This window comes from Lissotriton helveticus, chromosome 3_1, assembly GCF_964261635.1.
Source record: "Lissotriton helveticus chromosome 3_1, aLisHel1.1, whole genome shotgun sequence".
Classification (NCBI taxonomy): Eukaryota; Metazoa; Chordata; class Amphibia; order Caudata; family Salamandridae; genus Lissotriton; species Lissotriton helveticus.
The window spans coordinates 2,046,222,071-2,046,294,159 of record NC_136061.1 but is presented as its reverse complement, the minus strand read 5'-3'; positions in this window follow the sequence as shown (position 1 = coordinate 2,046,294,159).

Below are 72,089 nucleotides of genomic sequence, written 5' to 3'. Positions count from 1 at the left end.
AACGAGCCCGGCATCTTCATTGACGTGCCAAAATTCAGGGAAGGATTCAGTTTTGTGGCTAATAACTGCTCCAGGCACTGGATGGTGCTAGGGGTGGAGACAGCCATAGACTACGTGAAAAAACTAATGCAAGAAATTGCGGATCTAAAGAAAGAGGTACTTGAAGACGACGCGCTCACAAACGCTAAAGAGGCGTTGGAAAAAGCCGAAAAAACTCTGGCTGAGTTTAACACTGTGACATTAAACCGAAAACTGGATAAACTTGCAAAGGATATCCGTAATTACGACAAGAAAATCACCTATCCATACCTAGCTGACGAATATTACCAGCAAGACGACCAGGGTTTCTTTACAAACAGAAACAGACAAGGACCCAGAAGGTTTACAACTTTCTCTAACTCGTCAGCAGGGAGTGGCTCGGAATCCGAACAAGAGGGAGCTTCCACGAGCAGGCAACCACCGCAGGCCCCAGAGCATTTTTTAGACCAAGGCTACCGCCAATCCAACCGAGGCGGCACTGCCCATCAAGGTTGGACGCCGAGAAGACCATGGAACAGGTCAAGAGGAGCGGCGAGAGGGAACACGAGAGTACGGTTCTACCAACCGGAAGTACATGGCGAAATTTCCACCAGGAAACAAACTTACAGGTGGTAACCGAAATCAGAAGGGAAACTACCGCCATTACGGTGATGGGTCATATGCCTACGGGGGAAAGACTTCTCCACCAAGAATTGAACCTTCTTATGCTGACCCAAACCAGAGACGAATATACTACTAACACCCTGATGGCAGAAACATCAGCTAGGGAAATAGATGTTGCAAACACCTCAGAGGAAATCATAACAACAGCTGCAAGAGAGCCTATACCAACGAATGTTCTACAACACGCTGTAGTGCAAGACCCTGCCCAATCCAATGTCCCTACAGATCCCATCATTAACTTGTCTAACCACTTTATCTCAGAGGCTGAAAGAAGTGTCCTTAGTAAAGGACTATCATTTGTTCCCACAAGCAGACCAGATGCTTTTACAACCAAATTGGAACTACAAAAATTCTTTCGAAAAATTAGGCTTAAATATCACTTTGCCAAGCATGACTACACTCCAAAAACAGCAGCCACTCCGTTCAAACCACAATCTACCTTCACTCCTGGTGCCTACTGTATGAGCCAACGAATACTGGCCTTTGAACAAATAGTCATGCAAGAAGTGATGATGAGCTTAGAGGAAAGGCATTACATCAAATATAATATCACGAAGGAGGAGAACTTGGCATTGAAAGACCTTAGCAGTAACACATCGATTGTCATCAAGGCTGCGGACAAGGGAGGAGCAGTGGTACTACAAAACACCAAGGATTATGTGGCCGAAATCAAACGTCAACTCGACGTAAAAGAAAGCTACCAACCAACCAAGAGAGACCCGACATTAAGTATCAGAACTTTGATTGAGACTTTGGTGGACAATGGTGTCAGCAATGGCTTCCTGAGTCAGCCTGAAAGAGACTTCCTAATGAAAAAGGAACCCCGCATCCCTACCATCTATACTTTGCCAAAGGTACACAAAAGGATGAATGATCCACCAGGTAGACCGATCATCTCCGGCTGTGGATCCATCTTGGAACCGGTGAATCAATTTATAGATCATTTTCTCCAACCTTTGGTAGCGGAAACCAAATCCTATGTAAGAGACTCAATGCACATCATCCAATTGCTGGAAGGTCAACCCTTTGATGAAGCCACCCAACTCATGGTGACATTGGATGTTGCCTCATTATATACATCCATACCCCAGAATGAAGCAATAAATACCATACGTGATGCCTTGGATAAACGGCCGGCACCGCAATGGATACCTACAGATTTCCTTACTAATCTCTTGGAAATTGCAATGAAACGCAATTATTTTGTCTTTCAGCAACAATTCTATATCCAATGCAAGGGAGTGGCGATGGGCGCGACCTATGCTCCCAGCCTAGCGAATCTGTTTATGGACAAATATGAGGAGCAACATCTATATGCAGCAAGCAATCCATACGTCAACTCAATATCAATATGGAAAAGATATATTGACGACGTGATAATGATATGGACGGGAACTGAAGCTGATCTAAAAGACTTTTTTACCTGGTTGAACACCAGATGCAATGATATCCAGTTCACGATGAACTATAATGAAAAGAGCATTGCCTTTCTGGACCTCATGTTTAAGGTTGAGGATGGATTGATCATCTGTGACCTATACAGAAAACCTACAGAGAGAAATACCTTGTTGAAGTATGACTCTAACCACCCACGGAATTTACGTGACAACCTTCCCTTTGGGCAATACTTGCGCATGAGACGCAATTGCACGAAAAGAACAGACTTCTTCAAAGAGTGTGAGACGCTTACCAATCGCCTACGCGAGAGAGGCTATCCCTTGGGACTGCTCAAACGTGCCAAAAAAAGAGCTTGGTACTATCCGAGAGAAGAATTGCTAGTCCCGAAAGAGAAGGAAGCCGGCTCCCCGAATCTAGTGTGTGTCACTACATTCCACTCCAGAAGCAACATCGTGAAAAAAACAATAAAGAAATATTGGAACCTGGTAGCCTCAGAGATCAATACAAATGAAGACCCGCTATTTGCCTTTAAAAGAGGCCGGAACATAAAGGACAATGTTGTTAAAGCGTTTTTGGAACCCCCAAAACCAGCCACCTTGAGGGATCAACTAGGCTTGCCTGCAGTGAAAGGACACTTCAAATGCAGCACATGCAAAGCATGTCCGCTATGCATTGATGGACCATCTTTTTCACACCAAAACAAAACATTTATACTGCCCGCCTTGACAAATTGTAATACCTCGAACGTTATTTACATCATTCTTTGTCCATGCAACAAACCTTATGTGGGCCAAACAACACAGAAGGTAAAGACTCGCATATTGCAGCACATGAGCAGAATCCGCTGTAAAGTCCAGGGGGCCCCCATGGTCGAACACTTTGTTAGCCAGAATCATGATCCGGACAGCATACGCTGGCGTATACTTGAAAAAATTAATGTGAACCCACGTGGGGGTTCTACCACCTTAGCCCTTAACAGAAAAGAGTGTAAATGGATCCATGTTTTGAACTCTGTAAGTCAGGGGTTAAATGAACATGAGGAGATCGCAAAACAAATGGGACTATTATGAGTATGAGCCTATTTACCAACACTGAACTGCTTGCTCCTTGATGTTATGCTATATCTAATCTGCATGTGGTTCCTTGTCATGAGTATTTCGTCTGTTTCCATTCAAATGCACTGTTGTACATACTATGTTTCCCTGCGATGTACCATTCATGTGGTCTTAATCACTTAGTGCAGATTTGATTCATGACTAAGGTTAATCCTTTTAATATTTCACAATGTCCGCGCTTGCAGTGTTCACTGAAACCACACGGTGCAGCAGTACAACTGATCAATCCCCAAACGCGATAGGCACACAGCGCTTGCGTTGCCTAGTGACCCAGGGGCTTGCCACCCTTATCCAACCCAAACCCACAGCGTTTGCGTTGCCGAGTGACCCAGGGGCTTGCCACCCCTATCCAATCCAAACCTTACACCAAGTCGGTTTCATGACGCGCCATGTTGACGTCACGGCGTCGCTAGGCAACAGACGTGCATAACGTCCTCGCGCCCAGCACTTCGCTTGACCGAGTGATTGCGAGACTTGTAAGCCGGTTACTCGCTCTATGTGAAAGCGGTTCCCCATATGAGGTAAGCTTCCTGAAACACATGTAAAAGTGTGTTCACTTGGGTACACGAGCTTGTGGTGCACCCTATTTTGTCATCACGAACCCGGTCCGGGATTCTCTAATTCTAGGTGCATGTCACTACCCGGAGCGTGAGCAAATCTTTCTCCGTATATATCAGGTCTTGTAGCTTGCCGATCCCTAGCGCAACTACATAAACCACATTTTCTGGGTGCATTCACTGTACGCTAGGCTTGCATGTTATCACGTAGTGCCCGACCTGATTATAAATGGTCTTGAATACCCAGAGGGTGACTAAATCAATCCCCGTTTCCACCGGGTGCTCACATACCATGCCTCCCCCACAGTCTGCCCTGAGTAATTACGAGTACCGCCCCCACCACCCTTGGGGTTCAGGTCCTCTGTATGTGCTTATTTCATGCATGCTAGCACTGCATGTTCTCTCGAAGTGAATGACTCGGCCATTACTGCAAATGGACTGAACACAGTTGGTTTCTTCCCCAGATTGACCGATTGGCCTATGCACAGCGTGTGACTGCTGCCTCCTGTGTATCCGGAATTCAATACAGATAACAACCACCCCCCCCCCTACCCCTGGTGTAAGTAAAATGAACTCGCCAGAATGCATAACTAGACTTAACCGTTATTGCCCTCTCTGACACAACACTTACCTCTCCTTCCAGATCTCCCCCCCTCTTGTCTTGATAAAGATCCGCGTGACCACCAATCGGGGCACACTAGGATCGAAACGTCGACGCATAATATTGGTCAAGAACCCTCCGGGAACAGTCACAGTCACCATCTGTCTCCTTGGAATATTAATTCAGAACTCTGACCGCCAAAATATTTCCCCTTGCCCTTTTTCCCATGTATAATTTTGTATATATTTGTAAATAAGTGTCACTGAAATTGTTGCACTATTCACTTTGTTCACCAATAGTCACTCCTTCACTTATAATTGGAATTGAAGTGGAATGAAGTAATTCCGGTATTTTAATGTGACTTTATCTTTTCATAAAAATACTTTGAATTTTATTTGTTGTCAGAGAGGTTTTCTCTTATAAAATTTGTTTGTTCTTATAATTTGTTTTTTCTTAAAACTTGTTACTTTCTGTTATGAGCTAACCTAGCCATCACGTAAAAGCAATTGATTGACCCGACGGAACCACTTTTGTCTTTAACCATACATGCCCAGGTTCTGAGGGACACAGGGTTACCCCTTTTTGGTATAAATATGCAACTGACTTGAGGCACGCAGGCAACGCCTGGGCGACTGGATCTAATGTGCTCGAAAAATAAGCACAGGGCTTGTTTTGTCCTGCTTGATCTTGTGTGAGAACAGATAATGCTGTACCTTCACGTTCTGTGACGAAAAGTGTAAAAGGCTTACTGTAGTTCGGTGTCGCTAGAACTGGAGCTTGGCATAGGGCTTTCTTTAACTCATTGAAACTAAGTGTATGTTCAGATGTCCAAGGGAGGACAGTCGATACGGCTGCCTCCTGTGTCGTTAACTGTATCAGTGGCTTGGCTAGAAATGCATACTGGGGAATCCATTGTCTGCAGTAAGAAGTGAGGCCGATAAAGGCACGTACCTCTTTCTGGGTCTTGGGCTGAGGAAGACTCGCTATTAACTGGATACGGTCTGGTGTCAACTGCCTACCCCTCTTGGACAGTAAGTGTCCTAAGTAGACCACTTGCTGGACACAGAATTGAAGCTTCGAAGGGGACACCTTGTGCCCCATCTCGGCTAGGAAATACAGAACCGTTAGTGACGCTCGCTCGCAGTCACGTTCGGAACGGGCTGTGATCAGTAGATCATCGACATACTGGAGCAGGGCAGTGTCAGTTGGCATGTGAACATTATCAAGTTGTCTCTTAAGTGCTTGACTGTAAATACTAGGACTTTCTGTGAAACCTTGAGGAGCGCGTGTGAACATATAGCTCCTTCCATTTAAACAGAATCCGAAAAGAAACTGGCTGTCTGGATGAATTGGAACACTAAAAAATGCATTCTTAAGGTCGATTACTGTAAAGAACGTGGCTTCGGAATCAACGGCTGTCAATAGGGAAGAGATGTCTGGGACAACTGGGTACTGAGGAATAATACATTTATTAAGTTCTCGTAGGTCGATCACTAATCGATATACTGGGGGTGCATTTGGATCAGTACGTTTCATGACTGGAATGATCGGAGAATTACATACATTGGAGTCAGTTTCTACAACTACTCCTTGAGCCATGAGCTCGTCAATAATTTTGGATAAGGCTGCTACAGCCTCAGGTGGCAATCTGTACTGTCTGATTCGTGGTAACACTACACCTGGTTTCAGGGTCACACGATGGGGTGTGATTTGCATGTACCCTACATTTGGACCTTGCGCCCATAAATGCTGCGGAACATTAGACAATCTGGGATCAAAATCACGTAAAACATAGTGACCCTTAAAGTCACGTAGGAACAGACGTATTCCCTCTGGGGAACAACATATAACTGCACCTAACTCTTTCAGTGTCTTAATGCCTAATAGATTTTCTGGACATGACCTAGTAAGTAACAGATCAGTAGTGCGGGACAATGGACCTACTTCTAGAGTAACTGGCTTTGAAATCTCATTTACGATAGGTTTTCCTGAAAATCCAAGGGAAACATTTCTTGAGCCTGAGAGCGGAGCCCCTGGAACTTCGGCGTGACTAATTGTGGTCCTACTTGCCCCTGTATCAATCAAAAACTTTCTGTCTTTCCCTAATACTTGACTGTGAACATAGGGACCTTCTTGATCTACAGGTATCTCGATGAGAGGCAAGCCTACCTCCCTCTCTAGGCTGTTTCATGAATACTGCTGGTACTCTGGATACTCAGACTGTGCATACTGGTACATCTGCGATGTAACGTGCTGTGTTGCAGCGATAGGCTGCGGAGCTGTAACTGTCTGTGGTGCATTCTGTGACTGAGGAATCTGGGAAACTTGTTCTTGTCTAGGCGGACGTGGTCTTTCTTTAGTCTTACCAGTAGCTATGTTGTGTTTCAGAACTGCACACTCGTTTATAAAATGACCTGGCTGTTTACAATAATTGCAATTCCCTTTAACGGGAGCTGCAGGATGACTGGCTTGATTCGGACCCCTCTTCTGACTGTCTTGAGGAACAGATTGTGCAACTAGTACTTTCATTTTCGTGTCTTTCATACGTTTTCTTTCATGTTCTTGCTCTTCTCTGATTCTATTCTGGTGGTATTGAAGCATCTGCAACATCTGGGACGGGGTATTAGCTTGCCAGGTACTTTCGACTTTCAAAACTCGATTTTTAACTTGTGGGCTTGAATTCTCGACTAATTTAGTAACAAAAAGGTGAGGGTATGACTCACTACTTGTCTTGAGGCCACTGTTGATACTGAAACATTTTTCAAACCTAGAATAAAAATCACTAATATCCTCATCTTGCTTCTGTTTACAGGCTGAGATTGCATCCCAGTCTTCTTTTCTCGTTGTCAATAATCTGGGTAAAACTTGAATCAATAATTCTGGTAATTCTTTACATTTCTCTCCTAGACCAGTACCTGGTACACGTGACTTATCTTCAGCTTCTAGAACTGCCCAATCGATCTTTTTCTCTCCCACCTCCCATTCTTTTTCCTTTAGCTTTTCATACACCCCTGCGGGCAACAGGACCTTTAACATTTTAATGATATCTGGGTAAGTGTATTCTCCCATACGGAGCATGTCTTTTAATTCTCTATGGAACCCTGCTGGATCTTTGTCATGACAGGGAATTAATTTCTTCATTTCGAGGAGTTCCATCTTTGTAATCGGGGTGTAAACAAACACTCGTTGCATTTCACCGTCCTCTGACTTAACTGGATGCACTTCTCGTAACGGGTTCTGTCTTTCCATGTAAAATGGTTTACTTTCTGGGGGTGAGACATGAACAAAATGCGGGTTCAGAAACGTTCTATATTTGTGGCGCTGTTCGAGAATGACACTAATTAAATCGGTACCTAGGCCTCTCCATCTATACTGGAGTAACTCGTTCAGGATATCGTGTAACGGACCTGGATCAGAGTGCTGACCCTCATACAGAGTAATGAGGTGCTGGATCATATACATACCCACCAGTCGCTGCTCGGCTGGGGGCAATTTCAGAAACATTTGTGCCACTATTTCGTCTGGAAAAGTGGTAGAATCAGTAATCCATCGGACTGCTGATCGGGCTAGTTCTTGTTCATGCATAGTACTTAACTCACTGTAACCGATTCGTGATTGTAGAATGTGATCGGTAGCTTGGAACACTTGTTCTAGGGAACCTTGTTCTGGTGCTGAATGATGGAAAATTGACTTGTGTTCTAGGCGTAAATGGCGATCTGGAAATCTAGATTTTCCTACATACGCTATTCTGGCGGGATTCTCGTCCTCTACCTCTTCAGTATCAGAGTTGCTTTCTTTCTCGCTTACTTGTGCTGCTTTACGTTGTTCGTGTATCTTTATTATTTCTCTACGGATTTTCTTGTACATACTCTCCATGGCACTAATGGTATTGTGCTTACCCTCGGCTATATTATCACTCCACTTTGTCAGGGTTTTCATTTCGGCCGGATCTTTAGACGGGTAATCTTGTTCTCTTATTAGACAGTTAATTAAAAACTTTAATATCATACGCTGGATCTCAGCTTTCCTTTGAGACATGGCATCACTAATACTTTCTGGATCATCCCCTGTACGGATGAAACGATATATTCTGTCTAGATCTTCTTTCATATTGGGTAGGGTGACTAGATACTCGGTCACCCTCCTTACGCGTACTGAATATAAAACCATATTATTCTCGCCTGGGACTGGGTCATAGGCACATTCGCCAAGGGCTTGCCTGATTTCTGCAACAGACTTATTACTCTTGGGAGTACGCTGTGATGCTTGAGCATGTAATTCGAGTGCTGATAAACGCTTGCGTGGCGGCGGGGTTTGAGGAGGACCTCCTCCTGCGGCCCCTAGGCTAGAATCGTCGACTGATATTCTTCGTGGTGGAGCGGGAAATTGAAATGCTGGCTGGACCGGGGGTACCGTAGCAGGTACTGCATGGGGTGCCCCGGTGTCTGGAGGAGCAGGATGTGCCTGATTTACAGGGACTGGCGGAGCGCGAACAGGATTTGCATATTCTGGGACTGTGTCGTCCAAATAGGACGAAATAAAAATATCAGCTGCGGTCTGTTTGTGACGTGGCTTGGTCGGAACTAGTGGTGGCGGGGAATTACTGGATGCCTCCGGGGTCGCTTTTGGCAAGCCCTCGGCAAGAAGAGGATACATACCCTTAATAAGGGCATGCCTCTGTCTGTCTGACTGTTCGGCTTTGACTTGTTCACCTATCTCGATTAGTTCTTTTTCTTGTGCTCGTTCTAAGGATTCCCTACTTAATTCTGACTTCCTGATTTCCTTTTCAGTTCTTTTATGAGATTCTTTACGCCATAACTCGATGGCATCTTTCTGTGACTGTCTGGCTTCCTTTTTCCATAATGTTTCTTCTACTCGCATGATGCACTCGGCATCCCATGTACCCGATACGGGCCATCTATACTTTTCTTCTAACTGTTTGGTATACTCTACCCATAAATCTAGATACAATATGGCACTTATGCCATGTTTCTGATACATAAAGTGACCTGGACTGTCCCTGGGCGGGACGGGAACTGCTGCTTCCAGCAGACCCTTTCTAGTTTTTAACTGACGTAACTTGGAAAATATGGGCATGACTGAACTGTAATCTAGACACAATACAATACACAATGGACACGATACTTATTCCCCATTCATACCACGACATTAAAATACATGAAAAACATTTAAAATAACAGTTCGAACAGAATACTACCTGGAAATATTGAGAACAGAACACATAAATTTTCTCGAGAACAGAAACTGACTAGAACAGAAACTAGATGCACTGCTGAAACAGTACGAAACTTACCGGTCTCATAAAGAGACACGTCAGGACCCGCATCCACCGAAGTGGACACTTCGTTTGTGGGACTGTGTACCACCAACCCACAGACCAGAGTCAATTTAAATTGACCCTGTCTAGATACCACCCCAGTAACGGTACTCACCGGGCAGCAAGAACGGAAGGCCTCAGACTGGACTGGACTGCTACGACGACGGACAACGAACTTCGGACTTCGGACTTCAGTTACGGGTGGACCTCCGGATACCTCGGACCTTGGACTCTTGGCTTGGGCTCTGGTCGGGACTCGCCGCGTTCCTCCACCGTCTCGTCTGGATGCTGGACCGCCTCCTCCGTCTCCTCCGTGGGCCTGAGGGATACTTGAGCAGAAATATCTGCCACTGCGCAGAAGAGTTCCGTCACGACTGCAGAGGGTCAGGGGGTCGGCGTGGCTTCACCGACGCGTGGGGAAAGGGCAAGTCCCTGTTCGGGCGCCATTATGTGGTAAATAAATAAATAATACCCTATTTTTGACTAGACATATATCATAACAGATAGCTCAATAAATAAGAGTCAAGATTCGAGGTAGTAGGAGTTTTGCAGGTTTAATACAGCATAAGGACAGGAACAGGACAACCTGCATAGGAATAGGATGACAGGGCCCAGCAGCTGCTGGGGCTGGATCTGGGATGAGCGCGCTGGCTTTTTAATAACAATACATGAGCATATATACATAACGTGAACACATAGCATTACATTGCAGTAGGCGTAGTAGTGGGTGGAGCAGAAGGCGTGACGCGTAGCAGTCGCGAAAGATAAGGGGGAAAAAGAGGTGTAACAGGGCGTATACATAGACATGTGATGCAAACGTAACAGAATATGTCATAAATGGGGCGGAAACCATGGAGGGGGCTACCTAAGGAGCCGGGACCTCTAACCTGATGGTGCGCGCAAACTAGCAATGACGTATCACTAGGAGAAGCTGGGGGCTATGAACTCTGTGCTAGGAGCAGAGACTGAAGTCTGGAGAGTCAGGGCGACATGTACCTAAACAGTATCTAGTATCTGATGTTTAGAGAACATGTTGATATAAACTAGAAGTTAGGAGGGGAAAGGCTAACAGACTCTAAGACTGGAGCATGCATTATTCTACATGTAGTGCGTGATGAAGAATATTAAATGACCATTAATACAGTATTTCTCTAACGTGGAGACGTGAAGGCTAGACAATGACGGAAACTATTGATGCAGTTCAGTAGCTTAGGAATGCAGAGAAGGAGGGCTGAACTGATAACTGGACTCATAACATACTCTTGGCAGACTCAGAGGCAGAGCCAGGCTGGACCGGGCACTGCAAGGCAGGAAGTAAGTGAAGGGTCGAGGATACAGGTGGGGGCTGTATCGCTCCTCAGCGAGGCTTCAGGAGACAGGAGCTGAATCTGGTGTCCGGGCCCTTTTGAGGCCTGGAAACGGGGACTTTCAATGAAATAACGTGCACACTGAGAAACGTGGCAACGTAGCTTTACATAGGCCTGATATTCGTAGTATTCACGAGGACTGGAAACTGGCATACTAGAGGTGGACACAATTGTAATTGCGTCATTAATCAGACATGGGGAATGCATATGCATATTTAATCATGCACACATAACATATGATGGATGACACGTAGGGACACAGAACATAGCAAAATTTACTTTTCCACACTCTCTTCAAGTTAAGGCCAGCATCCCTCATAGAATGTCCTGGAACCAAACCCCTGTGCACCGTGGCACTGCATCACTTTAATCACACAGTGACTGAAACGGTTACCATGACCAACGTGTGCCGACCGAGTCATATGCATCGAGAGGTTGTCGACGAGTCTGTCCGCACTATGACTGACCCGTGCTGATGCGGTTGGACGAATTGACCGATTCTGTTGCCTTCAGCATCCAGGTAGCTCCAGGCCTATCTGGATGACCCAACAGAGGTCTCCTTTGAACAAGCCCATTTCTGTATTGACATGGGAAAAGGCACCAATGGCCAGTGCTCAGCAAGCTGGCAATACACTATCTAGGTTGCCCCATAGCAAGGGTCTCTGCTGAGCATGTTTTCAGTGCTGCTGGTGCTGTACTGCCGGTGAGAAGGACCAGTCTCTCACCCCAAAAAGTGGAGAGGTTAACCATGAAAAAAATAAATCAGCACTTTATACCACCGGATTACACCATACCTGAAGTAGCACAGCAGGAAGAAGATAACAGCAACTCAGGTCATGGCAGAAGTTTGTTAAATGACATACTTTGGGGCAAATCCCCAGAGTTTGAGGACGAGCTCTACTTCCCTGACTACAAGGCTGTTTCCTTTTCTGGTTAATTTCTTTCTTTGATGAGCCTCTAAAAAAAACGAAAAAAAGATATAGCTAAGGAACATTATTTACTTCATTAGTTGTGTGTGTGTCACTGTCTTTCTGGTTCACAAATCCATCCCCACCATCTTACTCTTTTTATTGCTGGAACAGAGTTGCAACTGTCTGCAGTCAGTGAAGAAATAAAGTCCACTCTTGACTCACCCAAAATCCATTTCCCTCAAGCGAGGCATTGTATGAAGAATTCAAACAAATGTTTGTCTACGCCCAACCCTGGGACTTGACTATCTATCTATCTTTTCCTAACCCAGAGGGACTGCCCCAGAAGAACATGTAAATAATGGCATGCATTGCACGCTGATTGATTGTTGTTTTTTGGGAATGTCTACTATTCTACAAAGAGAATTAAGTCAAAATTTCCCTTTTTGTTGTTCAATAACAAAATTGTACTACTACAGGTTGATCCATTGCATTTTGAGTCATGACAAGTCTGAAGGACTCACTTGGGAGGCGGACACTGTTGGTATGGACTCGGAGTTTGACACCATACTCGCTGTCAGGTCAGGAGGATCTTAGACTATTGATGGAATAACTCAGGATGTGAGCGTGACTACTTAGAGAAATGCCACCAGAAGAAGATGGAAGTTTTCAAATTCAATAAAACCAAACGATTAGGATGATTGATGATGACTTTGAAGTTGCCTAAAGGTAAACAACAACACGGACCAGACCTACATGTCTGTGTAATGGTAGTGGGCCACAAGTATGATGTGATTGACAGTGGTGCATTGATTTTTTACTTCATTTGGAAATTGCTATGTTTCTGTGTGTATTTATGTATGCTCAGTGCTGTCAGTGTCAAATTAACAGCTAAGTTGAGTTTGTGTGGGGTGGCCTATTGTTGAAGGCAACTGCTGGAAACAGAGTCTGATTTAGCCATAATGCCTCTGAAAGTCTTCTTTTTGCACTCCTTATGCAGTTTAACTTTTTTTTTCTCCTTGATTTTTCAGTATCAATTTTGTTTTTCAATCTACAGGCCTTCTACCCTGCGCCATACCAGAAAAACAACTCACAATTACCTTACCAAACCACATCTGCCAGGCACCCAAGATTGACGGGCGGACAGTCCAGGAGGAATGCGAAGATGCAACTCCCAATTTATGCAGTATCTCTTTCTTTCTCTTCTATAATTACGACTGTGTGTGTTGTTTATGTTTGCTTATTTTACTCCTACAGATATTTTAGTTGTATTTGCTATCTTCCTAAGTCTGGTACACCATAATATAAATATGATGTATGTAACTTGGGTCTCTCTGGGGCAGACAGAATATTGCATAATTAGTGTACGGTACTGTACTAGTCTGGCACCACTCATCATCAAGCATGCATTTCCTTTTCCTCCCATAACAAATGTATGATGGTCGGCTGCCAAGATGAGTGTTGTGCATGTGTAGTGTATGTCTTTATCAAACCTTTCCCTCAAATCCCCCTTCCCAATCATTCATCAAACCCCTAACTCTCTTTCCCCAGGCTGTGTGATTTATTGAGGTATGACTTAACAATTCACACCCTGGTGGGGCGGATGTGGCGAAAGCAACACAACTCAGTGCAGGGTGGGGAGGATCTTATTCTTAAGCTCATGTATGCCACACTGGCAGTATATATTCTATTATCAACCGCAGCACAGTGTATGATTTTTTTCCCAGAAGAAATTCTCATTGCCAGCATTATAATTCAGGCACTGGATTAATTTGCGTCTGAGGTTAAGCTTGTCCACTTCGTACAGTTCGCAGTAGCTCAGCATTGTTCTGATTAATTCAATTATTCATTGCTTATCATACTCTTCTTGTGTCTGAGACTGAGTTTGGATCAGTGGAAGTAAAAAGGGATTAGTACCAGAAGGCAAGCGGTGCTCGCCTGCCTGAATCCTGCAAATAATAATATTAATAACAATAAAACCATTTATAAAGCACATGGTTACACTCAAGACAGTGTGTCCCCGCGCTACCCACCCAGGCCGGCAACCTAACACACATACACTTTCACCCACCCAGGCAAGCTTCTTACCCCTAAACCTTCCATCTATCCTTTACCCACCCTTGCATCTTAGCTATCAGCCACCTATAGTAGTATTTATGCATCTGGTGCTTTCACCCATGCATCCTTCACTTTCAGTCATATATATATTACATTTCATCCATCTTTTCCCTTTCTATCCTTCCCTTTTCCATCAACCCATGGTTAAAGGTCTTGTTCATGAAACGTTCTCCACTGAGTTGAAGATCAATCATAGAATGAATCAATCAATCAAGATAGGAGTAGCCATTAGTTACTCAGCTCAACTTCAACTCCTGCTCTTATTACCTGTCGTTCACAAGTCACCAAGACTACACTTTTACAGTGAGCTTATATTTTATTTATTTATTTATTTTGACAGTTTTGTATAGAACGAATAAGACCCTTGCGGGTATCAGAGCGCTTTCCAAGGCACATAAAGGTGATTTGACAAATACATACAAATAAAATGACTTATGCAAATACATTCCTGGTAAAAGTAAGCGACTAGCAGATATCAACAAGTATATAGGGGTGGGCGGAATTTGCGTAATCGTGTTATGCAAATCTCCGCAAAACGGTAAAAAATCTCCGCGAACACGCACAAATTCCGCAAACACGCAATCAGATACTTTTTTTCTGTTCACAATTGCTGTTTGCATGCTCGGGGGGAAATATCTTGCGAACACTCATTTTGAGAACGCGAACCAGCAAAAAATGTCATGAAGTAGCGGACTGCAGAATTTTGGGCAATTTTGCATTCTCCGCAGAACACGAAATTACCCAAATGCCGCAAATTCCACGAGCGAAACGGAATTTAACGCCCAGGTCTATAAATAGAAGAAAGTTCAGGTGAATCTAGCTAAGAGGATTGCTTTCACTTCTTTTTTGAAGAAAGCAGCAGATGGAATCAGTCTTGTTTCTGTGGGTAAGGCTTTCTAAATCCTGGGGGCCATTCCTGAGAAGGTACGATTAAAGGTTTTTTTCTTGGAGAAACGTTGTGGTTTAAATAGAAGATTATCAGAGCTCCTAGTTGTTCTGCTACCACCTGATAGTACTAGTTTCTCTGCAAAGTATCTTGGTGTTTTTCGATGCAATGCCTTATGAGTCATGCAGGCGATTTTCAGATGGATTCTGGCCTCAAAATGTAACTAGTTGAGGGGACGAAGGTCGGGGAAAATATGGCAATTTCTTCTGGAGCCTGTGATGAGTCTAGTGGCTGTATTGATTTAAGCTCTTAACGGAGCGGTTGTTGATCTGCGAAGGCCGCAGAGAGAGACACTTCCATAATCCACTCTGGAAATTTCTAGGGCTTGGACTGCCTGCTTAAAGTCATTCGCGGGTATGAATGGTTTTAATTTTCTCAGGGTGTTAATCTGAAAATTGGCTCCTTTAGTTGCAGCGTTGATGTGTTTCTGCATGTTTAGATTATTGTCCAGAATTATTCCTAGGGATTTCGCAGAGTCAATAATGCGAGGTTGACCATCAAGTGCAGTTAGGTGCTGCATCCAATCACGGATCGTGTCTGTTTGTTTGGGGGAAGCGATGAGGAGGAACTCTGTTTTTAGTGTGTTAAGTTTTAGATGGTTGTTTGCCAGCCAAATCTGTGTTTTTTGGAGCAAGGAGTTAAGGGACTTGATGTCTTCAAGAGAGTCGATCTTAATGTAGAGCTGTGTGTCGTCAGCGTACATGTGATATTGGATGTTTGAGGAGTTGAGAAGCTCAGTGAGAGGTTCCATAAACAGATTGAAGAGTGTAGGGGAGAGGGAAGATCCCTGGGGAACTCCCAAAGAGACTGGGGTGGGGTGAGATAAGGATTGGTTGATCTTGAATCTCTGCGTTCTGTCTTGGAAGAAGGAAGTGAACCAGTTTAACACTGTTCTAGATAAACCCATTCTATGTTTTAAGAGTTCTAGTAGGTTGCTGTGTTTGACTGTATCGAAGACTGAGCATAAGTCAAGTAGGATTAACAGACAGGCTTTATTTTGATCCAGTATTTTTAGGGCGTCATCTATGATGTGGGTCATGGCTGATTCAGTACTATGCCCAGATTGAAAGCCTGATTGGAATTGATCTAGCAGATTGAAGTGATCAATATGGTTACTGAGCTGCATGCGGATGCATTTTTCAAGCAATTTCGCTAGGGTCGAAATGTTGGATATGGGGCGATGGTTGTTCAGGTCTGACGGGTCAGCTGAAACTTTCTTTAGAAGTGGGCTTACCTGATCAGCTTTGAGGATGTCGGCGATGGCTCCTTGCAAAAGAGAGGCATTTATAATCCTGGTCCTTAGGGGCACTAGCTGTGGCACGAAGATCTTTAAGTGGGTAGCTGGGAGAGGATCTGTGAAATGGTTAGAGGGATTCAAAGCCATGAGCGTCTTTAAGATAGCTTCTTTGCTGTAGAAGTTAAAGGTGGCCCAGGAAGCAGTGTCCTTGAGGTCGAGCTTTTAAGGACAGTTAGGCGGGGTCACAGGTGTTGTCAGCATGATAATGGTGTGCGTGTGGGTGTGGGATAGAGGGTCGTTACGTATGTCTATCTTTAAATTCGCAATTGGGGAGTGTTTCCGGACTGGCTTGGGGGGAGTGGGATACCCCCTTTGATTGAGTTTTGAACATTTCAAAAAGTTTTTGGGGGCGATTCTTAGCTTGGTCTAATTGTTTACATATGAAGTCAGCTTTTGAGCGTCTAATCTTTCTGTAGTATGAATTTCTGGTGCTCCTCAGTAGTTTGAGGTGGGCAGTGGATGGAGCGAATCTCCATTGTCTTTCAATTGCTCTCAGGAATATTCGGTCTCCATTCAGCCTACCATCGTACCAAGGGTTTGACTCTTTTGTGGTGACACTTTTCAATTGTATGGGTGCTACGTTGTCGAGTACCATGTTCATACAATTAAAGTAGTAATTGGTCAACTCCTGTACATTATCTAATCCATACAGCGGTGGCGTGAAGGTGTGGCTGGCAGTTGTGAATGTGGAGGGATTGATGTTATCTAGGTTCCTCCTCAAACTACCCTTCCATCCATATATCCATCCATCTAAACATGGCTCTCTGTCTCACTCTAGTCTTATGATCTCAAGTACAAACCTTTCAGCAACATATATTTGTCATTTACCCACCCATGCGTCCTTAAGTTTATTTCAATGAAACAATACCACCACAGGATTCCAACTACCCACCCAGGCCGGCAACCTTTCACACATACACTTTCACTCACCCAGGCAAGCTTCTTACCCCTAAACATTTCATCTATCCTTTACCCACCCGTGCATCTTAGCTATCAGACACCTATAGTAGTATTTATGCATCTGGTGCTTTCACCCATGCATCCTTCACTTTCAGTCATATATATATATTGCATTTTATCCATCTTTTCCATTTCCATCCTTCCTTTTTCCATCAACCCAAGGTTAAAGGTTTTGTTCATGAAACGTCAGAGTCAATAATGTGATGTTGACCATCAAGTGCAGTTAGGTGCTGCATCCAATCACGGATCGTGTCTATTTGTTTGGGGGAAGCGATGAGGAGGAATTCTGTTTTTAGTGTGTTAAGTTTTTTAGATGGTTGTTTGCCAGCCAAATCTGTGTTTTTTGGAGCGTGGTGTTAAGGGACTTGATGTCTTCAAGAGAGTCGATCTTAATGTAGAGCTGTGTGTCGTCAGCATACATGTGATATTGGATGTTTGAGGAGTTGAGAAGCTCTGTGAGAGGTTCCATAAACAGATTGAAGAGTGTAGGGGAGAGGGAAAATCCCTGGTGAACTCCCGAAGAGACTGGGGTGGGGTTAGATAAGGATTGGTTGATCTTGAATCTCTGCGTTCTGTCTTGGAACAAGGAAGTAAACCAGTTTAACACTGTTCCAGATAAGAGTTCTTTTTTAAGAGTTCTAGTAGGTTGCTGTGTTTTACTGTATCGAAGACTGAGCATAAGTCAAGTAGGATTAACAGACAGACTTTATATTGATCCAGTATTTGTAGGTCGTCATCTATAATGTGGGTCATGGCTGATTCGGTACTATGCCCAGATTGAAAGCCTGATTGGAATTGATCTAGCAGGTTGAAGTGGTCAATATGGTTACTGAGCTGCATGCAAATGCATTTTTCAAGCAATTTCGCCAGGGTCGAAATGTTGGATATGGGCCGATAATTGTTCAGGTGTGACGGGTCAGCTGAAACTTTCTTTAGAAGTGGGGTTACCTGATCAGCTTTGAGGATGTCGGGGATGGCTCCTTGCAAAAGAGAGAGCATTTATAATCCTGGTCCATAGGGGCACTAGCTGTGGCACGAAGATCTTTAAGTGGGTATCTGGGAGAGGATCTGTGAAATGGTTAGAGGGATTCAAAGCCATGAGCGTCTTTCAGATAGCTTCTTTGCTGTAGAAGTTAAAGGTGGCCCAGGAAGCATTGTTCTTGAGGTCGAGCTTTGAAGAACAGTTAGGCGGGGTCACAGGTGTGGTCTGCGTGATAATGGTGTGCGTGTAGGTGTGGGATAGTGGGTCGTTACGTATGTCTATATTTAAATTCGCAATTGGCGAGTGTTTCCGGTCTGGCTTGGGGGGAGTGGGATACCCCCTTTGATTGAGTTTTGATTATTTCAAAAAGTTTTTTGGGGCGATTCTTAGCTTGGTCTAATTGTTTACATATGAAGTCAGCTTTTGAGCGTCTAATCTTTCTGTAGTATGAGTTTCTGGCGCTCCTTAGTAGTTTGAGGTGGGCAGTGGATGGAGCGGATCTCCATTGTCTTTCAATTGCTCTCAGGAATCTTCGGTCTCCATTTAGCCTACCATCATACCAAGGGTTTGACTCTTTTGTGGTGACACTTTTCAATTGTATGGGTGCTACATTGTCGAGTACCATGTTCATACAATTAAAGTAGTAATTGGTCAACTCCTGTACATTATCTAATCCATAGAGCGGTGGTGTGAAGATGTGGCTGGCGGTTGTGAATGTGGAGGGATTGATGTTATCTAGGTTCCTCCTCCAGATTTTTGTTCTCTTAGGTTGGATAGAGAGTAGTTTCACTACTTCCTTGTTATGGAAAGTGATTATGTGATGGTCGGACCAGTCACAAGGAAGAATCGATTCAAGCTGAATAGAGTCTGGTTTGGAGATCACTAGATCAAGTGTTTGATCCCTTATTGTGGGTATGACTATCACAAATTTGGGACATGTGGAGACCAGACAGGAAAGATTTGGGGCTATTCACCTCTGGGTCGTTCCAATCGTTCCAGTGGAGGTTAAAGTCCCCAGGAAGATCTGGATAATCTGTTGACCAACATTTGTTGCTAACATATCCATGATGTAATTATGTAATGATGATCCAATAATTATAATTAATTGTCAATAAGCAAGCAATATGATTTAACAGCACCCACTGCTGGCTCCCCCCGTCTGCTTTCACATCTGCTTACTGGTTGGTGCCGTCACTGCTGGCCCTGGCACTGGTGGTCGGTGCGGATAGAAGAAAAGATTACACATTTCTTAGATGTCAGATACACCTCCCCTATTAATTGTTTTATAGCGAAATAACAAAACACCACACACATCATTCACTACAATTTGGATACAGTACAGACAGTATCTTCTATCAAAAATATCGGATTGGGCATTGTGTTAGTGGACATTTTTAACAAATCCTGAAGTCAAGATAACAGAGAAGCTGTTAAGGAGTGGCTGGAGCTATTGGTTAATGAATCTGATGTTTTGAGAAAAAAAATTGCAAATGGCCTTAGTTGGCAAATGCAATGGGGCCGTACTCCTCGTTCTTCCTCCCAGACATGGTGCAATCATCAGTTCGTCTACTGCTGCTAATAACACTAGGCCTAGCTAATAAGAAGACTTTGGGGTGTCCAACGTGACCATTGCCACTCTCTTGTTTTAGTAATTGCGACTCATCTATTAGATGTGTAGATTACCTTACCTGGGCAATGGGCATGCAATCTGCATGGCAGAGGAGTAGTAGTATGTGACCAATGGGTTCTATGAGTCTTAGAGTGCCACCACTAGGCAGTCTACAAAAGGGGAGAGGGAAAGCTGACTGAAAAAGCGAAAGAAAGGAAGCTACAGAAAGACTAGTACCTAGAGACAGTTTGACGTAAAGTAGAGAAAATTGAAATATCGAAAATAAGTAAATAGGATAAAGCAGAGATAACAAGAATTCAGAAATGGATAGGTTGCAAATGATTTGGAAAAATAATATAAAATGGGTAGACACCACATTATTCAAAAAGGTGCAGAAAAAATAGGGGAATAAATATATTAATGTTAACACAAGGAGGACTTACTGAGGCCAACAGAGCCATTGGTCGAGGAAATCTGGAGGCACCTCCAGTTTCAGGTCCTGGACCCTCACCCACCTCAGCCCTTTTCTAGCCCCTGGATGCTGTTGTAACTCATGAAGACATTAGTGGTAGTAAATAATATCGCCCCAAAATATATTTTGACAGGCAAAGGCAATCACAATAACATTGAACTTTTCTAAATTAGATCAACTAGTGGTAGTTTATTGGGGACCAGCCTATCCGTTTCCAAATTTCCAAAACCTACCTTCCTAGGCCAACCCAATTCCAAATTTAGTAAACTACATTTTGGAATTACTAATAATAAATTGCAACAAATTATGTTTGCTTCTTCTCAAATCTCATTTGCAATCTCTCAGTCTCAAATCAAACCCCTTTTCACTAAGGACCTTATAATAATGATTGCAACAAAGTCAGGTGAATGCCATTGCGGTTCTGGAACCTCCTGACCTTAGCTTGAAAAATGGATGTTGTTGTTTATTTTTATTTATTTTATTTTAATTTCTTGTATCGCGCTGGAATCAATCCCATAAGGGTATCTCCGCGCTTTGCCAGCCAAAAGGTTATCGTAGTCTATAAAGTGCATTTAAAGGGGCTGAAATGCCTCCTGGAAAAGGAATGTTTTCAGGGCCTTTCTAAAGGATAGGTGGTTGGTGTTCATCCTCATTTCTATGGGAAGTTTATTCCATAGAGCAGGACCAACCGATGAAAATGCTCGGTCTCCCTGCCTAGCTCTTTTTGTTGTAGGGGGTTTCAAGAGTGCTTGATTACTTGAACGAAGTGACCGGCTGGGTTGGTACAGTTCAAGAGATTGAGAGAGATATTTAGGACTGTCCCCATATAAGCATTTGTGGACCGTGCAGCATATTTTGAAACTAATGCGCTGCCGTATAGGGAGCCAATGTAGCTCTACCAACAAAGGCTTAGAGGGAGTCCTGGCCGACGCACCCATGACCAACCTAGCCGCCGTATTCTGGACTATCTGCAAACGACCTACCGCATCAGCATTTGCTAGCGTTAGCAGGCCGTTGCAGTAGTCCAGGCGGCTAGTAACCAGGGCCTGCACGAGTGTCTTCCTGTAAGTATCAGGAAGATATGGAAATACTCGTCTTAGGAGGCCAATGGTATAGAAGCATAATCCAGCAATGTGATTGGTATGCTCCTTAAGGGTCCATTTTTGGTCAATCTTAACCCCTAGATTTTTAACATGAGGCTTAGATGTGGGAACAGGGCCTAAGTCCAGTGGCCACCATTCAGGAGACCAGAGGAGGCTCGCCTTGCCGAAGAGCATAACCTCTGTTTTTGCAACGTTGCATTGGAGGCAATTTGCGGCCATCCAATGTGACACTGCCATCATACCCCCAGCGAAATTTTCCTTGACTGTAGGACCAAGGGAGCTGAAAGGGTAGAGGAGCTGGGTGTCGTCAGCGTAGGAAACCGGTATGAACCCATACTTCCGCACAATCTCAGCAAGGGGGGCCACATATACATTAAACAATGTAGGGCTGAGACATGAGCCTTGTGGCACCCCCTTTGTGAGCGCCTTTGAGGTGGAACGATAGGTGCCCAAGCTGACAGATTGCGATCTCCCGGAAAGGAAACTCTCCAGCCAAGATAGTGCTAAGCCTCCAATCCCTACTCCCTGCAAGCGGCTGAGAAGGATGTTGTGGGACACGGTATCAAAGGCCGCAGACAGGTCCAACAACACTAATATCATGGAGCCTCCTCAATCCTGTGACATTTTGATCTTATCAGTCACAGAGAGGAGGGCCGATTCAGTGCTGTGGTTGGGCCTGAACCCAGATTGTGATTGGTCCAGGCCCCCTGTCGCCTCGATAAATTTGGAAAGAATGGTATTGTTCACAAACCTCCCTGCAGTGTCCGTGTGGCATGCACCATGCAGTTACAAAATTACAAATAACTAATTCCAGAATGTCTTACATAATCATCACAATCACATCAGCCCAAGCGAGCGGCAACAAGTATGATTCGATAACTAGGTTAGGTGGGTAGCACCAAGTAAGCTTATTAACCTGTCTAGAATAACAGACTATTATATAATATTTGGAAACTCAGCGTCCCTGCATGTGAGCAGCATGCTTGCTATTATTTGGGAAAAAAATATTAGCTGTAGCATAGAACACACAAGTAATATTAAAAATGAATAATTTTAATACTTACTTTCCTAGCCCCGCCACCTCAACTTCTAGCAGGTCCAGCAGGTCCTGCTTTTGGTCCAGGATGTTGGATCAGCGGTGCACCTACTGCTGATGGGTGCACAGGAGCCCGGAGCAATGGCAAATTGCCTGATGCATACTCGCCCAGCTCTGCTGGCTCTCCCACATCCTGTACCCGGACCCAGGCCTGCCGCCTGCTGCCAAGGTGGCGGGGAGGTGGCGCTGGATATAAAAAAAAAGCAAAAACAACAGTTAATGGAACTACAGTGGTGTGGAGAGCATGGGACTCACGTCTGAGCATACACATCCCACTCAGGATGGGTATTAAAAAAAACAGCACTGCCACCTCCACCTCAGAAAACAAGGCATGGGGCTCTACCCCTGTCTGACGCTGCCTCTCTTTGCGCGCCTTGGTGCACCCTTATCTGCCATGGGGCTGGAGGGAGAGAGAGAGAAAAAAACGGGGGAAAAGAAGGAAGGACTGGGTAATAAGGAAGTAGCAAAGCTATAAAATAAAAATGTACAAAAACACACAGTAAAGTAGAAAAAAACACATAGAAAGGGTAAGTTAATAAATAAAAAAGTATGAAAAAAGTTTTGTAAAGCAAAGCTTGCAAGAGTGAATAAGGATGGAAAAGAGGCCCCAGAATCATAAACATAGTAAGAAACAAGATGGCCGCACACATGTGCAACTGCATGGTGCAGTTCACGTGATTATTCCACCCAAACATGCAATCCACGTTAACGTACAGCAGAAATGTCTCCCGAATGAGCAGGACAAGCAACATTGCCTGCGGAACTCTGCAGAGCGGAGTTTCTTTCAACTACGCGGAGTTCCGCGTAGCGCCGCTACATGAACTCCAACCAGGCATAGGGGCCGATTACGATTGCGGTTAATCCGCATCCCCCAGGCCGGCGGAAGCCACCGCCGGGCCAGAGGATGCGGATTAACCGCTGCGGTCAGAGAAATAACCCCCTGCTGAATTAGGATGGCAGGGGGTCATCTGCAGAAGGCAAGACCGTCCGCCGCTTTTACGCAGCGAGACCGTGGCGGAAAAGCTGTAATATGGTGGCGGTGTCTATCAGACACCGCCAGCCATATTAGGATGCATGGGGAGACATGTTTTTTCCACGGTGGGTTTTCCGCCATGGAAAAGCATGTGGTCTTTGGCATTTGGGGGCCCGTTGCGGGCCGCCAGGGTGTCAGGGGCCGGGGTGTGCACATGGGGGGTACCTATGGTACCCACCAACATTTACATGCACAAAGCAGCAGGCACCTTGCGGTGCCTGCCGCTTTGTGCATGTAAATGTAACACATGCAGTTTTAACATTGCGGCGGCAATGTTAAAACATACAATTTGTGACCGCCAGGGTGGCGGTCACATTCTAATTCTAATAACAAGGAGGGATCCTAAAACGTGTTTTCTCCATTAAATTTCCCATAGGACATTTAGCCACGGCTACAGCCCGAACCACTGAATGAAATTACACCAAATTTGGCAGAGAGGTAGTCCTCAGTTCCAACTTGTTCCTTTTGCTTATATGGTGTCAATCTGTGAGAATTTAATTTACAGTTAAATTCATTTATATATCTATGGGTGTGGTGGATCCGCGGATTGTGCGAGGATTGTCATCGAACCATAAGCGCACCGTTCTGATCACAAGCTCAAAGCTAATTGCCTGTCAAGCGGTTGTAAACATTCGAAACCAGGAACTGTTGGCAGCCATTTTGTGCCTCGGTAGAGGCGAGGCTGAGGAAGTTAGTGGAATATGTGTTCAAAACGGAGAAAGGGGGAAGGGTAGAAATACTTTTTTCCTCTAGACCTGCTTAGGGGGTCCCAGAAGGACCCCCAGGGCTCATATTTAAAAAAACAAAAAAAAAACGGTAGGTGCGTGTAGGGTGCGTGGACTGTGTCGTAAAATAAATTAAATGAAACAGAGTTTTTTTAATAACTTGTCTCCAGGGTGTAAAATATCAGGGGCAACAACATTATTACAACTTATGTGGGGCACAGAGGGGCCCCTAGCCCCGGGGATCGTCACCCCCTGGGGCTAAAAAGAAAAAAATGGTGGGGGGAGTGGTCGAAGGTCCTCAAAGCCGCGGGGATCATCACCCCTTGGGAGTTTATGTATTGTGGTAGGGTGGACTACGTGGCCTCCCCTCCTGGAGCACTCGAGGGCCCCGTTAACCCCCTGGGCTACAAAAAAATCATGGCTGGGGAGGGGGAGCTGTAAGGTCTCTAAAGCCTCAGGGACCACCACTCCCCGGGGCATTATGTATTGTGGGAGGGCCGGCATTTGCAGTGTCCCGGGGTGCCTCTCATAGCATGGACATATGTTTTCTCTTTCAAAATCTAAACGAGATTGCTTTTCCACATAGGGAGCTGCATGTTAGTAGCTCCTGTTTTGGAAAAGTAATGCCAGCTCCCAAACGCGTAGAGGTTGTGCACCAAAGGCACTGGAGTCACGCAGCCTACAGATTATGAGTCGTGCATCCAGCGTGTGCACACCAGGGCGCCGCACTGCGGCGCCCTATCAGTACTTTCTAATATTCCTGGGGATCGTATCCTCCGTGTCCTATAAAAAATGTTGGGGAATGTGAGGGGAGCCACAATGCGCCCATGGTCCCACCGGCTTCCCGTGCTCTTCGGGAGCCGGCATTGCTTTTCCGCAAGGGTAGATGCTAACTTGCACGTGGAAAAGCAATCTGCTTTGGATTTTGAAAGTGAGAACAGATTTCACTGCTCTGTCTTTCAAAATGCAAACTAAGTTTGCCATGGAGGGCGGGAGCCGTGAGTGTCCCGCCCTGTCAAAGCAAACAGCAGTGTCCCCGTGGTAGGCATCGCGGGACACTGCAGGAGCCGGCCCTTGGACGAGGCTGTCCCCAAGGCCCTGAGGGCACCAGGCAGAGGGTCACGCAGCCTGCCTCCCACAATACACAAATTCCCGGGGGTGGTGGTTCCCAGGGCTTGAGGGGCATCGTTGAGGCCCACACACTTGTAATTTTGTAGGGGGTCTTGGACGTGAAAGGGGTTCAAGGGGGTTGTAAATCTGGTACACAGTGTTTTGTTTTACTTTGCTTTCCTTTTTGTCTTGTAGAGGATCCAGGGTTAATATAAACGTTTTTGTGCAGCCAGTACCTTTCAACCCTACCCCCAAACGGCTTTCTGCCTGTTACCATAGTAACAGTTCGTGGAACACTTACGTGAGCACAGAGGTTAGAAGTTCACCACACTATGTTGCTAATGGAAAAAGTTACTGTGCTGGAGTTTTAAAACTTTTCCATAGGAACCGTTAGTCGTAGCTATAGACTCTGGTAAAGAGTTAGCCTCAGAATTATACTTCAAATTAGAAATATCTTTTCTATTGGGGACCGCTACCCCCCAAAAAAAGACGTATATACTTTTTTTAATTAACTTTTATTGAAACAACAATAAATAACTGGAAACGTAACTTAAAGATAACAATGTAATAAATAACTAGAAACATAACTTTAAAAAAACAATTAAACAAAATGTAATATGGACTCCAAAAGAAGTAGGGTACGTAATCTGCAAAACAAAAATGAAAATAAGTGTTCAAAATTAGATCGATGTGACTAACTTTAAAGGAGAAACGATGTGAGAGAGAGTGAGAAAGAGAAAGAGAGAGAAAACGACATTACAACGTGGGAGAGAGAAAGTTATGGATGGAGCAGTTCATACTGGAGAAAATACTCATTGCTCACCTTTTGCCTCCGTTGTGTGTCCAAGCAGGTGCTGGTTTAATGTGCACCCTCCAGTTTAGTCATCTGAAAGATAGTATATAGAGTTAGTAATAGCATAGTACATACAAATGCTGTATATTTTTGGTTTATTTTTTTGTACACTCAGGATACTATATTACAACAAGTTCCACTGTAAGGAGGTGTCTGTGCAGTGTTTTTTCCAAAGTACTATATCCCATGCATTCCCACTGCATAGCGGTGAGTTCTCAATATTGGGTATCTACACTGGTGCACCCTATTGACTTGCAGATTACAGAGGTGAGTCTCAGAGGCAGATTTAGAAGCTCCTTGCGCCACTTTTCCCATGTTTAAAGTGACACAAAAGTGGCACTTGCGCCACTTTTCCAATGTTTAAAGTGACACAAAAGTGGTTCAAGGGGTCGTACATCTGCCCTTCAAACTGTTGTAACTTATCTATTCTCACTAGCCGGAGGTAATTGTACATTCCTACGCAGTGAAGCTGCTGCACGCTACCCACTTTCTCGTTTTACTGATAACTTGTCGTTGTGTCGGGAACAAGCTTTTTTGCTCACCTTGTGCCATTGGCCTGATTCAAAGAGGGTGCACTACGTGTCGAAGCAGCTTTCTCATAAGTTGTTACGATGGCCATGCATCATTGCAGAATCCTCGTAAGATCAGTTTTAGAGGTGTGTGGGGGGGGATGCCAATTTGTGAAACACAATCTGCAAGATAAAAAGGAAGTTAACATTGTGTGTACATTTTTTTATCAAAGGAGAGAGGAAGTGAGAGAGTGACTGCAAAGAATATTTGCAGCTCAACTTTCTGTCACCATTGTGTTTTTCACCACGTGCTGGGACATAATGCACCCTGAAGCTCTACATCTAAAAGACAGTAAAAAAAAGATGTTATGATTGGTATTTGTTACTATCTTAATGTGGAGTTGAATAACATCGCCCTTTCACACACATTCCCTCTCATATTTAAAAGAACTATTTGTATAGTTTATATTCCGGACGTTTGAGCGATTATAAAAAAGTTCCTGCTATTGGAAAAAAATATATATTCATGTTATTTCATACACTATATAGGAATACGTTCGTCTAAATCGCTGTGTCGCTTTTTTGTATCCAGTCTACTGCACCCCATCGACTCCCTCTGATGCGCACCCAGGCCTCACTGCTCACCTTTTTGTGGACAGGACACCTTCTACATCATGTAGTCCCGATCTGCCACTAAGAAGTCTTACATATGGTGCCGAGTCTTGATATCGGTATGGCTAACGACATACTCGTGCTCCCATCATTATCATCGCAGGTTCTTCACCCGCTCAGTCCTTCCGGTACCACTAACTCAGTGACCAAAGAGGTCACACACGTAGTGGTGGGCCTACTGTTTGGTGGTTCGGGCCTACATGAGTCGTCTGAACCACCTGGACGGGCCATCACAGCGCTTGCGAAGGGAGCAACTCTAAAATGGCGTAGAGCACGTGCGCCCCTTCTTTTTTATAGGAAGGGTCACGTGTGTAGTGACGCATGTGCTGGATGGGTGTGGTGTGGGTGTATACCAGCCATGAGGGAGTGTGTGTGGCGTTCTAACAACTAGACCTGGAACTAAGAAATCACTACAATGGAAATCTGGGCCATGTAGCGTTGTTGTGTTTTCCTGGAAGCGTAAGTGCAGTGGGCTGGCCTGATGTATGCCAGTGCTGCGTGAGGCTCTGAACCATGACTCCGGAGCTATGGGTGTGGTCCCGTCATGAGCTATATGAGAAATTAAGTTATTTGGGTGTCCATTTTGTAGTGCTGACGTCACCCGGGTCTTAAAAGCAAATGTGTCATTATATCTGTAGAGTTCCACAACTTGGCCAACATGGAAGGTACGGGGTATCACTGACTCTCTATTCGTTCATAGTTGCACACATAAAAGATGGTGGACATGACGCATTTCTGCAATTATGAATGTTTGTTGTACATTCAGTGGAGTGTTGTAGCTGTAGTAATACAGGGCTAAGTTATGTTATGTTATGTTAATTTCGATTTATATAGCGCCAAATCACCAACAGGTCTCTTAGCGCTTGCTTTGGGAACCCGTCCTGGCTTTCCCTGCGAGATTACCCCTACTGGGCATCCCCAAGGTGAAGACCAGGCATCCCGCCGCGGGGGGGGGCCGTAGTGGAGATTAAGCAAGCTATTGCCCAGAGCTGCAGAGTGTGAACCCATGTTTCGAGTAGGCACCGAGGCGAGAATTATCGAGTCCGTGGACATTTTGGGCTCAAGACCCTGCCGCGTCGGGAATTGAACCCTGGTCCCGGGTCTGACCTCTGCATCAGGGTCTGCCTCCTCTAACCAGTGAGCCACACTTCTCCACAGTTGTAGTTTTTGGCACATGAAGGGCAGCTAATGTATTTATGTATGTGGTCATTCAGGTACTCTGTACAACTTGATGCTGAAAATTAGTGTTCGAGTCCCGGAGTTGCATGCACATCCTGTTATTGTAGATTAATGACGTAATATACGCGTGACTGAAAATGTATTGTAAATATGGTGCTCATGTAAATAGCTGGTATAGTTTTGGGTTGATTTTGCGCTATATAAATATACTTAAAAAAAAAAAGAGGAATAGTCCACACTGACTGTCACAGGTAAGTTGGTTGCATACGCTATTTATAGCACAATATAAAGTGGTAGGGCGGAGGAGCAGCATTTTACAAACATAATAAATACTGGGGGTGGGCAGAATTACATCTAGTTCTCCTTTTGTCATTTCCTTGCCTCTTTTCTGCCATTTATCCATCAATACACTCAGATTTTTATCTATTATTAATATGGCTCTCCAAAAAACCTTTGGGTTCACGGATGAAGAATTTGAAACACTCGTAGGAACATCATCCTCTTTTGGTACTACCACTACAAATTCCAATCGACATAATGACGATACCAAAAAATTAGTAGAACTAAAAAAGAAACTTAAAAGAATTGAAGCGCATGGAGAATTCATGCTGGCTTATTTACGGTTAGGTATCATCCCCATGGGTCTCCGAGTTAGAAACATCCCGGGTCTCTTTGTTCACTACAAAGCATTTCTAGACAAATGGAGCCGAATTGCTAGTAGATGTTCAAGGGACTTGATGATGCTCATCGTCGAGACCGCCAAAGAACTAGCAGTGGAAGTAAGATCAGAGGTAGAAGACCTAGAAGATAAGATAAAAAAAATGGGAAATATTGAGGAAGCCATAAAGAAAATTGAAAATTGATGAATGCAATAAAGAACTAGAATCGTTTACTAGCTATCTAGAAAAAAGGAAAAATGACAAGTTATTGAAAGATAAAAGGTTCGCCACCATTGAAAACACTTACCCTTATCTGAGACCAGATTTTTATCAACAGACTCACTACACTACTGAAACTACGGACCAACAGCATGAAAAACAACGTGTGAATACATTTTCAGAAAACAATGAGGGTTACTACGAACCAGATCCCATTTACAATCAAGCACCCAACAGAGGAAACCGTAGACAGCCTTTTTTAGGGAACTGAGGGGGTGCTCGGGGACGCCCACGAGTTCACTTCCAAGGTCAATCGAGAGGGAACTATCAACCACAGCACCATCACCAACAGGAAGAACCACAATTTGTCAGAGAGACCAGAAGCAGACAGTATTGGAAACAAGGAATGTGATTCCAATCTTTAATCTAACGAAATTAGAGTTAGATGAATACAGTACCAACTTGTTATCCAAAGGTTTATCCTATGTCCCACACTCTACACTCAATCTCTTTGAGTTGTATTGTGACATAATCTCCTTCTTCCGCAAAATTCGGCTAAAAAAGTTTTTTGCTCTAAACATCACATTAGATGAAGAACATCCCTCCATAAAACCCCTCTATCTTCCATCAACATTCAGCCGGGCCTGGAGCAACTGGGGCCTGAAGTAGCTACCTTCGAGCTAGTGGTTCTGAAAAAATTAGATCAAGCCCTAAGGTTTATCCCTAAACCAATTTATAATTTAGAAAAGGAAGAACACCAAGCTCTAACATCCCTTTCAAGTAATAAAAATTTAACTTTCAAGGGGTGCGATAAAGGAGGTGGCATAGTGATTATTGACACATCCGAATATGAAATCAATATGCTCAAAATGCTAGATGACCCCACATTTTATGTCCCCTTGAGATCTTACTCTTTGATAAATCTATCTAGGAAAATTACGTCCCTAACCCAAACTGCCCTGGAAGACGGACTTATTAATGCCAAAGAATTTGACTTTCTAAACCACAATCAAGGGAAAACCACTTGTATTTATGGCCTTCCAAAAATACACAAACATGCCAACAACCCCCCTTATCGTCCCATTGTCTCCACCATAGGTACTGCAACTGAACCACTCTCCAAATATGTGGACAATTATCTGCGTCCGTTTATCCCTAAAATTGACTCGTATATACGTGACACAGGCAATATGATACAAAAAATTGAAGGAATTGCATTTAACTGCAACAATGAACTATTAGTCACTTTGGACGTAGAGTCCCTATATAGCAATATTCCTTTGACTGATACCATGAGAACCACTAGTTGGTTTATTGATTTACATAAAATTCCATGCCCTAAAGATTTTTTGCTTGCCTGCTTAGAAATCGTACTAACAGAAAATGTATTTGAATTCGGGACCCATATTTACCGCCAGATCAAAGGAGTAAGCATGGGTGCCTCTGTAGCCCCATCGATAGCCAATATCTTTATGGCGGCCTTTGAGAAAGAATTCATTCAGAATGAGATTGCCCCCTTTTTTGAGTCTGTCTCCCATTGGTCCAGATATATTGATGACATCTTCTTTGTCTGGACCGATGGGAGAGGAACTCTGGAGGAATTCCTCCAATGGATAAATGCAGCAAACCCTAACCTCCACTTTACTTCCCACTTTAGTAATGAGAAAGTGGAATTTTTGGACATCGAAATTATAAATGATGCAGGCACTTTAAAAGTAGATCTCCACATAAAACCTACAGCAAGGAATACACTACTACACTATCGTAGCTTTCACCCAAGATCGCAAAAAAAACAGTCTTCCCTTTTCCCAGTTCTTACGCGTCAGGCGTAATTGTACGAATCTTAATGACTTTGATAGGCAAGCTGCAGTAATGAGAACCAAATTTATCGATAGAGGCTATCCCCATCGTCTAGTGAGAGATTCTTACAAACGGGCACGGTATTATGACCGAGACTGTCTCCTAAGAACTAAATCACCAAAACCTAATGACCAAATAGTCTGTATAACAAAACACTCGACTATAAACGAAAAGTAAAACAGGTTATAAATTCGAATTGGCATACACTAAATAGCAACTGCTCCAGTGAACAAAAATTGATGAAGCCACTCTTTGCCCACAAGAGAAATAAAAACATAAAAGAATTCATTGTCCACTCCCGCTTTAGAAACAGCATGAATAAAGAAAATTTCAGTCAAAGATCAATCCTAACAAACAATCCAATCAAAGGGACCTTTCCATGTTCCTCATGTAATTCATGTGGAAATATTTTGCGAGGTGAAGAATTTGAACACAATGACCACAAAACAAGAGCAAAGGAAATGTGGAATTGCAAATCAACCAATGTGGTTTACTTCATACAATGTCCTTGCCTCCTAGGATATGTAGGAGAAACCTCGCGTACGATTCAGACACGCTTGAGCGAACATCGCTCAGCTATAAGAACCAAAAAAATTGCTTGCCCAATGGTAAAGCACTTTATAGAGAAGGGTCACTGTGCTGATGACTTTAAATGGAGAATTTTAGAAAAAATTCATACCCCAGACTCCAAAGGTGGTACAGCTATCCGAAAGAAAAGGGAAGTCTTTTGGATTTTTATTTTTAATACTTTTCGCCAAGGATTGAATAATGAAATTCCGTGGGAACATGCGATCTGCTGAAAATTCCTTCTAACAGAAATAAAATATATGCACATATTTAACCCACTTATGAATATAATCATGTTTTATTGAAATCACAATGCCTCTAATAACTAGAATGAAAGATTGATGTAACAACCATCTAAGCATGTTAATATTCCAAAAATAATAAAAATATTATATACTCCGTGATCTACAAGCAAACATGATTAAAAGAGTATATAAATATTTTTACCTAAATCACAATGCCTCTAATAACTAGAATGAAAGATTGATGTAACAACCATCGAGACATGGTAATATTCCAAAAATAACAAAAATATTATATACGCCGTGATCTACAAGCAAATATGATTAAAAGAGTATATAAATATAATTTTTTCCCCCATCTTTTCGTCCGCCCCCCCAAAAAACAAACCCGCCCCCCCTCACCCCGACTGCTTCCTTAACGAAATAAGTAGCCGTTAGTAATTTATTAATTTCAATCCATTTAATAAAATGTATTTTTCTCACGGGTGTCTCTACCCCCGCAAGCGTAGATAATGTAAGTGCCCAACTGCCACAAAGAAAAAAACAACTGTAAACTACAGAATTAAAAGTCTCTCTTCACTCGTAGGCGCAGACAATACAAGCGCCCGACTTCCACCATAGAAGTGTGTACGATGACAGACTAATGACAAAGAATCCACTAACTAAAACTACAAAACTTAGTCCTTTTTCACTTGCGAGCACCAACAACGCAAGTGCTCTACCGCCAATCATTGAAGCACACGCAATAACTCCGCCATTGCTTGTTTATGCTGGAAACCTCCTCCCGAAATTGTCACGTTAGACTAGTTAATCAGAGATATAAAATAGGTGTGGATAATCCACACTAATTAACAAGAGTATATAGACACCACTCACTAACGTGCAATCAATCATCATTTCCCGCGTTTGTATCACCAGACGGAGCATCCCGCCGCCGGACATAGTGAGCCCTGCCGATTATCCTGAGGTAAGGCACTAGACCAAACAAATCGCTAAACACCAAAATCAGAATTTTTCCCTCCCCTTTTTAAATGGAACTTAATACTCCTGCTTCTTTATATCCACAGGCAGGGAGATCTTTTAATATTACCTCCCCTACCTACCTACAATGCTTGAAAATCCTTCTCGCACCATCTATACCTTCGGAATATAAGACCCCGCTTCCTTTGGTAAGACTAGAATAATCATAGGTATTTTGGCACCTTTATTCGACATCACTTGAGGAGAAAATGTAAAATATAGATCTAATTCTTGCCTTCACCTACCCTTCTTTTTTGGACTATCAGGAAGCCATTCAAAACAGCTCAACCTGTAACAGATCACATCAATAGATCGCAAACTGGGCTCAAGAAATTGAAAATAACAGTATCTGAACCAATAGGTAAGACCATATCGAGTTTAGACAAAATGATGATTATAATCTAAATTTGTCTTCCTATATAAAAAACCGCATCTAATTGAAACCACTATTGGGAATAAGAAAAACAGATATATTCTTGGTTTTATACTCTCCCCAAAAAATAGATATCAAAAAACCACTTGGGAAGAATTCGACCCTTTGAATTTTATCCAGCACTGCTCCATACAAAGGGCTCCGGCCGGCGGGAATTATTTATTCATCCTCTAAGTAACCAGGTAAAAAACGATTAAAAATACATGTGTCTAGTTTTCTAATTTAGAATAAAAACTAATAATAAGTATGATCTCTTTTACCTAAGCTCCTGTAATACTGAGAATCACATAAGAAATAGAAAATCGACTTAACCAGTGCTCAAAATAGATCCTCCTAGTAAGTACCTCAGACAAATATATCAAGATAATAGAAAACTTTTAGACAGCTTTAACAGAAAAACTAAAAGACTGAGCTCCCTTCAAAAAATTAAAGTATTGACTATGTCATTTATTTGTTTTGTTATCAAACATCACATATAGCGAGCCCTTAAAAGATCTTCTTTGCTTCTCGATTTTTTGCTGCTATAAATTGTCTTATCATCATTGAATCTTCCATAACTACTGAAATGGCAAACCTACAGATATCGCTGTATACACGTAATATGCCATTTACTGCCAAGACCGCCTATCCCCCACTTTTTATCTCCTTTTAAGACATGTGTCTTTTTGGACTAAGACAGATCACGTAAGGAAATGACAAGGATAAAGATGAACAATGGAAATTAATATTGTTTTATAATCTGTAAATTAGAAACTGGACTAACTGGCTGCAAAAATTTTAATTCTTGATGTTAGATTTTTTTAATAAACTGTATAACTATGTCATCTTGTAATTTTACAAATATGTAATCTATATATGTTTTAACTTTATAGAAATTGTGTGGCTACTCCAGGAAGTAGGCGCTGGCCGCCGAAACGCGCGTAGAGACCCATTTTCGCCACCTATCTATTATAGATAAACATATTTTTAACTTGTGTCTTCATTTATTTGTGTATAATAATTTTTTTTAAAAATTAACGTGTTGTGTGAAATTTTAACCTTTAAGATTGTGTTATGCTAATGATTTGCAAACTTTGTAACTGCTTAATAAAAAACTCAAGTCTTATAGCCAGCCTTAGCCAATTGTTCATTTATTTTATTATTACTGTGTTCCAAATATTAGTTGCCTAGGTTGTTGCTTTTCAAATACAGAATTTGTGTAATCGCATTATGCAAATCTCCGCAAAATATTAAAAAATCTCCACGAACGCGCAGAAATTCCGCAAACATGCAGAAATGCTTGTTAGTGATGCTTTTCCACTGTTAGCAATCGCTGTTTGCATGCGCGGGAGGAAATATCTTGCGAACACGCATTTGAGCACGCGAATAAGCAAAAAATGTTGCGAAGCCGTGGAATGCAGAATTTTGGGCTATTTGGCGTTCACCGCGGAACGCGAAATTTCCCAATTTCCGCAAATGCTGCGAGCGGAACGGAATTTACTGCCCAGGCCTAATAAATACACAGAGATAGATAGATAGTTGAAGTGGGTACGGACACGTGTGCTCGACTCCATTTTATTACGTTGTTATTGGTAACAAGTAGAATAGTAATCATATCATACTCAGATATTTAATCATAACGGTTTATGACTTCTGTTGTACAAAGGTAGGAATATTGTATGTGAAATAATGTACAGAACATTCTATTGTAAAGGGTTCATGAGTTGTGGTGCACTGAAGTAGGTGCGGTTTGTGTGGAGCCTGCAATGATGCATGGTTCAGGCAGACCGCACTGGTAAAAATGTGTTTTGATTATTGAATTTTACCTTAACAAGGGCATGTAATGATTATTTACGTGTACTGAGTTAGTGGTAAGTGTGGTGTTTATCATGTGCTCACCCTGTGATGATGCGTGGTCTGAGCGGGCTGCACTCAAACCATTCACTGTTGCATACTGGACTATATGAACTTTGAGGGGGGGAACTAGCATTGATGGTTATCAATTGCTCTGTAAACTAGGTCTACTGATTCCCCCCCTTAACAAATGAAACAATTGCATTTCACGTAGTGCATTCTAACTTTCTCAAAATGGGGACGTATGCCTGGTGGCGATGTTGAAGGTGATGTCCCAGAGGTACTTGGTATTGCCATTGGTGGAGGAACATTTTGCCGCAATTTTCTACATTCTTTGTTATCATAGTTCACAGAATGCAACGATTGAAGGAGCTTGCGCATACTAGCAGTGCAACAGCACTATTTTTTTCTCTGCTTTAAATTAATCGAGGCTGAATTTAATTCTGTCTGTAGTGTAGATGAAAAGGTAAATTCAAGTTGTAAACCCTACTGTGCACAGTGTATATGGAGGCCAGAAGTCAGAACAGTTATAGAACAATGCTTTTTTTTCACTTGCTTTAACAAAATGTGAATACATACAGTATAATTGTCTCTGCATTAAATATATCAAGGTTGAATTTCATACTGTCTATAGTGTAGATGCAAAGGTGAATTGAAGTTGTAAACCCTGCTGTCTGCAGTGTACATCTTAGGGTGGAGTGCATCATCAGCAATCATAGTGGAAGTGGAAGATCGAACATGCATGCAGCGTGCATTTGATTATTCAGCTAAATCTATAAGTGATACAAAAAAAAATATTTGAAGGAAGCATACTAAAGGGATACTGTCTCGGTTTAATACGTGTTATACTTATTTTGGTTTCCACTGAGTTAGTGGTACCTGAAATAACAAGGTTCTGTGGAGCCTGCGATGATGTGTGGAATGTTAGTAATGTCTTTTGTCTTGTGAATTCTGGCTTAGTAAGGGAAAGTGGCGATTTTGCGTAGCTTTGAGGAAGGTTACTTTATTTGGTACTGCACTTATACATAATGAATGAAGCATCAGTTAAATTCTGCTTGAATACGGCCATGTGTAGATGAATTATGGTACACTGAGTTAGTAGTACCTTTGGGAATGAGCATATACGTAACCTGCGTGGTCCGGATAGGTCACACTGGGGCAATTTTTTTTTACTACAGAATTTTTCATTAATAAAGGCTTGTGGTGATTATTTATGGTGCACTGAGTTAGTGGTATGTCTGGTGTTTAGCGTGTGCTCATCCTGCGATGATCCGTGGTCTGAACAGGCTGCACTGAAATAATTGAATGTTGCATACTGGATTGTATGTATTGTGAGGGGGGAAAAGAAAGTGCTATCGATGTTATGAATTCTTCAGCCACAAAATGATCAGATTCATATGATTCTTCCAGTGGTGTAGCCATTTTTGTCTCCAAAAAAAGAAATTCAGGTTTACAATGAAGAAAAAGTGAGGTTCAAATTGTGACCTATGCTATCTACAGTGTAGACTATCATTAAGTGTACCTTTGCACTTGCAGAGTGAAATTTATTTTTCAAGAAAATCTATATGTGATATAAAAAAAGTTGTTGAAGGAAGCATAATAAAGGGATATTGTATAGGTTTTGATAAATGTTATACTTAGTTTGGTATTGTAGTCTGCAAATAACAAATCAGCAGTGTAATTAATTGTAAGCTCTGATGACCGCAGTGTAGGCAGAAGCATCGGTTAGCAAGAGCCCACGACTTTGTGACATTGATTAGAGCGGCAGAGTATTGGTAATTTAGTGTGTGTGCATGCAGAGATGATAAGTGGTGGAACGAGTTAGTGGCACCTGAAGCAACAAAGTTCTGTGGAGTCTGCGATGATGAGTGGTCCAAGCAGGACGCACTGGTAGCAAAGTATTTAAAAAAAAAAATTTGTTGGGGCACTGCAATTTACTTACTTCCTTGACCACACTGGAGACTCCGCTCTCCCCCGCTGCCGCTGTTGGGCACACGGCGGCCGAGAGGGGAGAGGACTACATTTCCCAGCGTCCCATGCCTGCCTGACGGGGACGCTGACTGCCGCCGCACACTCCCACCCCAAAAGTGCATAAAAATGAGCTGCTCCTGCGGCGGAGCGGGGGCCTACGCTCGTTGGGGGCACTGCAATTTACTTACTTACTTGACCACACTAGAGACTCCGCTCTCCCCCGCTGCCGCTGTTGGGCACACGGCCGCCGAGAGGGGAGAGGACTACATTTCCCAGCGTCCCCTGCCTGCCTGATGGGGACGCTGACTGCCACCGCACACTCCCGCCCTGGAGGCGCATAAAAACGAGCTGCTCCTGCGGCGGAGCGGGGGCCTATGCTCGTTGGGGGCACTGCAATTTACTTACTTCCTTGACCACACTGGAGACTCCGCTCTCCCCCGCTGCTGCTGTTGGGCACACGGCCGCCGAGAGGGGAGAGGACTACATTTCCCAGCATCCCCTGCCTGCCTGACGGGGACGCTGACTGCCGCCGCACACTCCCGCCCCGGAGGCGCATAAAAACAAGCTGCTCCTGCGGCGGAGCGGGGGCCTACGCTCGTTGGGAGCACTGCAATTTACTACTTCCTTGACCACACTGGAGACTCCGCTCTCCCCCGCTGCCGCTGTTGGGCACACGGCCGCCGAGAGGGGAGAGGACTACATTTCCCAGCATCTCCTGCCTGCCTGATGGGGACGCTGACTGCCGCCGCACACTCCTGCCCCGGAAGGCGCATAAAAACAAGCTGCTCCTCCCGCTTCGCGGGACGCGGGCGGGGATCGCCGGGCTGAGCCCGGGCAGAGGGCGGGCCATCTGTGGCCATCAGGGGCCAGCAGAGGTCGGGTCGGGCCACCCCCCTTGGCTCGAGGATGGGGAAGCGCAAATTACTCATCAAGGAAGGTGAAGGTAAGAAGGCCAAAGTACCCCGAAAATCGGAAACTATCATATCCTACCTTACGTCAGCAGTGGGGGCTTTAAATGTTCAAATAGCCAACGTGGAGAAGGAATTGGGACTGGACTTGCCATATACCCCACAAATTGGCTCAGAATACTTATCACCACTGGATTCTGCCCCTCCTCTCCCACTAGAACCAGACATTGTAATAGTTAATCCCGCACAAGTACACCCTACTGTACATGGCCCAATAGAAGCTTCAGAGAGGGAAATTGGGATCAGTCTAAGGAGGATGATTTTACAAATCGGGATGAAAAATGCAACTCTGGGAAAAGAACTTCTAAACACCCCATAGCAAGAACTGATGTTACTCCTTGCTCCAGTCTCCCTGCCCACTTGATGGACATAGTAAAAGGTTTATTTGAAACTCGCTTGGAGCCGGCACTTGTGACCATCGCTAAGGATATAGTGGACTGCCTGAACTCTTGTGAGGCAAATATTATTAAGAAATGTGAACACATTGATGTTTTTATGAGGGAATTTAGAGCACAACACACTGCCCCAAAGCACACGAAGCAAACTAGGGAGCTGCACGAGAGCCCACCGAATGCGGGCATACAGAGGGTAGCCACAATTTTCCACCCTCACATTACTCCACAAACCCTCAACAATCAGACCAGGTCTTGCTCGTTTTGAAGGACCTAGGGATAAATTACTTCCTGGGGGACAGCAGATTAAAAATCGCGTTGGTAGATACGAATGTCCTGTGAACGGGTTGGGCAATGTAAAGTCAGGCACATTGAACCTCCCCCAGATGTCGCACCCTTAGTGGTTATTCTAACTGGGGTACCTCCTTTAACTAATGGCCAAGTGGAAACGGATAGTGATCTTTTGATCAGGACAAAAAGGTGGTGCTCCCAGTTTAGTAGTGGGAGTGATGATGTTGCTCCATACATTATTGTGGCTAGACGGGTTGGGTGAGTCGGGAAAAGAGACAAATGCATATTGGGTGATTGTGTGGTGGTAAACTTTAATAGGCCAAACATCGCTGATAGCTTGTTGTGGGATGGATCTGAGATTGATGGCTCGGACATTAGACCGCTTCCCCTGGGCTACTTTTATCCCCCCCTTCTCACCCACAGCTTTACACTCACAAACCAAGAGTATCACTGCTTCCATGTCCTCTTTTGAGAGAACCTGCTACTAAGACCACCACTTATCAAACACGCCAGGCCACACTGATTGCAGAGGGATGGGCCACAGCCCCTCAGGGACACTCAGGCACATGTAGCCCAGGAAGGCAGCCCGGCTTAATATTGTCAACTAGGTTTTCCCCTCTTTCTACTTTGGAATCTAACGACTGACTAACACACACACGGTTGGGTGGCACAGAGCATATAATGCAGGATGATCGCAGACCTACCCATAATTTTCTCAGTTGGAATGTAGCGGGGTTCAGGAATAAGTCTTCTGATGAGAGATGGATACAATTTGTGTCTCGATATGACATTATTGCAATACAGGAGACATGGGACACAGGGGACAACATTAGTCTGGACGGGTATAGTAGCCACTCGGTGAAGGCGGTCCCAGGGCTACATGGAAGACCAAAAGGAGGGCTGCATATGTTTATATCACTCAAACTGACTGGTTCCTTCAAAAGGTTAGACACAGTGTAAGTCGATCTACTGTGCATAGAATGGGTCAGCCCCAATTACTTAACTATCTTAATGGTAAATTTTTATAACGCTCCTGAGAAGAACATGGGAAACTCTCACCTATGCTCCTTGGCAGGATTCTTAGATGATTACAAGTCTACACATAGCGCTTTATTCGAAGTAATTTTAATGGGCGATTTCAATATACACCCTTGTGATTGGAATTGCCTGGAAGAACACCAAGCGGGCCCTCCTAGTTCGACTACTACCCACCTCGAACAGACTCCACAAGAAGAAATGCTGGAAGATCTACTTGCTAATATGAATTTGTTTGAGGTAGATGGCGCAAGGGGGGAGGATAGGACCCCGACTTTCATAGGCAGAGATGCTGATACGGTGATTGATTTTATTTTCATCTCAGCTGGTATAGTCAATGTGACCTCCTCCTACGAAGTTTTAGATTCAGCTTTCAGCGATCATAAGCCCCTGGCACTGACGCTGAACCTTGGGGTCGTTAAGGCCAGACGAGTAGAGCTAATGGCGGGATGCACCAATAACTTAATTCCTAAAGATCAGGGCAGGAGATTAAACTGGGCCAAGGAGGTCCCTGATTCCTTCGTGCAGGATCTTGCAACCAAAATACATGCGGACATGGATGTATGCTTAGATGACACGGCAGCTGATAAAGATAACATTGGCTCCTTTGTTGCCATCTGTACCCAAATTAGGCAGGATCTGAAGTGTAACAAGAAGCAGGTAGCTTCAAACCAACCAAGGTGGTTTGATGTGAACTGCTCGAAAGCCCATAAAGAATTAATGCATGCACTCAAACACCCAGAAATAGTGAGCTTGTTGCTTGGTGTAGAAAGAATTATAAATAAGCTATGGCCAATCGTAGAAAGGCCATTAAAAAGGAGGCCTGGGATAATCTCATGTCGACTGACGTCCTCAAAGACAGTAGCCAATTTTGGGCAGTAATTAATCATTCTTACTTCTCAGGAGTGGACAATTCAGTTATGGATTGTGTGATTCCGGATGAGGATTGGGTAACCCACTTCAGTAGGATTTATGATAGAGAGGAGGGCAATACGGTTGAGATGGGCTTCACACACATGGACCCAGCTCCTTCTATATGCTTCAATGAAGTAGAGGTTCAAAGGGCCATAGAAGAGATGACTAAAAACAAGGCCCCTGGCCCAGATGGGGTGCCTGCAGATATATATAGGACCCCACTAAAGTTCTGGGTAAAGACATTAACAAATGTATTTAACTCCACAATCCCATCAGGATTCCCTTTGTTGTGGGCTACCTCCACTAAAATACCAATATTTAAAAAAGGCCTGAGAAGTGATCTGGCCTGTTACAGGCCGATCTCATTGATTGACTCTGCCGTCAAGATCTTGGGCAGAGTCATCCTTCATAGACTGGGAGAGTGCCTGAAGGAGAAGGGGATCCTTTCTGAACTACAATATGTGTTCAGGGCCAAAAGAGGCACCCTCTATCAATGCCTAAATCACCACATGCTGATTAGTAAATACACCCAGGCAAAGGAAGGCCTGTTATATATGGCCTTCATGGACCTGACATCGGCCTTCGACCTGGTCAATCGAGCTAAGCTGTGGTCCATCCTACTCAATCTGGGGATAGACCCGCCACTGGTAAATTTTTTAGCTGCTCTTCACCAAGGTCTGGCTGCTTCTATTAGAGTTAATAAGGAGGAGAGATGTACCAGGTTTTTCAGTTCAAAACGAGGTGTCAGACAGGGCTGCATCCTGGCGCCCCTCCTTTTTACTTTATACATAAACTCACTCGAAAATTCATTGGAGGGGGCCACACTGGATATACCGCGTGCAGGGGACTTTGCAGTCCCAGCATTGCTTTACGCGGATGACGCGGTGCTACTTGCCCGCACTGGGCTGGGGCTGCATAGACTCCTGGATGCTTTTGGGGAATTTATGCAATACTTAGACCTCCAAGTAAACAATAAAAAATTGCACGTAATGATTGCAGGTAAACGACCAAAGGCTCTTAAAATAAAATGATTTGCCTGCAATGGCGGAGATGTATCCAGGGTCCCGGTATTTACATACCTGGGCGTCATTTTTGACGAAAAGGGCTCATGGGTCCCCCAAATACATGAGAAAGGCATAGCTGTTACCAGATGTACCTCGGCCTTACTTGACTTTGCAAAACGCTTAGGTTCACGTCCGACCGAGGCTCTGCTAACAGTATACAAGTCCAAATGCCTCTCAATAGCAATGTATGGCGCACCATTATGGGGTATTTTACCTCAAGGTAAATTGCAGATCATAGAGAATAAATTCCTCAGATCCTTACTAGCGGTCCCCCAATCCACCCCAGTACTCTCGGTCCACACTGAGTTAGGTCTTGGTTACATCTCTGACCAGTTACACTTGGCCCCTTTGATCTGCTGGGCTAAAACCTGGCTCAATTCCGAAATTACACTGAATCACACCATTCTTAAAGACTGTATGGCACTAGAAAGAGCAAACAAAATCCCATGGCTAGCATACATAAAAAAACTCTTTGTAAATTGGGTCGGCCTGACCTATACGCAATCCCAAATTTGCTCCAGAAGGGAGATGTGAACTGGATCAAGGCTAACTTTTTGGGTTTAGCTGAGCAAGAACGGGAGGCAGCAGAGGTGGCAAAACCTGCTGAAAGAGCCAACTATATGGTCTTGACCACCCCACTAATTGAACCCTACTTAAAGATTGTTACCATCCTGTTCCACCGACATCTTCTTGTCAGATTCAGATTCAATATCATTCAGTTCTCCCTGGGTGACTACCCCATATGGGGTAAATTAGACTAGTCCATCCTTTGCAGTTGTGATAACTTTTCTGATCAGTCATTAATGCACTTTATCATGTTTTGTGACTATTTTACTGACAACAGAAAACAGTTTTTGGTTCCTTTATTAAGAGAAGCGGGATTTACACAAGTGTGACCCGCACTCCTGTACTTACAACTGCTGGGTAGCACCAGGGTCATTTTTGGGGCTGCTAATTTTCTGGTTGCTGCTATGCGTATTAAGGCCAAAAGACAGTTGGTGAATGTTTTAGAGGTGTGATTTTATTTTAATCAGTTTTTATCCTCTGCTTGTGGTGTTATTTAAGTATTTTATGAACTCTTATGATGTACTGGTTTTTTACTGATTTGTTTTTAAATTCATTAATATTGTTATGTAACTGCTTTTATGATTTTAATTAATCGAATAAAGCTTGGCTTGACTTGACTTGACTAATAATTATTAGTTGTCCATTCACAGAAGTAAGTTGAAGTATATCTCCGAAAACTATGATATATTTTCTTCTGAATAAGTCATCTCATTCAATACGGTCACGTGGGAATGATTTCTGGTGCACTGAGTTAGTAGTACCTTTGGGAATGAGCGTATACGTAACCTGCGATGATGAGTAGTCCAGGCAGGCCGCACTGGGTGCAATGTTTTTTGCCTAGTGAATTCTGCCTTTAATAAGGCCACGTGGAGATGACTTGTGGGGCAGTGATTTAGTGGTACCTGAAGAACTCAGGGTGTGCACACTCTGCGATGATTTGTGATTCAGTGGGTCGCACTGGTACAATGTCTCTTGGCTATTGGAATGCGTCATGTGCAATCGCCATTCCACCTGAGTCGTGAGCCCTCACAATGTAGATCGAAGGCAGTTGTCAGCCCAGATATCGACAAATGATTTTTGTGACTTATGTAAAAAAAATCTGAACATATACAGTAGAATTGTCTCTACATTACATAAATCAAGGCTTAATTCCCTACTGTTCACGGTGTAGATGGAAAGTTGAATTCATGTTGTGAACCCTGCTGTCGGCAGAGTAAATTTTGACAAGAGTCCACAGAAACATCGACAACTGTTTTTATGACACATACGTTAACAAAATCTGATGACACACTAGAATTGTCTTCTGTCTTCAATAAATCGAGAATGAGGGGTCCGTGGGTATGGTTGTGGTGATCGTGGCACTGGGTATTTTGATTTTGTTGGGTGTGGGAAGTGTATAATTAGAAACTCTATCACATATTGCTCTTTAAACATGGGTGTGAGTTGAATGTAATCCATGCATTTCTTATTCGACGTTCTTACAGTACTTAAATGTTGATGTTAATTTGTTAGTGGTAAGTGGAACTATTGCCTGATTTTTAGGTAGCATTTCAGATTTGGTTCCTTGTTGAAAATATGGGAAAGTGGTCAACATTATAAGTAGGAATTGTCATTTAAAAAACCTTTGAAATTCACTGAAAAAACCATAGGTTTCAAGCAGGTTATAGTTAGGAATTAGCATTTAAAAACCTTTGAAATTCACTTAAAAACCATAGGTTTCAAGCAGGTTATAGTTAGGAATTAGCATTTGAAAAACCTTTGAAATTCACTGAAAAAAACATAGGTTTCAGGGGTGTTATAGTTAGGTGGACATTTCACTCATACAAAACCATTGACATTCCTCCGTTATAGTTAGTTGTACTAACTGTAACTCTCGCACCGGGAATCCACTGGTGATGATGTCACATATTACATCATTCATGACATGGTAATTGACATCACTGATGACATCACTGTTGCCATCTCAAATGACATCACTGATGACATCATCCATGTGACAATCTGATACATCTCATCATACACTGGTGTAACCTTTCAACTCTCATTATAAAATATGGAGTACCATATTTGATACCATTGACACACCAATACAAGTTTCTAAAAACCCACTCAGTGATTCCTACATCAACACACACATCTAAACACTTACCTATATATTCACTCATACATGCTAACAAAGATAAATAGAACACTATTAAATATACTTATACACATACATCGACATTACACACCAGCACACATCCTATTCACTTATGCATTCATCCTACTCACTTATGCAAACAATTGGTCATACTTATATTTACTAAACTACATATTTATACAAAAACACTTTATTTATTCATATAGATAGTAACTCATACTTAGTGTGTTATAAAATCACTATTACAAGTATACAGTTTTCGATATAGTCACTCATACAATCACTGAGTCTTATGTATACCTATTTATATACAGCAACTGTCACATACACTGCCTTTTATATTAATACTTTGTTGGACATCTATCATTGAGAAATATATTTACTCGTCACCACGCCCATAAAGAGATTCACTCACCCAAACATACAGTCTTAACCTCATATACCTACTAAATCAACTATTTACACATCTATGAACAGTCACACACCTCCCACCCAATCACACACTCATTCACTATCCCATACAATTACTCACTTAAGTATTTAATATCTAATATAGACTTTCACATAGCTAGTAACCAACTTATGTAGTAGTGTACACAACAAGAGATAGAGTGATACAGATATGCACACAGTTTAATCACTATCCCATATATTTAGTGAGACACTTTAAATTAGTCATTTAGACAGTCAATCACACTGCTACTAAATCCTCCATCCAGACACTTATACATCCACTCAGTCTTCAATACAGATTGCTATATATATAATCCTTATTTAAATATCGAACCAAACCACATTCACTGGATGATGTCATCAGTGATGTAATCAGTGATGTTGTTTGAGATTGCATCAGTGATGTCATCAGTGATGTCACTGACCATTTCATTAATGATGTAATATGTGACATCATCACCAGTGGATTGCGGGCGAGAGAGTTACAGTTAGTACAAACAACTATAACAGAGGAATTTCAATGGTTTTGTATGAGTGAAATGTCCAGCTAACTATAACACCCTTGAAACCTATGGTTTTTTCAGTGAATTTCTAAGGTTTTTTAAATGCGAATTCCAAACTATAACCTGCTTGAAACCTATGGTTTTTCACTGAATATATATATAAATATATATATATATGTATGGCAATTGTTCATGATACATGCTCCTATGATGATTTCTCGTGATTTGTGTACCCTTGGTGATGTTTGTTCACCTTGTACATTTTCCTCTAACCAAACTATTGCATTTAATGCTTTGACGTTATGTATGTTGTGTATTCTTAAACTGTCAGGATCACGAGTACTATTCCTGCAATTGCATAATGTGCACAGTGTTTATGACTCAAGTGGTTCTGGTCTATGTTAAGTACCATATAATATAGATTAGTGGGCTCTGCCTGGCTTAGGTGCATACCCTAGACAACAGACAGCCAATTTCTAACAGGCATTAAACCAATGCGGAAATATGTTTGTCTAAACATCACAGTATGCAAATAACTTCACTGACTGCAGCTCGTCAATGGATAAAGCGTGAACTGAGATCCCGCTGCTATCAATCTGCAACTTCTCCACATCACTGTAGAAAAGAAATATTCAATACAATCCATCCATATGGATGTGTGCTAATTAGAGAAACCCTCTGTTTGTAACTTGCGTTTGTTGTTTGAAATCTGTCAATAGTTTAGTCCAGAGAATGCTGACTCTGTGAATTTTCTAAAGGCAAATGCCCGTAAATGTGTCGAGCAGCTTGTGCATTTTTATGCACTTTCCATCTGATTGTAAGAATGGTAATTGCTGACAGCTACAAATTGTACTTTTAGGAGGTCACATAAATACAAGAAATAAAACATGATGGATATCTTTCATGCAGATTGTTTTTAAACATGGTGAAATAACGTCCCTGGCCCAGATATCTTGGTAAACAAAATGGATATTATTTTCCTTAACACTTGAAAACAAACTCAATAATGACTTGCATGTGCCATTTTGCTAAGTTCCATACAGAATCACGCAGTTCAGCTGTCTCTGACTGCTCCATGTCGAGTGTAACTTATCTAACGAGTTTAAAAATGCACTGTATGGTGTGAGTCTGAAGGTGTAATCACAACAATCATCCTGTTCGCTCGTATCCCTTGTCCGGGTTCGAATCTGAGTGCCATTACGTGAGGAAATAGGTCTGCAGCAGTGTTCCGAGTATTTTTTGCCTCCATATTACTTTCATCAGGCGTAAATGCACACAGGGTACAGCATGTGCTACATTGTTACACAAACATTTGGAATCTCCTCTCGCATGATACTGCATGCTTCTGACGTGCTGCCACAGGTGAGCACCAAAATAACGACTTCATATTACTTTACACCTGCACTGCACACAAACGTCAGATCCCACGGTCTCAACATACTTTTTCAAAGCAGACGACACCCAACGCATCCTCTCACTCACAGACCCCACCACCACCAGAACCAACTTCCACAGATGCATGAGAAACATTGCAGACTGGGTAAAGAACAACTGCCTGCAGCTGAACACAGACAAGACGGAAGTACTGCTCTTTGTAAAAAATGGAACGGCTCCTGGTTGCTATCAGACCTAGGACCCACACCCACTCCCTCCAACCATTTCAGAAACCTTGAAATCCTTATTAACAACAAGCTTACGATGAAATCACATTGGAACGCCATCTCCTCCACTTGCTTCCTCACCCTGCACATGCTACATAAGGTCTTCAAATGGCTACCTCTACACACAAGCCTTCATCACGAACCGAATTGACTACGGCCATTCCCTCTAACTGTGAATCGCCACACACCTCACACCTCCTACACAGACTTCAGACCATACAGAATGACACAGCCTGACTCATCCTAGACCTTCTGGATGAGCCCACATCACACTCCACGTCAGGAAATTCCACTTGCTTCCTGTACAGAAGATATGCCAATCAATTCAAGCTGCTGGTCCATGCACACAAGGCTCTATACATCCACGGACCTGCCTACATTAACCACAGCCTGAACTTCCACCAACCATCGAGAAGACTATGCTCTCCCTTCTTTTCACTTGCTCATACTCCCCGCTTCTACCAAAGCAGAAGAGGAGGACACTCCTGCTCCTACATTGCAGCAAAAACCTTGAACAGCCTCACCATGCACCTCCGGACCATCTCCTCACTTCTGGAAATTCAACGGCCCTTAAGACGTGGCTGTTTGAATAAACCTCCGGGACCTTCAATCACCTGGAAACCCTTGCTTTTCTTAACTGCTGCTTGCATTGTGTTTTTCACATTACAAGATCTCATGCATCTACCAATGTATTTTGAAGCTAGCACAGATTTCCTAAAGGCAGTTAGAATAGGTTAATGCTTAACTGCGGTAGGCTAATGCTGGACCGGTTGCAGAACTGGCTGGAGGAGACAGATACCCTGAGCCCATACCAGGCGGGTTTCAGGAAGGGTGTGTCCACAATCGATCAAATTTTCCGATTAAATCTCATTTACTGGAGGACTGCACTGATCGAGGGCGGGACTTTGTACACGGTTTTTGTGGATTTACGTGCCGCCTTCGATCTGGTGCCAAGATCAAAATTGTGGAGGGTAATGGAGGAGTTAGGCGTCCCAAAAGACATCCTTGCAATCCTGATGAAATTGCACCAAAATAATTTTGCCCGTGTCAGGTGCGGGAGATCCGGTAATTTAACTGAAAGCTTCCCTGTTCGCAGAGTGGTGAGACAGGGTTGTGTGCTCGCACCGACCCAGTTCTGCCTCTTTGTGAACGGGGTAATGGCGCACCTGACAAGGATTGCCGACACTGACGCCCCAAAATTGAGCGGCAGCAGGGTGCCCGCAATTATGTTTTCAGATGACACCCTGCTGCTGTCCAAATCCCCGATGGGCATGCAGCGGGTGCTTGATGGTTTTCTGGAATTTTGTACAGAAAGGGGACTTGAAATCAACCCGCAGAAAACTAAATTTATGATCCTAAACCCTATGCCCTTCAAACGCCCCAACCCATTACTTGGTACAGCGCGCTTGGAAAGGGTTTACACAATTGAGTATCTGGTGATAACCCTAAACCAAAATCTAACGTGGGGGGCACACCGGTCAAAAGCAAACATGAAATTGGCCCAGAGGGCGGGAGGTATTACGAGAATCGCGAATAAGTCATCATATCGCCCACTCAGCCCTGCAATCCAAATTTACAAAGCCCAGGCGCGGGGGGGAGTTATTTATGGGGAGAGTTATGGGGCTATATTCCGTTGCATAACTTGCTGACCACAGAAAATAAATTCCTCAGGCAGCTGACATCCCTCCCCCTAAGTACTCCCCTCCTGCCCCTGAGACCGGACCTGGGTCTGAGGCCCATTATGGAGGAACTAGGGCTTAAACCATTAATCTTTTGGCATCATCTTTCGAGCAGTCAAGACCTCACCACTTACAGAGCCGAGCTACAGGAATTTTTATCCCTTCCCAATGCCACCAAGACGCCTTGGTTAAATTACATCAAGAGTACTTGTGAGATCCTTGGACTACCAGAACTATGGTCAGACCCGGAAAGTACAAGCATCAGGATTCCGAGGAAAGCGCTGTCCAGAGCGTACTACGATAATATGCTTCTTTGAGCTCTGGATAGCACTCGTGAAGGATCCCTAACACACCACTTCATTAAAATTAAAGACTCATATAACCTTGAAAGCGTTCTGGATGGCATGACTCCAGCTCTAACAAGAAAACTATTCCTGCAGTGGAGGTATGGGACCCTCCCTCTTGGGTCTTTTGCGAAAGCATGGTCCTGTCGGCCTGCAACAGAGACGTGCCCTGCATGTGCCCATACAAAGGAGAATGATGTGCATGTCGTTTTCTTCTGTCGTGCCTACTGGAAAAGCAGGAAACACTGGCTTGTCCCCCTCCTCAGAAACTTGGGTTTTAGAAAATTTTTACCTGCATACAGAGTTTTAAAGACTGATTTATCCCCGCCAATTGTGTTTGCTAAAGCAAAATTTTTAACCGCAATGTGGTATGCTCGCATCAGACTGTTAAAGGGGGTTGGAGACTCTTGACAAACTTGCATCCCTTGACTAACTGGCACCTCTTTTTACTAATTTTCTTAATTCTTATTGCATTTTATATTAATGATACATTGATATTCCGGATTTTTAACTGATGTGATACATTTTGCACATCTTTTATGATCATGTGATCGAAATAAAGATTTGGAATTGGAATTGGCTTAACAGGTGTGAATACCAATGAGAGAAGTATAACAAGAAGAATTATATTAATATCTACTTGTTATTTTCTCTTCCCATGTGTGGTGCATTCTGCAGCACAAACAGAAAGAAGAATTTGCCTCTAAGGATTATTTTTGTGTAGCAAGGCGTCCCTTCCTGTACAAGAGCAATTTTGTCCATAAAGCAGGCACTCTTCCACCATAGCAAAATGATGCCTGTGTTGGCATTTAGCTGCCTGGAGTGTGTCAGTGATCACCCCTTGACACAACGGAGCGCAGCAAGCTGCCTTTCCACATTGCATTGCTTGAAAGGTTAGTAAATCAGGCTTTTGAAACACTGCTGTGGCGTGGAGACCCTTTTTTTAATTAAGTCAGTTGCTGTACAACTCAGGTTAGGGGCTGATTGCATGTGAACATGTGTGCACTAGTGTACTTGTGCAGAAAGAGTGAGGATGACTGTGTCTGTCTCTACTTGAACTCGTGGCACTAAAACAGAGAGGACCCAGACTAAAATGTATATGATTCAATGGTAAAGTGAAAGGGGATTGTAAGCAAGACATTTTTGGGATAGCATATGATATATAACGTGTTCGATGTACACTACATTTTGTTTTACCTTATCTTCAGATTGGTATATTGTAATTGTAATTGCATTTATATAGCACTTACTACCCCTGACGAGGCGTCAAAGCACTATGATGCAAAGTACAGTCATTACTTTACCGAGAAATTCAACTCTAATTTTTTGACATAGAGGGTTTTCATCAGAGCTTTGGTCACTTTTTCTTCCATGGAGTTGAGATATTATGTCTTGCCTCACCCAGACTTTTTTCTGGCTTCTCTCTTGAGCCTTGTCCAGCTATGGTTATGAACAATGTGCTTCCTCTGTGGCCCTGTTATACATCAGTGTTTGGTCTCTCTAGAAGCCCATGTTCACACCAGAACATGGGCCTCGATGGGAATTCACATGGGCATATTATCAAGCCCATTATCGCCGCTTAAGCTGCAGTTTCCTGCTGCTAAAGCAGCGATAATTTTAACACCCTTCTTGATAATATGCCCTTAAGTTTTTCAGTTTAATTGTTGCACGTGCTATAAGCAAATTATTTTGGGATTGGATGAAGAGCCTGAACTTCCTCCTGGCCATTTTAGCAGCTGCCTTTGTCAACTGGATGACTGGATAGATGTAATCTCTCTCAAGCTTAACACTGACAAGACGAACGCTTTGGTTTTAGTGATTCTTCCATCTTGAAGGCAAATGGGTGCCTGTCCCGCTCCATCTTCTAATTTTGATTCCAAAATTTCATTTGAAGCATACATAAATAATGGTGATTGTCTTGAGAAAAATTATTGATCAATTTACTAGTTCATCTAGGGAAACGTTCGTCTAATCCCTCATTTCGTTGGATTTTCCGACCGTCTTTTCCTCAGGCTGCACCTGATACGAAGCGCGGGTGGTTGTCCTATTTTTAGATCTAAATAAATGAAAATGCATATCCGTCCATCATGTCACTCTTCTTTGGTTACCTGTGTGCAACCTTTGCCTTCTGAAAATCCTTCGTTTTTGACATAAAGCCGAGTCGAGCATGGCTCCATGTCGAGACGTTGTCATCTCTCTTCATGTACTTGCCAGACCCCTTCTATCTATCTAGTTACAGTTAGTTCACCAATATGCGCTCAGGTTGGCGAACTTTCTCTATCTATACTGACGGCTCAGCCCTGGAATAATCTTCTTCTCTCCGTCATTCCTGCATAACTCAACCTCTTGATTTTCTGAAAACAGACGCATCGGTATTTGCTTTGAATAATTCATATCTTTGCCTCTCTAGCAATAATATCCACAAATGTGGATATTATTAGTTAATCTTTCAGACCATTCATAAGTTGCTGTATTTCACTAGACAACCACTATCCTTTTATTCGAATTGTGATTTGAGCTTCCATACTGTGTGAAGAAATTACTTTTTTTACGCAGGCTAGCAAATCAAAGACCCTGGACACAATAGGCCCACTCTATGAAAATTAGAATGTTATTCCTGTGGGAAGGGGGCATAGTTGAAATCGTCACAGACTTGGTTAAATCCTGAGATAGAGCACAATCTGTTAGCAATTGGCACTCCGATGGTATGTTTTATTGTGTTATGATGCATGCCCCAGAGTTTTTAACCTGTGGGTGTTGCCATACTCTTTTTTGAATGGTTTTCTTAAGGAGTTCAAATTGCACCAGGATTTCCCGTTCTGATGAATCCATCTGATAAATCACAATCCAAAAATCAAAAAATTAAAAAAATTAATTTGAAGGTCCTGCAATTTGGCAGCACCAGCCTGGTAGAGCTCTCCCATGTAGCTCAGAAACAAAACACCTATTGCTTTTCCATCCTTCAATAACACCTTCGCAAAATCACTGAAGACCACAGAGTCCTTGTTTGAAAGAGAGTTGGTTTAACATTGCTGCCCACTTCTGGAGATTCAACCGAACCTTGGAGAGTGTCAGCTGTTGTTTTGTGATGTGTTTGCTTTGATTGTAACCACATATCGTGAACGGTTACTTTACTGCTGGTATAATGGCACTTGGATTATGTTTTCTATACCTCGTACTGTGTGACAGAGACGCCAGGGCCTCTTTAATGCGTGATATGCATATGCAATACCAATAAACATATATAAAATCTCCTCCTCCGAGAGATCAGGTTTTGGCAATCCTAAACCCAAGCATTCATTGCTATCTCACTCAGCCATCTTCCTATTGAAGTGTGGAAGGGACACATTGCTCACCCACGAAAGAACAAGGGGTTGCACCCAGGGGAAGGAACTGCTGGTTCAGCTGCAAGGTGTGTGCTGCGGGCAGGTGGATATTAGGTAACTGGGGCAAAAATATGTGGCTTGGTTCGTTGGGGACTTGTAATCCAAACTACAATGGAGACAGGTGACTGTCAGCTACATAGTAGTAGGTGAGTTGAAGCAACAATAATTCACTCTGGTACACCTGTAGCACAAGTTCACCTATCATTTGAAGAGTTTGTGTTCGTCCCAACCTGGAAACAACATGTTACGCAACTTCGAATATAAAGTAGTACTTTTGTAAATATTTAGAAAATGTATTAATAATGTATTGATTTATATCTACAAATATTGTGATTTTTTACTAAGTTCTCATGTGCTTACAAGGTGAAATGAGGAGAAAATAAATGTGTAACCACAGAGGATAAGACAAAAGACCAACGAGAGACCAAATAATGGTACTGGGGATAATAAATTGTCCCTATCCAACAGGTTCAATTTAGACAATACATTTCCTAGTCTAAACCTGAGAGGTTGAAGACATGTAGTGTAGTCGATGCTTAGAATTAACCAAGTTAAGTTATTGTCAATTGCACCAAAAGATATTGGCACTAGTCATTTGGAGATAATCATCTCCACGCCAAGGCACATCCCTCCCCCTTTTCTCTTCAGAACTAACAATCGCATTAACGTACAACTAAGCTCAGATGCTTATTCAAACCGCACCTGCGCACGTTAAATATCACCATCACACTTTTCAAGCTACAAGCACTGTTCACAAATACAACAACCTGAGGAGCCCCAAAAGCTTCTAGAATGTAGAAGTAAGCCACCTCTAAAAGCTTGTTCTGCCTCCACAATACCTCAGTCCCCTGCGGTTATCAAAAAATAGGTAATTCCGATAACTGCAGCAGTTTTGAGACACCGTCCCCAGCACAGCACATAGCATGTGTTCTCAACCCCACATTTGCCATCATTAACTATAGATCACAAATGGCTTATTTAGTTTCACATCGGACTATTTACAATTGGGTAACATTGTATTCCATCCGCCTGTTTTGCAATTTTTTTTAATGTAATGTTGTTCTATGTCCAGTAGCTCCCAGAGATTTAAATGCACAACAGCATTTTTCCAATTTCTGTAAGGCATCAATATACGGATTTCAATGAATATGTTGTTGTTTTGTCTACATTGTCTTTTTCTTTCGCATTTATGGACAAAAGAAGCATCCATAACTCATATAAGAAGAGGAGCGAGTGAACTTATCTATGAAGAGCGGTAAGTAAACTACTTACTCTTAACTCGCTACTGCAAGGTAGCCTGTCACATCTTGGTCCTGAAGAAGGCCCGCAGACACGTAGGGCATCAAAGGGCCGAAACATGTTGACCAGTCACAACCTTCACTTTTAACTTTACTCCATCCTCGAGAAATTAGAGACAACATTTAGGAACTGAGGTCATTTTAACCACACCTCATTCACACCCTCAAATTTTCTGATCACAACTGTTGTGAAAAAACAGTTGGTCTCCCTCCAGGTGGAGAAAAACATATCACTTGGAGAACTGAACACTCAAGTGAATGAAAAAGGCCCAATGATGATGCTATTCACGTAACGCAGAGGACGGAGAACCAAGATATACAGCACTGTATGTTTATTGTGAATAAGGGTCTTTAAACGATGTGAACTCAAGACCCTGGAAATACACAGGACATGTGATTCATTCTCCTTTGATATCTAGTATACCTGATGGAAGCCTAATGAACTTCTGCTTTTCCCCCTCCTTGATTAAAAGACTAGTTTAAGTAGACCGCATAGGAAAGTAATAGTTGGGCCTCCATTTAAAAAAAGCAACGTGCAAGCATATCGGCCCAAACTTACAACCCACCTCTTTTTGCAGACACGTTGAAGCAGGGCATTTTCACCCATGTGTAATGGCATTGTCGCATGACATAGTGTAAGCATGCTATACGGCTAATCACTAGCTGAAGAATACACATGTAATGAAGCTTTATTTTCACACTAACACTGTGGTAGTTTACTTTTTGAGTGGTGTTTGTATTGATCGTCTCATTGAATTTGCTATCACGTAGCCATGATTCATGTTGCCCAATTTTTATTACAATTCTGCATAAAATGAAATTGGGGTGATTCTGTGTATTCGCTATCTACAGAAAATGTTTCCAAAGTCAGTTCACTATGCCCCTAGCCTAGAATTACTTATGCAAATCCCTGTGCATGTTGGATATAAATTAGTTTCATTAGCAATAAACACTGCTGCAAACAGAGCCCAGTGAGATAGAAAGAACCATACACGAGATCCATAAATTGCAGCGTGGCATTCATTGAATGCTCTTAAATAGTTGATGCCATTCTCCGTGTCCCTAGGGGAATTTTTAAAGCAATTGTCAGGATTCATTTTGGGTGACAGAGCATAATGGTTTTGGAGTTTTATTACACAGAAAAGGCTACATGTAAAGTGGTTAGATTTTTGCAAAAAGAAAAGTTTACGGCAGTAAGCAGAATTTATTGGTGTGATGGAACAGATTAAAAGGTTTGAAAAAAACACTGCTATTTCAGCTGCTGTATTGTGTCGTCTCCTCGACGAATCTCTCAATGCCCAAAGAAATGTGGAGCTGCGTTTAGTGATAGAGACCAAGAATATTACCCACTGTGTTAGAACGCAGCGATTTGGCAGTGAACTCAAGTAAGCTAAACACGTGAGTTATCGGATTGTTTTTACATAAAAAATGGGAAGGGAGACATGAAGAGACAGACAGTGCTAATTAAATGAAACACAGAAGCTACTTTTGACCATGCATTATACATGGAGTCACAAATACATATAGCCTTCCCTGCATATACAGTAGCCAGGCTCCAACACTTGCAGAATCCAGCAGCGAGGGTGATTAGAAAGGCTCAGGTCTCTCGTGCCGTGAGGTGAGGTGAATTCACTGCCTTCCTGTGTCTTCCAGGATAACATTTAAGAAATATGCCATGCTATTTAGGCAATCTACCATATACTCCCTTTTCAACCTATGACTGATAATGACCGGTTACTCACCGGTAATATTCATTACTCCGAGTCGTAGCCCTCCCCGTCCCAGTCCTTACCCATGAGCATAGCTCCTCCCACCAGAAACTCCCAAGCAACTAAAACCCATCCCTTCCCTCCAGGCCACACCCACACCCTAAGGCATATAATCATGTGACCCGCCCATCCACATCCTGTACCACCAAGCACAAGAAGCCGAACAGGGAGGGAGGGATGGGAACCAGGACTGGGACGGGGAGGGCTACGACTCGGAGTAATGAATATTACCGGTGAGTAACCGGTCATTACCTCCTCGTCAGCCCTCCCCGTCCCAGTCCTTACCCATGAGCAGATACCAAAGCAAGAATCGGCTTCACACAGTAGCAAAACAGACTCAAGCCTCACAGGCAGGAAGGCACACAACCCGAGCAGATCGCAACCCAGCATCCCCAAACCCAGGAGACACAGTCCCACACATCAACCAACGACTAGAGGACATAAAAGCTCGAGGAGAACACCCAGCAGCATACACGCAGAACACAGCCAGGGAGGCCCCCCAGAAGCAAGCACAAGAAGCAGCCACCCCCGAGGCTAGGTACCTCGAACCGACCCAGGCGCCAACACACCACAAGCCCAACAGCAGGCCGCACAGCCAACACAGCCACCGACGGAGAGCAGCCACAACAGGCCCCAACAGGACCAGCCAGCCCAAAGGCAACAAAAAGAGAAAACCACCCCATAAAAAAGACACCGCAGGAAGGAGGAACACCTCCAGAGCCCGCACAACCGTCAAACAGAGTAGCTACACCGAAACCCCAGAAAGAGGAACAGGGCAGAAAACAGGCAGAACCAGAAACCCCAACAAGGAGCAAAGGAACGAAAGAACGGCGCCAGGAGGAACCATCCAAAACCACCCGGACACCAAGGGGCGCATCGGCCCAATGCCCGAACCCTGAAAGGCCAACACATCCGCCCACAGAGCACGCAGGGAGGACACAGGCCGACCCAGTCGAAGCCAACCGCCCAGAAACCCAAGACCCGCACCGGAATCCAATGCAGAGACACCCCGTGCCGGACAGTAATCCAGGAAGGAAAACCCCACGACCGGCCCAGGACAGGAGAGGCGAAGGGCTCCCGAATTGAGGAAAGGCACACAGCAGGCCCCCGACCAACGAAGGACAGGGCAACCACCACCAAGACAGTGCCGGGCCAAACCAGAGAACAACCTCAACACAAGGCGATCCTCGGAGATGCAAAACAGGACCAACAACGGAACCCCGAACCAGGTCAGCAAGAGGCCCAACACGGACAGGGAGGGAGACACCCCACTCAGGCGAGTCGCCACAAGAACAAAATCCCCGGCAGACAGAAAGCCCAAAGGGAACTAAAAAAAGAACCACCAGGGGACACAATCACAGCATTGGCAGGATTCGAACCCAGGCCTCCGAGGGCGGGCACCACAATAAGGTACAAGAAACACCCACCAGCCAAAGCCCCATGGCACCACCACCCAGTCCGACCAGACCGATAGGAACCTCAAGAGGAGCCAAGGCAGAAAGAGGCCAGGCCAACCGAACCGACCACAGGAGACAAAGAAAGCAGAAGAAGGACCCAAACTCACACCAGTGCGAGCCTGCGCCACCAGAGGCACAAGACAAACCATCGAGCTAAAGCACTCCGGTCAAAACGAAAGCACCACAAGAACCAAAACCACCAAGGGACACCACGAAAGCAGAGGCAGGATATGAACCCAACGCCAGTGTGAGCCCGCGGCAGCAGAGGCACAAGACATACCATAGAGAAACAGGTCCAAGGACAATCAACGCCCAACAAGCCCAAGACAGGCACAGAGGCAACCGCTCACGGGACATAAAAGGGCAGCCACGCAAGAGGAGCGAACCACCAGCCAACAGGACCACCCGCGGCCAAAGGCCACACCCCCCGGAAACAACAGCAGACAGCCCAAAGAAGCCGGAACCCAAAGCCCCAGAGCAAGACACCTGGGGGGAACAAGCGCCAACGGGCCCAAGGAACAAACCCCACAGCAGCAGACAACAGCCGCGGAACATGGAGCCACCGGGGAGAAGCGGAAGACTGAGCCCCCAACAACCACCGCAGTCCTCGCAACAGAGCCAGCCCGCAGGGCACCGGCAGGAAGACCCTACCAACCGAGGCGCCGAAATCACCAAACGAACAGGAGCACCTGAGCGGCGCAAAGAATGGAAGACTACAAGACCAGAATCTACCCAAACCGACTCAGGAGCCAGCAAACACCCAGTGAAAGGGCCGGAGCCGGAAGGAAAGAAGAGGAAGAATCAACCAACCGTCCAAGGATGGGAACACCCGGAACCCCAGAGCAGGCCAAACAGAGTAGCTCAACAAAACCACCCAGGGAGCCAAAGGTCAGCAAACACACCAGGAGGCGCAGACCATTCAAAAGGCAGCCCCAAAAAGCGGAAATGAACAACACCCCCACAGAACGTAGGAACCACCACGAAGCCGCGTGAACTGACATATGAAAGCAGGCGTCCCAAAGAACCAGAGAATCCAGGAAAAACCCCACCAACAGGAAGGGAAGAAACAACCGAAGAGACACCATCATGAAGGAATGAAGAGGGTACCACACAGGCCCAACAGAAACGAAGCCCCGAAAACAGAGAAAGAAAGCCTGACACATCGCCAAAGAACCCGGAACAGGGGCAGCGCAGAACCCATCCAGTAGCCCAGCCCAACAAGGAGGGACCAGAAGAAGAGGAAGCACTCAGAAAACCCCGGGACATGTGGAAGGAAGGGACCCACCGGAAGCGCACCACACCACAAAAGGGTCGGGCAATCAAAGTTAACGAAAGGCAGACCAAAAGCCCGCACACAACCCGTAAACTACCCACACCGAGTAATCGGACTGGAGCCAACAAGAACGACCGCAGCCGCCAAACCAAACAAGGGCACCAACGGAACCCCAAACTGGACAGAGCCCCTGAAGGAAAGCCCCATCACAGCAGCCCCACAATCAGCACCGCCTCCCCAGGCCAGAAGCACAATAGCCATCAAACAGCTATAGAGGACCAAGCCACTGCCGTACCAAGGGAACCGAAGGACAAATCCGTCAGGAAACGCAACAGCAGTCCCAACATGGAAAAAGAATCAGAGGGAACTTAGCCCACAGCACCCGGTAGTCCAAGGTGGCCTCCCAACCAGGCACCAACCAGGCCCGACCATGCCCAACTCCCGAGAGCAGACCGGAGCAGGCGAAACCAGGGAGGCAAGGCCGTAGGCCGCAGAGAAACCTCGACAGCCACACAGAAGCAACCGAACCCAAAAGCAGGGGCAAGGCACAGACAGAACAGTAGGACCAGAGGCAGAAAAAGATGGATCCAAGGCCTCGCAACAAGCAGGACCACAGAATAAGAAGGAACGGCACCCACAAATACCAACAGGCACCGAGAAGGCACACCAGCCAGCAGGGATCGACCATCACCACAGCCAGGACACCACAGCGAACCACTGTAAAGGACACCCCACCGCCAGAGCCAGGGGAAAAACAAGTGTGACAACATCCTGCCACCCCCCATCAAGCACACCGCTCACAGAGTACAGAAAGACGGAGGCCTACAAGCCCCAACAACAGGAAAAAGGGGAAAAAGTCTACAGACTTCCCACCTCCCAAGGGCCAAGGGCACCCCAAACCGTCCCAAACACGTAGCAGAACACCGTGAAGCCTGCCCACAGGACTCACCCGAAACCACGTCCGGAGCCACGACAGCAAAGCATCCAGCACATGACAACAGTGAAGGAGCAGCGGAAGACCCAGCGACCACCACCCCCCAGTTACAGCGTAGCCCAAACCACACATCTCCAGTAGGGGAACAGAACAGAGAAAGTAGAGCCCAGACCAAGCAATGCAAGATCCACAAGGGCCAATCAGGGAAAGCCACACCCCAACAGGACAGCAGGCCAGCCCAAACAAGACATAAAGAGGGAGTCCCGGACCCCCCCAAACACCATGGTCCCACTAAAGCAGGGACTCAAACGTACACGAAACAACAGGTATCCAAGGGGAACAAAACACAGCCGCCAAGCAGACCGCCACACACCTACCTGAAAGGAGGACAGACGTGCAGAGAAGCCAGCCATGCACAACACACCCCCCCCCCTCCCACCCCGGGCGAACCCGCTAGGGCAGGGAAACAACCTGGAAGAGGGGAGGCCCCAGCAGGAAGACAAGTCGTGCCCCCACCACGGGTCCCTGTCAGAAACAGAAGCAATGCCCTCAAAAGGGGCAGAGAGCGACCCACGGCAGGAGAAAGAGGCCAGGGGAGAAACCAAGGACCTACAGCACACAGAGTCCCGACCCCCCAAGGAACCGGCCCCAGGCATGCGTATTGTAAGGATAATAAAGCACATGTTCTCTGTTAAGGGCAGGCTCAAACACCCAACACGCTCCACAGTACATAGAGGATCATGTCACTATGATAAACAGATGTAGTTGAGGCACAGCCCAACACAATCAGAACACCAGGGTACCCCCAGATCCAAACAGACACGGGAACATCGGAAAACGTAACGGCGCGCTTTTTACGAGCACCAGTAGCATCACAGAAGGACACAGGATTACGTTCTGTAGGCGGGGGAGGAAATGCGAAACGCTCCGAACCACACGAGGTTGAAGCAACGCCAACACCCGAAACCGGGCAACCAAGTCCAAAGCCGGAAGCAGTGCATGGGACACCACATCCTAGCCCCCGAAATCCCGGACAAACCAATGGCAGCAAACAGTGGGAAACACGGGCCCGTTACGAGCACCCAGCCACCAAACACACCACCAAGGAGGAGCCAAACCGCCACGCCACAGGCGAGCAGAGAGGCCAGCCGCGCCCAACACACCCCCCCTCCCTCCCCGGGTGAACCCGCTAGGGCAGGGAACATACCCGGAAGAGGGGAGGCCGCAGCAGGGAGACACCACCCCACACCAGGCAGTCAAGGCCCCCCAACCCCATGGTCCCGCTAAAGCAGGGACTCAAAAGTACATGGAAAGAAAACAAGTACATTAGGGGAACAAACGGCCGCCCAGCAGGCCGTTTCACACTCACCCGAAAGGAGGCACCATCGGTCCAGTACCTCCCCACAACGAAGTTGCCAGGAAATGAATTCCGCAGAAAAAACAAACAGGATGTGGATGGGCGGGTCACATGATTATATGCCTTAGGGTGTGGGTGTGGCCTGGAGGGAAGGGATGGGTTTTAGTTGCTTGGGAGTTTCTGGTGGGAGGAGCTATGCTCATGGGTAAGGACTGGGACGGGGAGGGCTGACGAGGAGGTAATGGCTCCCTAGCTCTGTACTTAGTCTTAGGTCAGTACCAACTCCAACTACGGTTGTGCCCAGCTCCTAGAAGGTTCACTGAGATGAGTTTTGCCTTAGAGTGGGTGGTGCAAACATCTGCTAGAGGAGGTATGAAACATTAAAGCCCGTGAGAGCTTCTGCAAAGCATTCTCAGCCCACTTATTGAGACATTCATTTCAAATTGAATCAAAGATGAGATGGACAGTGTCTTCTTAACATATGCTTTCGTGATATTCTATTGGACCACAGACCGATGCTCCTGGAGGTAGCTTTGAGCAAGACTGAAGCTTCATTATTCCTAAATGGAGCATGAAACTAACAATTAGCATTTCCTTCATTAACAATCTGCGTGAAGATTGTACATTGGTGCTTGTGGCCAAGCTATTTGCTACTCGAAGAACTGCAAACCGACAAAACACAATGAAGACTGTCCTTGCTTCCCAAGCAGACATTGGCTGGCAGCATGGGAAGAAGGGATTCTATCACAGTTTGATGCCATCTAGACACTCCCATCCGATAAGTTGCAAAGTTTATTCTCGATTTAAATTTCAGCAATTACATTTATTCATATGCTCTGCACTAGAATAGTTTCCAATCTGGGTATGAATTCTAATTTGTAACTAAGTGTTCCTAAAGGAGACATTGTAATATGATTCTAATTTTGTTTGCATTCTAACCCAACTGTATAACTGTAATCATAGAAAGTAATAATGGCGAACAAACATATTTGTTTCTTTTTTACAGAAAAGATGTTTCCTTATTTCTTTTTCTTCTTTACTTGTAAAAAAACACAATATATTCCATTTCCAACAAACAATCAGGGGTCTTAATAGAAGGTTTTCAATGGCACTGCTGACCCACACTGAACAAACAATAAAGTCTATTGTATTCAGAATGCTCAATGGGGAATGGTATATCCACCTAACAAAATATGCATTTTCAATCCAAAAGTGTCCATTTCTGATCGATAGAAAAAAATGCAGATAGAAAAATGCACATAGATGAATGACGTCTTCACTAAGTGTTGTTAGGGAGGATGATGCCTCGATGTTTCAGTCTATTGAGGAGAACCAGCCCATGAGACCATCATCAGGCCTCAGTGATGAAAACAAAATCAAAATGGACAGTCCCCTGAAAGATCACCTACTTAACTCCCAATCTATATTCAATGAGACCTTGTGCATAAGAAAGTGCTGTCACTCCAATTCGTAGTGGAACGCTCGCACAGAGTGGCAGCTTGCAAGCCACTTCCAGACCCGACCCCCAGACCATTGCTGTTCCGGTTGTTGAACTACAAGGACACCATACTTCGAGAAGCTGACAAGCTAGTTGAAAGCAAGGTCCAAAATGCTCAAATCATGTTCTTTCCTGATGATACGGTGCAGGTGCAGAGAAAACGAAGCTCCTTCCAAGCTGTGAACTAGACTTGCGCTATTCTCTGCTGTTCCCAGCCCCGCTGCGGGTAGTAGAAAAAGGCACCACCCGTTTCTTTGACTCACCATCAGAAGCCTGGGAATGACTTGAAAATACTGGTCTCGTGGACAGATGGACGGTGCCAAGGAACAAGACAACAAACAAGCCAGGAAAAGAAAAACCGACACCGGGGCAGAGGCAGGGGAGCAGGCCACTCTAGTCCACTATTAGCTGTTCCCAACCTAGAGCAAATCATCATGGAAAGGAGAGAAGCGCTCAATGTTGTAGCGGCAATCCCAGACCAAAACCAGACGTCTGACCAAGATGTGGAGTCTACCCAGTATCAACATGAAGACGATTCCTATATGGAGTGGAGGCCCAAACTCGCCGGGTCTACACATTGTCACGCCACAAACCTCAGAAGATAGTAAATGATTGGACATGGGGAGATGTGTGACTAACCAAATATCCTTCACAACCGTTTGGACCAATGAAGGATAATCCTTCAATAGCCAAACATAGAGCCTCCGTTACAGAGCTAATAGAAAAATCATTGTGCAAATTAATCGGTGAAACCTATGAGGGGCGATATAGTCAGGTCATAACAACCCACAAGGCACCATTAGACGTATTGAGGCACAACTAACGTAACACATGAGACAGCATAGGGGTGATCAGGAGCTAAAACCGCATCACACGCAGCTTCACACCAGACACTAGTACACTTGATAGTTGCCGCAGTTGAGTATTACAGTATGGACAGACACACGTTATGGATCTGCTCTCATGACGTTATATGTGTTCCAATTCAGAACCCCAGTTCCTTTTTTTCTTTTCAAATCGTTAGAGCGACGGGTGAGCGCCCAATCCCCTATCACAAGATCACACTGATACATTAAAACACAATCTGAAAACCCATACTATGGGAACACCATATGCAGTAACAAGCTTTCCCCATGACTCGCATAAATATTATAACATAGAATGTGAGAGGCATACATACACCAGCATGCCTCTATTCAATATACTGATATCTGATGCGCAGATCCACTAATCTAGCGCTTCTGCAAGAAACTCATTTAATGCAATTGTAGACTGGATGTCTCTCTAGGCATTGGCGAGGGCAAGTGTTTAGTACTAATTACTCGACTTTGGCACAGGGTGCTTATATGGGTAAAAGCAGGGACCCCACATGTTGTAGAAGAAGTGAAGGTGGATGATGGAGGTCGATATGTGTTCACAAAGTGTAGACTAAATGGTCGTAGCATCCTGGTGGGATCAGTGTACACCCCTAACAATGATCAGGTCACAGCAGGGGAGTATTTTGAAAAAATCAAGGGTTTCACAAAAAGCACCTTAGCAGAGTGGGGAGCTTTTAAAGTCCTCATCAGGGGGTATAGCCTTGGGCTTGCATAGAATATTTGCAAACACTTGAGTGATGCTGTTAGCAGGGTCTATCGTGAGCTCCTGCATCTTGAGACAGAGGCGGTGGCAATTCCGGGTAACACGCAATGACTAGAAACAGCACGCAATGAGCACATCATACTACTGAATCAACTTTGATGCCTGAAGTAGGCAGCACACTCTGCAAGCCCACATGTAACATTGGACAAAATAGGTCGGTTATTGACATGGATGCAGCATCAGGAGCAGTCTCAAAAACACATACACACTCTGCGTACAAACGCAGGACACATGGTATATACACAGCATGAAATCCATGCAGAGATGACGAACCTCAAGCAGCGCTAATTGAGCCCACAATCTGACATGATCCAGCATAGTTAGATACTTTTCTTAACACAATAAGACTGCCCGTGGTCACATCTGAACAGCAAGAGGATCTCAATGCCCCAATTTCCCTCTACGAGGTCTGTGCAGCCATTGTGCAACTAACGACAGGCAAAACACCCGGGCCTGATGGGCTACCTACTGAATATTACAAGGCCTATGCTACAGCTGTGGCCCCATGGCTGCACGCTTTATACCCTGCAGCACTGGAAGAATCAATCCTCCCCCCATCACTCCGTGAATCGTGTTTTGGTCTTGCTGCCAAAACCAGATAGAGATCCCAGTGAATTGGCATTGTATTGCCCCCTGGTGTTACTAAACGATGACCAGCTCTGGTCCAAGCTGATCAAAATGGATTTTTGCCTGCACACAATACCTCGTTAAACTTGAGGTGCTTTTTTAGAGTAGCTAGGTACTCGACATATTCGATGTGCCACATTGTCGCGATATGGGCTCAGAGGGAACTACATCCACATGGTTAAACTACTATATAGGAAACCAACAGCGCGATTGCGGATAGGACCTTACATCTATGCTCAGATAAAAGTGGGGTGAGGAACCAGGCAGGGATGCCCGTCATCCCCATTACTATTCTCATTGGCTATGGAGCCGCTGGTGGAGGATATCCGTCAGAGGGGTACGGATGGGGTGTCCCGTTGGGGGACGGGGTGCATACAATTTCATTATACGTAAATGGCCTGCTCATATATGTCAGGGATGTTAGGGTGGTCCCCTGTTGCCGGCACGCACCTTGGATACTTTTTTGGCCTGGCAGGGCTGAAAACAAATGCGGGTGAAATCCTGCCTCTACCATTTCCATCGCACATGTCCGGACCCCCTATATGAGCTCAATGGAGTTCATATTGAATGGCAAGTAGATTCCTTCGGTAATTTAGGAGAGCAAATTTCTTGTCAACATGCAGACCTCGTGGTGGGGAACCTAGACAAGTGAGTAAGTTCTATCAGATCCCAGGTGTCTTTTTTGGAGCATGCTACCGCTGACGGTCATGGGCATGGTGGCGCGCCTTTAAATGGTGGTGCTCCCAAGACATCTGTATTACTTTACCAATCTGCCCTTATACATCCCCCTGCCCTTCTTTCGTGCCTTGGAGACCACCATCAGGGACTTCCTATGGGGGAATACTTGCTGCTGAGTAGCCATCAAAAAGCTATACCTACCGACCAACCAGCGGGCCTGCTGTTATTTAACATGGAACACTATTAACTTGCTGCACATCTGCAATGGGTGATCAGGTGGCTGGCAAGCCACAACTTATCTGACATGGCCACTATACCTACGCCTTGGTCCCTCAACGCCCTTATCAAGTTATTCCATCCCTAAAGGGGAAATCTCTGGCTCTGCTTGATGCGGCGCATCGCTATTGTATATCCTTATATATTCCCCGAAGCCCGAAGTGCAAGGCCCTATGCCCCTGCTTGGCCGTTTCTAGGCACTAACCCTGGGCGGTGAACTACGCTCCGCTCGTGGAGTTTGAAAGTTTCGTTAACTTTGCGGTTCGCGTAGAAAGCGTAGTTACCAAATACTACACAATCTACAATGTAGGGTAGCTGTTTTTCTTCTTCGGGCGCTCAATATGCGTTCTCATGGGCGCGGTAACAACTTACCGTGATACTGCATTCGACGACTCAATTTTCTATCCGTTCGCGTGCACCACAAGATTTGGAATCCGGCCGCACGATCCCGCGAGACTGTGCCAATGCAAACACGTCATTAGGACGCGCTTTCTTCCTTCTGGCGGCAGTTTTGGTAAGATTGTGATCCCGAACACGCAGAAACTACAATCTGGCAAAGAATATCTCTCGAGCACCATAAAACCTTCCCAAAAAGGATCATTTTGCTCAGAAAAACTCCTCAGACTGTGATTTGGCTGTAGTTTTTTGTGCAAGGAGTCCTATTTTTTACTTTTTTTTTTCAAGAGGAAGGAAGTGCCGCTGAGTCTCTAACTTTCTGTTCCTGTCCAGCAGACTCCTCCCAGTGCTTTGTCCATGTGCTGTTCACTTTCATTTGGATTTGGAGCTGGAAGGATCAATTTTTGTGTCTGTCTGCTGCTTCATATCATTGGAAAGGATTTGAGGACTTTTGGATTTGAGATTTCATTTTACAAGTAAGTTGGAGAATTATTGTATAGGTTTGTTTGATTGGGCCTTATGTGTACCTACATTTTTCTGGGATTTTCATCGTTTTAAAAATGTATTGTTGTGGGTGGCCTGTAGTTTCAGTAGGGGCCTAGTTGTTTTTCTTTGAAATTTCAGCCAGAAGGCCCAGAGGTACCCATGGGTGGATGTTTCTGTGGTGTCTGCTGAATTTAAACATCATGTAGGGCATGGATGGCATAGGATTAAATTGCTAAATGTGGTTTTGGTATATTTCACTGTTTGGGTGTGTGTGTTAAATACCTTTGTTGGATGTGTGTGTGTGTGCTTGATGTGTAACTTTCCAACCTTTCGTAGCCCTGTTGATTTTCGTTTTTGCATTTTCGTATTAAAGCTGTGTTGTCTAGCAGGCCTCCTTTGTCTGATCATATATAGGCCTGCTTCAGTTCATTGCTTTCCATGGCCTGTTGTGACTGTGAGTGACCATGTGGCTTGGGGCCATTTTGTGGTGGTAGTTTAGTAGTGTGCATGTCTTTTCTTTGTTCCCCTTGGCTTATGCTTGTTGTTGTTGTGGCCTGGCCATGTGGGTGGTGGCCATTTTGTGAAGGCAGGCAGTGTGCTTTTGGCATATGCTTGCATTGTCTGTCTTCCATTTCTTTTTTTAGTGGGTGGCTAGCGGCCATCTAGGCAGTGTGCTTGCTTTTGCCATAGGCTTCAGTTCCAAGCTTGTGGCCTAGTCTGCCAGTAGGCCCAGAGTTAGACATCATCATGGGTGCAGAAAAACTGTTTCTTTTTTTAATTTTAACATCATGTATGATATGGATGGCATTGGATTGAATTGCAAAATGTGGTTTTTGGGGTGGAATTTCAGTTTGTGTGTGTGTGTTAAATAAATAGGGCTTTTCAGCCAGTAGGTAACCCTTGACGTTCAGCTTGCGTAGTTTTGGTAACTCTGCAAAGCGCGACAAAGCAGACTTACAGTTTTTGTCTTCTTCGTGCCCTCAATATGTGTGTTCGCTCATGCAATAATGACTTTTTGTACAGATCGCGATGCCGAACACGCAGAATTTGCAATCTGGTGAAAAATATCTCTCGAGCACCAATAAAACATTCTCGAAAATGATAATTTTGTTCATTTTGCTAAAAAAAACTCCTCAGGTTGTCATTTGGCTGTAGTTTTTGAGCATGGAGTAATTTTTCTTTTTTTAGAATTTTTTTAAAAGAGGTAGGAAGTTCCCCAGAGACTCCAACCATGTGGTGGCGGCCATTTTGTGGGACCAGCCACTGTGTTTTTGTCATAGGCCTCCAAACTTGTGGCCTAGTCTGGCAGTAGGCCTAGAGGTACTCATCAATCATCATGGGTGCATGAAAGTTAAACAACTGTTTTTGTGTTGTCTGTTGAATTCTAACACCATGTGTGGCATGGATGGCACTGGATTGAATTGCAAAATGTGTGTTTTTTTCTGGTGTATATTTCACTTTTTGGGTGTGTTAAATAAATGCCTTTTTTGCATGGGTATGTGTTGTTGGTGCACCCTGATGCTGCATCCATCCCACGTAATGCACAAATGTAGGGCAAACAGGCTCCACTACATTTATTTTTCTGTTCTTTGCTATTATTATTCTTCCTGAGTGTACACAGTACAGTATACCAGTTAAGCCCTGGCCTTGTTTTCAAAGTCTCATAAATGGCTACACTGTTGTTGTTCACTGAGTTACTAAAATGTAATAAGTGTGACCACCACACACTAAGAATGTATATAATATATTTGTTTGATTGCACTATCGTTTGACTGATGGTCTTCTGGCTTTTTTGCCTTTAGGTGCACAAAATACTGAGGAGGAGGCGTGTCATATCGCCCGTTGTGGTGCCAGACAGACGTCCTGCTGCTATACACGACGTGACGTGTGAGTGACCTGACCAGACATCTCTGCAACTTGTGCAACTAAGTGCTGCTGACATCTGAAGTAGATGCAACAAAGAAAGCAGGTACCATGTCCTCCAGTACCAAGAAAGTTGCTATTGAGAAGAAGGAACAGAAGAAGGAAGTATCACTTAAGTCTGGTGTGCCGCCCATAACCTGTTTTGCAAAACCAAAAATGACGCCTCTACCAGCGGTGTCCTAGGGCCAAGCTGGGGGCAACACCTTTGCATCAGTGGGCCCAACCCACCAACCCAGGCCCAAGCAGATGAGTGAGGAAGAGATAGCCAGCATAATGGTGGAAACCAGTGATGCTGAGCCTGACCTAAACGTATCGCTATCTCAAAGTAGTACACAATCAACGCAGGAGGAAACACAGAAGATAAGTGGTCAACAATAACAGCCGCAACCACCGCCTGCAATAGTAGTTGTTGTTCCTCCCGAAGTAGGAGCAGTTCAGGAAATTGAGCCTCATGCAGAGGAAGAAGAAGAGGATGCCACTCATTCAGGAGGTCCATTGTCTTCCAAATCCCCAGCAAGGAAGAACAGGGTTAGTCCATAGAGTTCTTCACCAAGCATCCCTTCTGATGATCTAGATGTCACTTGGGAGCCACAACAACCTGAGAATGAGAGGGAGACACATCCCAAGACCAGGCTAGGGAAAAGGGAGGTTCCAGAATGCCTTACACTTATGGAGGTCGATGTAGAACAGCAGGATAATGATGATGAGGCAGTCATCACGAACATCACTCCCGGCCCGAGGAGATGGAGACCAACATTATTACCCTATCAAAATGTCTGTGAGGGATGTAGCACGCATACCTCCAACACAGATAACATCAACACGACCTCCAGCTTCCATATTTACATTAGCAAAGGCCCGGCAATGTCCTACATCCAGCACAAGCACCACCTCAGTAGAAGTAGGTAGTGGTACTGCACGGAGTCAAATTCAACGCACACCCTCCAGTTCATCCTGCATTGGAAGTGGCATCTCCAGCAGGAGACAAAAGTTAAGCTCCCCAGTGTGGGACTTCTTTACGGTTAGCGAAAAGGAGGAAAACATTGCTTTATGCTTCATTTGTAATACCTCTGTTAGTCGGAGTAAGCTTGGTACAAACTATGGTACTGGAGGCCAAATGACCCATCTGAAAAAACACCACTCGATCAACTGAGAGGACCACCTTCACTGCAAAAAAACTGGAACCATTGCTTTTGGTGGGGATAAATGAGTAGAAGGTCCGATCACGGTGGAACAGGAAGAAGAGGGATACATTCTCTCTGGTAGAGGTAAACAAAGTAACCCTGTCCCCATCACTGCAGTGGTACTGACAACATCCTGAGCAACATCTCAGTGGCACAAGAATAAGAGTCAGCCTGAGACACCAAGGTGTACTGCAATGAAAAAAAGTGCAACGTTTAGCCTAACAGAAAGGAATACCACGCAGCCTACCATTATTAGCATGTTTACTAGGCCGGAGGGGCAGTACGAACGCAACCACCCAATAGCACGTTTGTACAATGCAAAGTTGGCTAAAATATCAGCACTGGACCTTCTCCCTTTTTCTTTTGTTGAATGGGTGGGTTTTCTGGAATTTGTGACAACCATCTGCCCAAAATGGAAGGTTCCCAGCCGCTACTATTTCGCCAGAGTTGCTGATCCAGCACTACATCACGACTTGCTATAATTGCTTGGAAAATCCTTAAAAGAGAGTACTGTTCAGAGTATCCACCTGACAACAGACATGTGGACCAGTTGCCAAGCCACTGATTACATGTGCAACACTGCACACTGGATCTGTTTTTCAGGTGTAAGAGAAAAGATATCTGCAGGTGTTGACACTGCCGAGATTTTTAAAGACACTCTCAAACATGCAACTGTATCCATGTTTGCTACTGAGAAATTCCATACTGCTGCAAACATTTTGGATGAGTTTAACAGTAAGGTCTTTGAGTGGCTGCACCCAAGAGGGCGTAACATTGGTTTTGTTGCCATGGACAATGGCAGTAATGTAGTTAGGGCCATGAAAGATGATGGCTATTTCAGGGTCCCGTTTTTGGCACACTGCATTAACGTTGTTGTTCAAGACTTTCCGAAAAATGAATGCAAAGTCAGCAACTTACTGACCACCTGCAGAAGAATATGCACACATTTCAACCATTCTTTTAAAGCCCGGAAGCAGCTGAGGGTCATTCAATGTGAGCATAAAATGCCAGTCAAAGCACTCATCCAGGAGGTGCCAAGACATTGGAACTCAACTTATTACATGCTTGTTAATCTGTTTGAGCAGGACATACCACTCAATGCTTATGTCATGAAAAGATAAGGGGACCCTACTGTGAGAGGCATGACCATTGAGATGGGCCGATGGGACCTTGTTAAATGTCTAAAAGAGATGTTACTTCCTTTTGAGGTCTTCACATGTGAAATCAGCAGGGAGGACTGTACTACGGGCTAAGCTATCCCATTGGTTCACATGCTAGAGCAACAGCTGAAGGAGGTGTCTGAAACATAGGCAGTTGTGGATGACAAAGTAGACACATATTATTTGTCGGACACCTTAGCCGTTCGCTTATCTGAAAATACAAGGATTCAAAATACCATTGTGTCACATCCACATTACATTACCGCCACAAATTTAGATCCACGGTACAAAGTTTTTCCGAACAGTAATGCCGTAATTCCTTTTTCAGAAGTGGATGTCGCCAAGTACAAAACTTTGATAGCTGAGGAAGCCACTGACTTTGAATTTGAACAGTTCTTAATTACCCCAGGCCAGAACAAGTACTACAGGGCATCCAGAGTCAAGTTCTACTTCAGAGCCTGAGAACAGTGCGTTTGTCTCCCAGCAGTCACCAACACTACCAACAACAACAACAGGATCATCAGCCACATCAAAACCGGCAACTTATTGATTTCTACAAAAAGGGTACGGTAAGTCCATTGCTGATGCAAAGGCAAAAGAGGCCAAGCAAACCGGAGCACTCCTGAACATTGAGCGGATGGTCCAGGCCTATCTGGATGACACAACAGAGGTCTTCATGGATGAAAGCCCATTGGTGTATTGGTATGGGAAAAGAAGCCAATGGACAGTGCTCAGCAGGCTGGCGACAAAGTATCTGGCTTGCCCTGTCACAAGTGTCTCTTCTGAGCGTGTTTTCAGTGCTACTGGTGCCATTGTAACTGTGAAAAGGACAAGTATCTCTTCTAAAAGCATGTAGAGGTTAACCATGATCAAAATGAATCAGCTCTTTATACCACCGGAGTATTAAATATCTGAATCACAGCATGAAGGGGAGAGCGACTTAAGTGATGGAAGTAGTGTGTTACTGTTAGATGGTCTGCTACTTCTGGTTGAACTACCAGAGTTTGAGGACGAGTTCCTCTTCCCTGACAACTAGGCTTTCAAATTGTTACTTTCTTCCTTACTTTATTTGTGTGTGTCTCTGTCTTTGTGTTTTGAACCACAACAAAACCATCACCACCATCTTCTCTTGTTATTTGAATTCCATATTGGAGTTGCACCTCTGTGCATTTCACTGTCCACTCCTCAGAGGCCTTCTCCATCTTCCTGACTCACCCTAAAAACATTTTTCCCTCAAGCCAGACATTGGATGGAGAACTGTACAAGAAATGTTGCCTTTA